Raw genomic sequence first — 67,017 nt, forward strand, 5'->3', positions numbered from 1 at the left:
TCGTCCATTTTTCTCTCTCATCTTTCTTCTATCATGGATGGCGGAAGCCCATCGTTGTCCATGTTTCTCTCTCTTCTCTCTTCTGTCAAGGACGGTGGAAGCCTATCATCATCCATGTTTCTTCTCTTCTCCCTTCTCTCTCTCTTCTATCTTCTTCTCCTCACTCTTACTTTCTCTCATCTCCACTCTCATTTCTACTCTCTATTATCTTCTCTCTCTTTTTTCTTCTTTCTTACTTAACTTCTTTTCTTCCTTTCTTTCCTCTCTCTTCTCTTCTATTCCCTTCTTCTCTACTCATTCCCTCTCTTGCGGCTTATCTCTTATTCTTTTATCTTCTTCTCTCCCTTCTCTTTCCTTCTTCCTTTTTCTCTTCTTTCTCTTTCTTTTTTCTCTTTTATCTTTCCTTACTCTCTTTTCTCTTCTTTTCTCCCTCTCTCTTTTTCTATTTTCTCTTTTCCTTCTTTTTCTTCTCTCTTCTTTCTTTTTTCTCTCTCGTTTGACTAAAGAAGGTTATGATAAGCATTGTCATGGTAGTCCCATCATCGAGCAGTATGGCCGACATGCCGGTCTGAGTTACCATGCCGATCTTGCTTCCATGACAGGCTAGCCATTGTGTCAGGACTGCTCAGTAATCATTCTGTCGTCGAGTAGTATTGCCGTTGTGCCTATCTGAATTACCGTGCCTGTCTTGCTACCATACCGAGTCAATCACTCACTAGTCTAGCCACTATGTCAGTCTAGCCACTTGGTCAAATTCTTCTCTTCCCCTTCTTCTATTATATCCCTTTCTTCTCTTTCATCACCTCAATCTCTATCCTCTTATTCTTTCTATCTTCCTTTTGAATGCGTATACTATGTGCATTCGTCCAAAGACAAGGTGGGGTCCCTCGCCCCACTTGTCTTGTAAAATTAATCGTGTGTGTGTGATTGCAGAACATGAGAGTACAGATCAAGGGAGGCGATTTTGAACCAGTTGAAGGACTAGGGGGCTTTCCGTCGTGATCTAAGAGGGCGCCCACGCGAGTCAGCCCAAGTGAATCACAAACCCAGGTGCGGTGTGTCCCACCTCACATTAAATTCCTCTCTCATCGGTTGATATTCTTGCCCTTGTCTTCTAACAAGGTTCTTGCGAGAGCGATCTCAAGTCCCGGGTTCCCCTGAAACCCGAGACACATACCACCAGGTCATCTTGATTAGGAAGGTGAGATGGAGGCACCTAACCAATGACTTTTGGTTTTTATTTCTTTGTATTTCTTCAGATCATGTGCCTCGCCGAATGACTACGCATCATCCAGCTAGGGCTGCTGGCAGCCTTTAGATGAGAAATCCTGCAGGCAATAATACCTCAGAGGATGCCATTATCATTGCTGATGATGAACCACCCATGGCAGTGGTTGAGGAGGATCCGGGGCATGCGTTCAACGTTAATTCAGATGAACCTTCATCTTTGTCACCACTGCCACGGTCAGGGGGAGAAGTGAGGATTCTCCCTCACTCTGGCTGGGTTCTCTTTATGCCTGCTTGGTTTACTCATGGGGGTATTGTGCCTGAGCAGCTAAGAATCCCCTTTTCCACATAGGTAGAGGGGTTAGATTACCTGAGCGCTGATATTGATGTGATGGAGTACAGGAAAGAGCTTCTGAAGGCCGTTCACCATCTTATAGGACGTTCTTCTCTTGAGGAATAGATACAGCTTCTTGACCTTTTAGAGAGGACTGCAGTGAATCTAACCTCCTTTGGCGTGCCAGAGGCTTCTAAGCTTAAGAAGATCATGGGGGAACTGACTCAAAAGACGAGGGAGATACTGAAACTGGAAAGGTTGGTATCCCCGACACTAAATCCATTCATTGGTCCTTTGCTTGATTTTTACTCAGACCAACCCTCTATCTTTGGCTATGCTAAAGGCCTCCAGGAGAAGTTGAAGAGCGATTTGACAGACTGGGAGGATGCCGCAGATTCACCAAAGGAAGGGGAGGATGCCGCACTTGGTGGGATTTCTCTTTGTGACAATGAGGCTGATATGATTGTCCTTAAACATCATATTGCTAAGACGGAGGCCCTACTGTCTCAAGTTCACAAGGAAATGAGTGACCTCCCACTGGCTAATTTGGAATTAGGCACTTTCCCCTTATTAGCGAGGCCTGCAGGTTCTCTCAAGGTGGTTGAACTAAAAGATAGACTGGGGATCAGGCAACGTGTGGTAACCAAGATTGGTGCTCATAAGGTAACGTGTGGTAACCAAGATTGGTGCTCATAAGGAGTGATTGGCGGATCACCCTTGCTTTCCCTCGTTTTCGTTGCCAGTGCTTATTGAGACCCCAATGTTTTCTTTCGATGTAAGGCTTTAAGCCATAGTTTGAAGATGCATGTTTTGTCTCTTGAAAAGGTGCTTTGGGATCGTGGGACCTCAACTTGTAACCTTATCTTGCAATGGAATGAAAGCCTTTTCTTGCTTGCTTTAGACTTCAACTCTTTTCTTTTTCCTTCATGACTTCACATGTCTTTTTCACATCTCCATGGTATGCACATCTCTGTTTCTAGTTGCAACTTCTTTGAGAGTAGCGAGCTATCGAGAGCCTCTTTTGTGGACACGCTTTCCCTACACGAGTCTTTGACTTAAACGCCCTTTCGGGTTTTCGTTTAAGTCCTCAGGGTATGCGCCATTTCTGGTTTTTGCAAAACCCCATGAGATTCTTTTTGTGGTGCTTTTGCCTATGGTTTTTACACCATGTTTGCCATTTTTCATTTTTACTCAAGATGCCCTTTCGGGTTTTCATCGTGGCCATTCTTTTATTTTTTATGTTTTTTTACTCACGAGAGCTGCTGGTGCTACTGTGCCCTGTCATTTTTTTCTTCTTTCTTTTCTTTTGACTTTCTTACCCATTACGCCATTTCGGGTTTTCGTCATGTCCATCTTTTGAGGAGGCAACTTTTAGGGTCATGCCACCGGGATCGCAATGGTAGTGTGTCTTAAGGTCGTACACCAAGACTTGATGGCACGTTTAAGGCCATGCCTCCAAGACCGTATGCTAAGGGTAGGACTTCTTCAGGTATTGACCATTGATAGGAGGCATAGCTTCCTTTCCATCAGGTTGAGCCAACACATAAGCTCCATTGGGGAAGGCCCTTTTAAGCACAAATGGTCCCTCCCATTTTGGTTCGAACTTGCGTTTGTGTCACCCATGCATGATGATGGGTCTTTGCACGGCTAAGACCGATTTGCCGCAAGTGAACGAGCGTACCCTGACTGCTTTGTTAAACGCTCGTCTCACCGGCCCCGATAGATTTCTAAGCTTTGTTGGGCTTCGAACCTCTTCTCGTCAAGCGCGTCTAGCTCTTGATAGCGAAGCTTGACCCGCTCATCTTGGGTTATGTCATGAAGTATGGCAATGCGAAGTGAAGGGAGTTGAATTTAAAGGGATAGGATTGTTTGAGGTCATTTTCTACCACTTGTATCCCCGGTGCGAATAAGGAGAGAGCAGTTCGCAACCTAGGTCCATATGTACCAAAATGCTAGTCGACTACAGAAGCCGTAGGACAATAAGATCTGAAGTGAAAACTCCAACAGTTTCATAATAGCCCGAGAATATGCAAGAATGTGGCTAAGGGTCTCTTAAGAACACTACCAAGTTTCATCGCCATCAGAAGAGTTTTAGCCAGATTACCCAAAATGGGTAGGCTATACACTATTACGGTGCGCCATCGGCTAACCTGTTTCCATTAATGGAGACTGTGCAACATCAATTCGGGGCCAAGCTTCACAAGGTCATGTCTTCTTCATCTCGGGTAAACTCGAGCCCAAATTTTGGGATCACGTTCATGTCACGACCTTGCCCCCTGACCTCGCCCCCTGACCTCTTCCGTCCCATACCAGAGGCGACAGAGTGTGGGATCGCGACCAGAGGTCGCGTACGTCACTAAGGTGGGAGTGGCATCGACACCTGTTATAAATGCGGAATCAAAGCCAACCACGAGAAATAAATAAAACTCAGCCAACAAGCACAAAAGACGGAATAATTTAAAACTATTAAATATTTCATTCAACTCCAAGGCCTTTATAATAAAGATTAAGGCTTATAAGCCTAACATTCATCTCTTCACATCAAAACATCGTGGCCTTGCCACGAAACACCTACTATGGACGAAGGAAAACCCGGAAAGATCTGAACTCCAAACACCTGCCATCACTGATCTGCTACTTGCCACCCGCAACTAGGCACTATCACTCTTCACAGAAGAAAATAGATGGAATGAGTTATAAGCCCAGTAAGTAAATCACTACTCTTGTACTCCTGTCTTTATGTATGTGCACAATAACCTGGCCTATGGTTCATCACGAGTCACACTAGCCTCACAGAGTAAGGTCATGCATCAGAGTACATATAATTACTTTATAGAGAGTGTAAGATTAAGTTAACAGTGCATTACTTGTTCCAAAGAAGGCATTTGCATTTATCATATCACAAATATGGCCAAATGTTCATACAAAATACTTAATTTAGACAGAGAAAATAGATTATTTACTCCCGAAGTAGAATCCACATCAATCAGCTAGGTCAATCCTGTAACTCGGACTTCTACCCTTATTCAGGAGGAAGGATAATTACAAGTGGAGGTCCCACTTCGTAATATCCTCACTCATGCACACATTCCCAGCACACTTTGGGGTTTTTTATAGGCTGTGGCCTTGCAAAATACGACCCTCTCCTTACGCCCTTAGGCGAGAGGGAGTTACACTACCATTGGAGGACCCAATACGTAGTGCCATGACAACTTGGGGGTCGTGACCTTCCTTATTACTTGCAGTCACCTCTCGACTCTGCTCTTATCATAGGAGTCAATGTATAGTGTACCCAACTATTAATGGAGGACCAATTGCATAGTGATCATATCACACATATCCGTGTTCATAAAACAGAATCAGAATATTCACTACCAATGGTGGACGCATTGCATATTATTCATTATCCATATCACAGTATTCATATAACATAATCAAATAATACACTACCAATGGAGGACGCATTGCATAGTATTCATTGCACATATGGCAGTATTCATATTAACAGAATCAAACAATACACTACCAATGGAGGACCCATTGCGTAGTGTTCATTGCACGTATCACAGTATTCATTATTCATATAACAGAATTCCAGCGTCATATTGACAATGTGACAGTATCAATATCACATGATAACATTATTAGCATCACAGAATGTCAGTATCGGTATCTCGAAATAACAGTATCAGTATCACAGAATGAAAGTGCCAATGTCACATTTCCTATAATTTCAGGCAGTGATGTCCGATCATAATTAGGGTCATAACTTTCAATTCATTTGAAATTTAAAGATAGTTCCAAAACAAATTTTACACTAGACACACCTATCTTTCAAATGACAGTGGTTTGAAAGCAATTGGACCTTGTTTAGCCCCTCAAAAGTTCAAGAAAATGGAGGCACTCCATCAAAAATATGTTATACAATAAAAGCAGTGACATGTCTTTAAAATTAATGCTATATCTCTCAATCAAGAAAGAATTTTGAAATGTGCTAAACATGTGATCTCAATCTTACACATAAATCTTTCAAATGGCGGTATTTTGGAAGAAAACGAACCACATTTGGTCAGTCAAAACTCTTGACATCAGAGACATCAGTTCTGTGTTTTACTAAAACTGTCCACAGTGACCTACTGGCATGTTTTGAAGCATAACTCTATATCCATAAAGAATTTGAGTAAGATTTGAACATAAACATTATAATAGACTCAGATATGTTTCCAATGGCAGTGGTTTGAGGTCAATTGGACCTCGTTTGATAGGTCAAAAGTAGCTTGCAAGAACATGAAACCTTCTTAAAAATTTACAGCACAGTCACATTACTACTTAATATGATACCCAAATGGCTTCTAATTATGCTAATTATTAACATAAATCTTCCACTTTCAAATAGATACTTAAGAGCACCAAATTACAGACTTTTCATGAAGAACAATGCAGATTTGATGCTCATTGTAATCATGCAAATGCCAGTTATATTGCTGGAAAATAACGATGGGCATAAACTTCCATCACTTATGTTATTATTCATACCATTGACATACTAATTCTTGATCAATTCGCACTTAAGGAACTATGAGGTAGTAATCCACTTACCTTAAGTGTACAGTGCCTCCAAAACCTTCTTTCATAGCCTTCTTCAGCTCCTACCATGGTAGTTATAACAGTAAGCTAAAGGGAGCTTCTTCAAAATTCTCCAAATTGTCTTAGAGAGAAAGATAAAGAGGAAGTAAAGTGGCGTGAAAGTGAGAGGAGAGGGTTAAGTACTTTGTGGCTGGGTGGCAATCCAAGTGGCGCCAGGTAGCATGCAATTGAACAAGTGGCACGTTTACTATTCATACACGACAGTGACACACACGGCGTTTCATAGCCGGTGCTACACAGGATGTTACTCCATTTTTTAGCTTCATCATATTGTCGTCTGCGAAATTTCTTCTTCTCATACTCTCATGGAATTGCTCCTTCTCTCTCTTCACAGGCGGCGATGCCTCTCACTGCACAGATGGTGATGTTACACGGCGCTAACTTTTCACGTGCGTCGTTGCCCTTCTCACCGTCGTGCATACTCTCTCACCACCGTACGCACCCTCTCACCGTCGTGCGTACTCTCTCACCACCATGCACACTCTCTCACTGGCGTGCGTACTCTCTCATTGGCGTGCGCACTCTCTCACTGTTGTGTGCACTTTTTCTTCCTCTTCTCTCGTCACCGTCGTACACACTCTCTCGCTGCTATGCACACTCTCTCACCGCTGTGGAAGTCGGGATAGTTACAGTTCGTATCGTCGACCCAGTCGATTTGATATGTGGCACGCACGATAACATGGCCCGAACTGGGAGAAATCGAAGAGAGAAGTTCGCTAGAAAAACCCAAAAGTTGCAGGGAAGTTCCAGCCACGCGTCCCTTTGATCAAACTCCCATTTCACAGCTCTCGAGAGTTGGATCGACCTCAAACTAGACCCATTACGAGCACAAGGTGACATGCTTCATTTGAGCGGAACCTCGCACAAGATGGACGATCGGATTGAATGACGATGAGTCCGAAGTTGCTGCAATTCTGGCCACCGGAATCCAAACTACAGCCAAAGTTTCCCGATTTGGAAAATGGTCCTCCGGGCATTAAATCGAGCCGTTCTTTTTGCAGAACATTCGTGGAAACTTGCTCGTTACGTTACAATCAAGAAATCAGCAAAAAACACTGATAAACGGGTTGAATCTTAAAATTAAAATTGCATATTTTTTTATGTTTTTGCCATGTCATGATCATGGTTCGAAAGTCAGATCCATGGCCCGAAATTGATACCAAAATGATCGTCTTCTCGAGTTCATCAAGAAAAGGGTAGTCTTTCGAGTGGATGGTGACCGAAAAAACCTCAAATCAACCATAGAAAGTTCACACGATTGAACGGTCATTATAGGGACTGATTTAAAATTTTTCAAATTGTTGGTACAGGGGCAAAATCATCATTTTGCCTCTTTTTGCCCCATTTTCTTTAATTCTTTGAATGCTTAATTTTCAACGATTAGGTTAAAAATTGATTGTACACTCAATGTTTGAGTCCCACTTCTATATAAGCAATGTGCCATCTACATATATAAATGACTTCCACTTTGGTTTAATAAAATTCTTATCTTTTTATTCCTTAGTGGTCAACTTTGGCCGGAGAAAAAAGAGCAAATTTTTTAAGTTGATACCCCTGAGCTCAAAGTAACTCGCCTTTCTTTCTCTCTCCTTTTTATGTCCGAGCATGACATGCCTTTTTCTTAAAACCTTTACTTTTTTATGCTCCCTCATGTCCATTCTTTATCTCTCTTTTCGTACACCCTCATCATGCTCACCCTTTCCTTTCTTTTCCCTGTACTCCCGCACGTCCATCTTCCTGAGGTACACCCTCATCCCTGCCGTGCACACCGTACCTCTCTTGTAGTCCCTCAGGTCCAACCCTTTCTTCTGTCTTCTGCGCTTTCGCGTGACCACCCCTTCCCTGCCGTGCACAATCATCTTCCCATCACGGAGACCCTTCACTGCCGTGCACAGCCCTATTCCCATCGCCGTGCACCTCTCCATACTGCCGAGCAAGCGCACACAGCGGCTACCTCCTTCCTGTCGAGCCATCTTCCCATTGCCGTGCGCACAACCCCTTCATCCCGCCGTGCACCGCCGCCGTGCAGCCTTTCACCCTTCACTGGTGCACGACGTAACCCCTCACTGTCGTGCCCCCCTTTCTTCATCACCAACCGTAGCCCCATCTTTCTCCAACTACTCTTGCAGCCCCACCTCTCACAAAAGCAGCCACCACACCGCTCTCTCACTGCCTCCTCTGTCTGTTACTCAGCAACCAGCCCTCTCCTACGCCTCTCTCTCCACCTGTTCCCGCGATCCCTGCCACTTCCGCCCTTTAACCCTGTTGCCCTCTCACTACCTTCCACTATTTCCGCCCCTCTCTACGCTGCGACCCTACGCTGCGACCATCCTCTTCTCTGCCGAGCCACCTCTGCCGAGTCCTCAATCTCGCTGAGCCACCTCTCATCCTGCTGCAACCTCTCTCTCTCCATCTGCTATCAACCCCGGCTACTCTCTCTCTAAAACCAGCTGCGGCCCTGTCCCATTTCTGTCATTTGCTGAGTCCCTCTCCTCTCCGCCGTGCACCACCACCTGAACTGCCACCCCATCCTGCCGTGTGCCCCTCACCCAGCAGCCACCTGCAACCTCCGCCTTCCCAATTCTCTTCCTTCACAGCAACTTTCACCTTTCATCCGCCACCATCGTCCCATGCTCCCAGCTTTCCGTAGCCGCCATCCCATCTCGCGTCATCCTGTTATTTCCGCCCCGCCCTCATTCACTCTGCCGCACCATCCCTGCCGTTGGCCACTTGTGACCCTTTCACGGTACCCTGTAACTCCCCATTCTTCTGCTGCTCTTTCTCTCTCTAAAAACCCCCAAGAAAAACACCCCACTTGTCTTTCGTTTCGTCCCGTTTATTTTCGTTTTTCTTTTCGTTTATTTCGTCCAACTCCCCTCATTCAAATAAACCAACTCTCCTCACCCAACAAAAGCCTCTCGTGACTTTACCCTCTCACACCCAATAACCCAATAAAGCACCCACCCCCCTCTCTCTCTCTCTCTCTCTAAAACTTAAAATAATCCAATTTATTATTATTATTTATTATTATAACACTTTACTTTCTTCCCTTCACCCTCTTTTATTTCATTACCCATTCTTTATTTTTATTTGTTTTACTTCGTCTCATTCTATTTTATTTTAGTTACCTATTTTACTTTATTCCTATTTAGCCCTTTTATTTTATTTACCTCATCTAATTTATTTTATTTTTTTTATCCCTCTTATTTTATTTTACTTCACTTCATTTTATTTTATATTATTCCTTTACCTATTTTATTTTATTTTAATTCTATTTTTTATTTTATTTTATTTTTATTTTAATTCATCTCCTTTATTTTCATTTTTATTTCATATCATTTTCCATCACTCTTATTTCATCATCACTTTTATTTCACTTTCGTCTCTTTTGGAAGATCTAGTGAGAGCCAAGCTAGTCTTCACATCTCTTTCTCTCCTTTGCTTGTTTGATGAGAGGGCATGCTGAGCCTTATGTCGCTGTACCAATCTCGTCCTCGAGCAGTTTTACCGTCGTGCCGGTCTGAATTACCGTGCCCGTCTAGCTGCCGCATTAAACTAGTCGTTGCGTCAAACTAGCCGTCGTGCCAGTCTTGTTGTCATGCCTAGCAATTTAGCCGTCATGCCAATGTGAGTCACCGTGCCTGTCTAGCTGCCGCGTCAGACCAGCCGTCTGGCCAGAATCACCACTGTGTCAGCCTAACCGCCTAGTCAAACTTCTTCTCTCTCTTTCACCACTCTTCTCTTTCCCTTCATTGTAAAATATGTATTAAGAGTTACTTGTCAAGGAGACACCGTAAGGCTGCCTAATTGACACAAACTTTTGTAGACAACTTATTTTTAAACAGGAAAATTATGTGGTTTCTTGAACCTTTAGAATCATACTTAACTTAGTAAACCCAAATCCATAGTTTACACAACCTATCTTGTGACCGGAACCAGTCTGCCTGCCTAGAACCCTACAAAAGCCCTGTTTTACAAAAACAATTATTAAAAATAGTAAAAAAAATTGTTTTGACCCAAATTTTCTCTAAGAGCTTCACAAGAGGCTGAGGAACACACCCAAAGTTTAAATTTTTTATTTTGACCAAGTTTGACATGGGTGACACTAGCCGTGTCGCCTAGCCTAGACTGGGTGACCCGCCTAGTGTCGGCCAGATTTGAGCAACACGCCTAGTATCGCCCGGGCGACAATTCCCATGTCACCCAGACCATTTTGTCCTAAAATTCAAATTTTTGATTTTAATGACATTTTTTACCTTTTTTTGGGCGACACTAGGCGTGTCGCCTAAATCTGTGACCCTCAAAATATGGATCTTTGACTGAGGGATATGTTTGTTAGGCGTGCATATCCTTCCTAGCGGATTTTGACCCCTATAAGGCCACTTTTCGTGGCCATTTGAGGGGGAGGGAGAGAAAACCTGAGATAGAGATTAGAAACCCTAGAGAGCTGTAGAAGATAGAAATCTTAGAGAAAAACTCAGAGAGAAAACCCTAACCTAACCTAAGCTTGAGAACCCTAGTTTTAGCCCATTTCCAGGGCACAACCACCCTATTCAATCAAGACTTGCTAGCTGACATCTGGATGAGAGAGGCAAAGAGGACCGGTCCTGATACGAGTGAGCTCTTAAGGGCTCGGGAGTCCCGGGGTATCCGGCCCAGTTTGATATCATTGATCTCTCTTTCTTTTACTTCCTATTACTACTGTCATTTCATTTTGGCCTTATTTGGATCAATTTTCTATAAAAATCATATTTTGTATTGTCTTGGATCATGTTGGCGCTGCCACAGATCTAAGAATAGATTTGCTCGTTTCTCAGCAGATCTGGCCTCATATCTGAATTCGATTTGTCCCACTTTCTTTACCACTTTATTTTCTTGTATTTTCACAAGTTTAAGGTGACATATTAGAGAGACCTTCACCAGATAGATCTGTTTTGCATCATAAATAGTTTGGCGCTCACCGTGGGGCATTTCGAACCTGATCCAAGCACCAAAATACAATTTTTATTTTCTATTTTTTACTGTTTTCTGTCACAAAAAGTCCCAAGAATCTACAGTAACTAAGATCCAGGGTTTCGGTGCTCCGAAACCTAGCTTTTTCTGGGTGACACCACCCGTGTCGCTGAGATCCAGGGCGACACTCCCTGCGTTGCCCAACACTCAAAAGTTTCAAATTCTTTTGAAACTTTGCATATCTATTATAGGGCATTTTTTGTGACTGTGCACAAAATTTCATAGCAAAATAAATTTTTTAAAAATACTAAAAGAATATTTTACTGTTATGTCTACACTTTTCTACTTTACTCCATTTTAATTTATTTCATCGTAAATATATTGTATTTATTCTTCTTCCAAGTTTAAAGTAGTTTTATTTTATCAATATAAACAAGATTAAAATAACCAAAAAAAAAAAAGTTTTTTGGGTGACACTAGCAGTGTCGCCCACCCTACAAGGGCGACACTATTAGTGCCGCCCAAGTGACACCACTCGTTTCGCCTAACTACATGTAACAATCCTAAAATTTCAAAAAAAAAAAAAAAAAAAAAAAAAAAAAAGGAGAAAATATGCTTATAAATAGGTGATGTTCTGTTTGAGTATGATGGTCCTTGGGGACCATCACTGTTTTCAAAAACTTTTGCTTTGGATTAACTTTTGCTTTGCCTTTACTTTTTTTCCTTTGCCCGCTTTTGCCTCCTGCTGCTTGTAGCTGGCAGCGTCCTTTAGCGGACGTGGTTTTCGTACGATAAAAGTCTGCTTTTAACGCGACACCTCAGGTATGAGGTAGAGCGTAATAAAACAATATAATAATACGTTATAAGAATTTAAATAGGGGATGTGAGCACTCCCACCCTAAAACAAAATTTTGAGATCTCTCTCTCTAGTCGAAACACAGTGAACTTCTCTCTCGAACCGAAATTTTTTATCGGAAGCTCCCTCTCAAATAATTGTGGGTAAGTGACATCGTCTTTCTGAAAAATAGTCTATTTTTAATAAATAGCGATATTTCCGTCTATGATCTTTATTTTATCAGTTTTATGTATAAGTGACCTCATTGTCTCGAAAAATAATCCATTCTTTTTAAAAATGAAATGAAATAATTCTTTCTGCTTATTATCATGAATTTTAGGCGCGATAAATTTTATGCGCACGTGACCTCATTATCATGAAAAATAATCTTTTTAATAAAAATTGTGATATTTTATCTATGTTAGAAATTTTGAATGCTGTAAATTAGAAAAATAAATTTATTTATTTTTCTTGTTTATTGTTAGAAATAAATGTGATATTTCTGCTTTTAGTAAAATTGTGATATTTCTTTCTACTGTTTTGAATATTTAGACATTGTAAAATTCGTGTGCAAATAACTGCCGTATTATTTAAAAATTGACATTTTTGCAATTGATTATAGTATTGTTGTGAAATGTTTATTTGCAAATTAACATCCCATAAATTGTGATAATTTTGTATTCTTGAATTTTTATAAGAGTTTTTCTATACATATTAAATTGACAATTATGCTAGAATGCCTTTACAAACTGCTACCTTTCTAAATTTGAGCCCAAGATATTTGATTGGTTATTTTTGAAATGTTATATAGAGTGATTGTTATTAATGGTTTAAGTGAAATTCATATTAATGATTTTAGTGATATGTTGAGTACATGATATTGCTGCTTTCGAATGTTTAAAGAGATTTAGAAATAATTTAAGTATGCAAGTGGACTCATCCGGTTCGCCGGTGAGGTATAAGTGGACCTATCTGGGACGCCGGTAGGGATTAAGTGGACTCATCTGGTATGCCGGTGAGGTATAAGTGGACCTGCAGGGATTAAGTGGACCTATCTAGGACGCCGATAGGGATTAAGTGGACCCATCAGGACGCTGATAGAGTATATAGGTGACCTACTTGGGACGCCAGTAGGGTATTTTGTGAAATCCTTTGAATTATGTACTGTCGTTAAAAGTGTTATAAGCATTTCAATTACTCGGATTATACTTAATTATGCAATTATTGAAAGTGAAATTGTTGATGCATTTCTATTAATAGATCTCATTTTGGAAAATATTGATATCTTTCAATCATGATTATTTTTAAGATTATGATGATCACTTACTGAGTAGCCAAACTCATCAAACTATGGTAAACATTTTTTCAGGATAACTACGGATTCATTTTGAGTGCTAGTCAAGATCAACCTTGGAAGATACTGTTGTTGTGCTAGCTTTCTTTACTTACTATGTAAGACCTCGCCACTGTAAATTTGTCCTATCAATAGATGTATATATGTTTTGTCCGTCACTTCTCAGGAATAATAGTATTGTAAATTCTTGGGGTGTGACAATTATGGTATCAGAGCAATAGGTTTAAGATCCTTAGGAAATTTAAAAAGAATATACTTAAAAATCACATTTATTGTGTGTACAGACCGGGATAAAGTCAAGATCCAGAATAGCTGAAGCCAATATGGAAGGAATTCACAAAGCCTTGGAAAATATGGTTGCTTTAATGCAACATCAAATAGAAAACAACAATCCACCCAAGCAGTCAGTTACAGGAAATGGTGGGAGCAATATCGAACAATTTAAGAAATTAAACCCACCTTCTTTTAAGGGTGCTCTAAACCCACTGGAAGCCGAGGGATGGATTATGCAATTGGAAAAAATATTCGAGGTTATGGAATGTCCTGATGATAGGAAGGTGGCCTTGGCAGTTTTAATGTTAGAAGGTGAGGCACAACACTGGTGGCGAATGGCAAAAGGAGTATTGGTCAAAGAAAATAAAACCTTGACTTGGGAAGTATTTCTAGAGGCATTTAATGAAAAGTATTTCTCAAATTTTATTCGAGACCAAAAAGAAATGGAATTTCTAGAATTAATCCAAAGAAATAGGACAGTAGCACAGTACGAGGCCAAGTTTACTGAATTGGCCAGGTTTGCACCACATATGATTAACAATGAGGCAAGAAAGGGGAAGAAATTTGAAAGGGGTCTCAGGCCAGCTATTAGAAGCAGAATATCAGTCTTGAAATTAAGAACTTATGCTGAAATAGTGGATCGTGCCCAAATTGTCGAAAAAGATTTTGAAGATTACCAAAAGACGAAAAATCAGAACAGTCATGTTAGACCTACATCATCTAATCGACAACAGTTTGAAAGGCCAAACAAGAAGCCAAGGCCCTCGCCATTTCAAAGCTCAATAGAAACATGTAGAAAATGTGGGAAAAATCATGGATCAAGCCCTTGTTATTGGAATACCGGAGCCTGTTTTAAATGTGGAAAATTGGGACACCAGATTAAACAATGTCCTAGCTTACAGACACAACAGCTTCCAAAGTAGGGAGAGATAGCTCCGAAGCCTCAGATGAAGGGAAGAGTATTTACGATTACCGAGCAAGACGCTCAGGCCTCAAAATCAGCGATCCAAGGTACTCTTACTATCTTCCAGAAAGTAGCTCATGTTTTGATTAATCCTGGATCTACTCATTCATTTGTGTCACAACACTTCGCATGCCACTTAAAGGTAGAACCAGAACAATTAGAATACATTCTAGAGGTAGCCACACCGATGGGAGATTCAATTAACACCAATATAATGTACAAATCATGTGTAATAAAGATAGAAGAAAAGGAACTGTTGGTTGATTTAATACTCCTGGAAATTCAAGATTTTGATGTAATCTTAGGCATGGATTGGCTCTCTGCATACCATGCAAGTATTGATTGTTATAAGAAAATTGTTACCTTTAGTATTCCGAATCAACCAATATTTTACTTCAATGGTGTCAAAGAAGACTCCCCATCATATTTAATCTCTTGTATTCGAGCTAATCGCCTCCTTCGAAAAGGGTGTCAAGGCTTTCTTGCCTATATCAAAGAAGATAGGAAGGAAGAAATAAATTTGGATACCACTCCGGTTATCCGAGAATTTCCTGACGTTTTTCCTGAAGAATTGCCAGGATTACCGCCTGACAGGAAAATTGAATTCTCCATTGAATTATTGCCAGGGGTAGCACCAATTTCTAAGGCACCTTACAGAATGGCTCCTGCAGAACTTAAAGAACTGAAACAACAATTGGAAGAATTATTAGATAAAGGTTTTATCAGGCCCAGTGTGTCACCTTGGGGTGCTCCAGTACTGTTTGTCAAAAAGAGAGATGGGACTATGAGATTATGTATTGATTATAGACAGTTGAACCAAGTGACAGTGAAAAATAAGTATCCATTACCTAGGATTGATGATTTATTTGATCAATTACAAGGATCACAAGTGTTTTCAAAAATTGATCTTAGATCTGGATACCATCAGCTTAAGATTAAAAGTGAAGATGTACTCAAGACAGCTTTCAGAACAAGGTATGGCCATTATAAATTTTTTGTCATGCCTTTTGGATTAACCAATGCACCAGCTGCATTTATGGATTTGATGAATCGTATCTTTAAGCCCTTTTTGGATAAATTTATTGTGGTATTCATCGATGATATTTTAATTTATTCCAAGAATCAGAAGGAACATGAGCAGCATGTAAGAATGGTATTACAAATATTAAGAGAAAAGAAATTGTATGCCAAACTTAGTAAATGTGAATTTTGGCTCGAACAAGTGACATTTTTAGGACATGTCATATCAAAAGAAGGTCTATCAGTTGATCCTTCAAAGGTTGAAGCCGCTGTTAATTGGAAACAACCAAGTAATGTGACTGAAGTTCGAAGCTTTTTGGGATTGGCAAGATATTACAGAAAATTTGTAGAAGGATTTTCTCGAATCGCAATCCCATTGACTCGATTGACACAGAAAAATGTCAAATTTGAGTGGACAAGTGAATGTGAGGAGAGTTTTCAAGAACTAAAAGTTCGATTAACTTCAGCACCTATTTTAACTATTCCTGAGGGGAGTGGGGGATTTGTGATTTATAGTGATGCTTCACATAAAGGTTTGGGCTGTGTATTAATGCAATATGGGAAAGTAGTGGCATATGCATCCAGACAGTTGAAAGAATATGAGAAAAAATATCCAATTCATGATTTGGAGCTAGCTGCAATAATATTCGCTTTGAAAATATGGAGGTATTATCTATATGGTGAACAATTCGTAATATACACGGATCATAAGAGTTTGAAATACCTTTTCTCTCAAAAGGATTTAAATATGCGGCAGATAAGATGGATGGATTTCTTAAAAGATTATGATTGTACAATCCATTATCATTCAGGAAAAGCTAACGTTGTGGCCGACGCTCTAAGTAGAAAATCTACGGGAGTCTTAGCTCATCTAATGATCCAAGAAATGCGATTGTTAGAGGAAATAGTGGATTGGCATCCAACTCCGTCCATTAATGGTGTGGTAAGTATGATTGCCAACATTAAGGCGGAACCCCAATTAATCCAACAGATTCGATTGGCACAAAAGAAAGACCCTCAGCTTATAACAATTATAGAAGAGGTGAAGCAAGGAAAGAGAGATGAATTCTCTATATGTAGTGAGGATTTGCTAAGATTCAAAGGTCGGGTTTGTGTCCCGAATGATGAGAGTGTAAAGAAAGCTATCTTAGAAGAAGCACATCATTCTCGTTATACGATACATCCCGGAAGTATTAAAATGTATCAGGACTTGAAGAAAACCTTTTGGTGGAATAATATGAAAAAAGAGGTAGCACTATTTGTGTCTAAATGCCTAACATGCCAGCTGAACATCAAAGGCCCGCTGGGTTGTTGCAGCCTTTACCGGTACCAGAATGGAAATGGGAGCACATCTCTATGGATTTTGTCTCTGGCTTGCCTAGAACAAATTCAGGACATGATAGCATTTGGGTCATTGTGGACCGGTTAACCAAAGCTGCCCACTTTCTACCGATTCGCACGACGTACACTTTGGATCGACTGGCTCAGTTGTACATTAAGGAAATAGTGCGGTTGCATGGAGTTCCTGTCAGTATTGTATCGGACAGGGATACTCGGTTTACTTCTAAATTTTGGGCTAGACTACAGTCAGCCATGGGGACGAGACTCACCTTTAGTATTGTCTTTCACCCCCAAACTGATGGACAATCGGAGAGGACCATCCAAACCTTGGAAGATATGCTGAGGGCCTGTGTTATTGACCTTACAGGAAGCTGGGATGACCATTTACCCCTGATTGAGTTTGCTTATAATAATAGCTTCCAAGCCAATATTCAAATGGCACCATATGAAGCCCTGTATGGAAGAAAATGCAGGTCACCCATATGTTGGGACGAGGTTGGTGAAAGAAAGCTTTTGGGGCCAGAAATTGTCCAGATAACCACAGATAAAATAGCATTAATTCGTGAAAGGCTCAGGACAGCTCAGTGTCGGCAAAAGAGTTATGCCGATAACCGAAGGAGAGATCTTGAATTTGAGGAAGGTGATCGAGTTTTCCTAAAAATCTCACCAATAAAGGGCATTATGAGATTCGGCAAGAAAGGAAAGTTGAGCCCACGTTACATCGGACCATTTGAAATCTTGGAAAGAATCGGAGGTGTCGATTATGGACTTGCCTTACCACCCAAATTGGCAAATGTCCATAATGTCTTTCATGTATCTTCACTACGAAAATATCAGCCCGACCCGTCCCATATCTTAAAATATGAACCTTTACCGATCAGGAAGGACCTATCCTTCATTGAGCAGCCAATTTTGATACTGGATAGAAGGGTGCAAGTGTTGCGTAACAAGGAGATTCCTTTAGTCCGTGTATTATGGCAGTACCATTCAAGAGAAGAGTCGACTTGGGAACGAGAAAACGAAATCAGAGAAAAAAACCCCTATCTTTTTCAGTAATCAGGTACACAAATTTAGAGGACTAAATTTCTTTAAGGAGGGAAGAATGTAACAATCCTAAAATTTCAAAAAAAAAAAAAAAAAAAAAAAAAGGAGAAAATATGCTTATAAATAGGTGATGTTCTGTTTGAGTATGATGGTCCTTGGGGACCATCGCTGTTTTCAAAAACTTTTGCTTTGGATTAACTTTTGCTTTGCCTTTACTTTTTTTCCTTTGCCCGCTTTTGCCTCCTGCTGCTTGCAGCTGGCAGCGTCCTTTAGCGGACGTGGTTTTCGTACGATAAAAGTCTGCTTTTAACGCGACACCTCAGGTATGAGGTAGAGCGTAATAAAACAATATAATAATACGTTATAAGAATTTAAATAGGGGATGTGAGCACTCCCACCCTAAAACAAAATTTTGAGATCTCTCTCTCTAGTCGAAACACAGTGAACTTCTCTCTCGAACCGAAATTTTTTATCGGAAGCTCCCTCTCAAATAATTGTGGGTAAGTGACATCGTCTTTCTGAAAAATAGTCTATTTTTAATAAATAGCGATATTTCCGTCTAGGATCTTTATTTTATCAGTTTTATGTGTAAGTGACCTCATTGTCTCGAAAAATAATCCATTCTTTTTAAAAATGAAATGAAATAATTCTTTCTGCTTATTATCATGAATTTTAGGCGCGATAAATTTTATGCGCACGTGACCTCATTATCATGAAAAATAATCTTTTTAATAAAAATTGTGATATTTTATCTATGTTAGAAATTTTGAATGCTGTAAATTAGAAAAATAAATTTATTTATTTTTCTTGTTTATTGTTAGAAATAAATGTGATATTTCTGCTTTTAGTAAAATTGTGATATTTCTTTCTACTGTTTTGAATATTTAGACATTGTAAAATTCGTGTGCAAATAACTGCCGTATTATTTAAAAATTGACATTTTTGTAATTGATTATAGTATTGTTGTGAAATGTTTATTTGCAAATTAACATCCCATAAATTGTGATAATTCTGTATTCTTGAATTTTTATAAGAGTTTTTCTATACATATTAAATTGGCAATTATGCTAGAATGCCCTTACAAACTGCTACCTTTCTAAATTTGAGCCCAAGATATTTGATTGGTTATTTTTGAAATGTTATATAGAGTGATTGTTATTAATGGTTTAACTGAAATTCATATTAATGATTTTAGTGATATGTTGAGTACATGATATTGCTGCTTTCGAATGTTTACAGAAATTTAGAAATAATTTAAGTATGCAAGTGGACTCATCCGGTTCGCCGGTGAGGTATAAGTGGACCTATCTGGGACGCCGGTAGGGATTAAGTGGACTCATCCGGTACGCCGGTGAGGTATAAGTGGACCTGCAGGGATTAAGTGGACCTATCTGGGACGCCGATAGGGATTAAGTGGACCCATCAGGACGCTGATGGGGTATATAGGTGACCTACTTGGGACGCCAATAGGGTATTTTGTGAAATCCTTTGAATTATGTACTGTCGTTAAAAGTGTTATAAGCATTTCAATTACTCGGATTATGCTTAATTATGCAATTGTTGAAAGTGAAATTGTTGATGCATTTCTATTAATAGATCTCATTTTGGAAAATATTGATATCTTTCAATCATGATTATTTTTAGGATTATGATGATCACTTACTGAGTAGCCAAACTCATCAAACTATGGTAAACATTTTTTCAGGATAACTACGGATTCATTTTGAATGCTAGTCAAGATCAACCTTGGAAGATACTGTTGTTGTGCTAGCTTTCTTTACTTACTATGTAAGACCTCGCCACTGTAAATTTTTCCTATCAATAGATGTATATATGTTTTATCCGTCACTTCTCAAGAATAATAGTATTGTAAATTCTTGGGGTGTGACACTACAACTGTCCCAGAAAAATTCTAGGACCCCACAAGTCTGTTCCAAAGCCTTTTGGATCCCTGTTTACCATGTTTTGATTTAAAATATATTTTTTTTAAATATAAAAAAACTATTTTGCTTAAGATAGGTCTGCGTTATTTCTAACTTTATTTTATTTTATTTTATTTTAGATTGTTAAATTTGCCCGAAACCATATTTTCCCTGCTTTCACCATGCTTAGTTTAATTATATTTCATCAAGGTCGAAAAATATAAAAATTAAAAAATTAAAAAAATTATATATATATATATATATATATATATATATATATATATATCGAGGGCTGTTTGCGCCCTCCATGAACCGTGTCCCGTTCGAGTCACTCTCGACTCGGGCCCTGCTAGACTTAGCATGGATTGTGCTTAGTCTCATTGTGCTGACTTTACCTTCTTAGGAGTTGCTTACCCGTCCATTTATATTGTGCTTCGAGCTAGTTTCGCCTTGAAGCGCGCATCGCTAGGCACGATCAGTGCTGAACGCTCACTTATTTTTTTTGTTGTTTTGTGTGCATTGTGTGCTTGACTTTATTTTAATTGCGTGTTTCTTTACACACTCCTACACATACCGGACCGGGAGTGTCCGGGAAACCGACAAACAAATATTTTGAAAACCCTCAAACTCCGCATTAATGGCGTGAGGGGAACCTAGCTTTGAGAGTCTAGGCAGTTGGGATTCGCGTAACTTTAACTGTGAGTGCCCCTCCGTAATCTATTGCCTCAAAGCAACTCCGCGTATAGTAGGGCTTGGTAAACATCCTATAACATGTGGCCAAGACCTATGCAGGGACCTATATCAGCCTAGCCGCATTTCAATAGCTAGGAAGCCACTCTTAAGCCAAGCCTACCTATAATCAATCTAGGTCAAACATTTTTGTGTGCTTTCATACTTACTTCTGATCAGTTAATCTTAGATCTCAGTCCGGACCCACTTTTGGTCCGAGCTGAACTCTCTGGGTCCAAGTCCAGGCTTGTATCTAGCCTAGCCTAAGTCTGAACCAGGCTCACACCCAAGTCCGAACCTAGGCCCCCTTTTGATCCAACCCAAAGGATCGTTCCTAGCTCATCTTTGATCCAGTCCGGGTCCACACCTGGTCTGATCATCAAAACTCTCTGAGTCCAAGTTCAAGCTTATACCTAGGCTAGCCTAGGTCCGAACCAGGTTCACACCCAGATCCGAACCAGGGCCCCCTGTTGGTTCGAGCCGAAGGCTCATTCTTAGTTCATCCTTGATCCATTCCGGGTCCACACCCGGTCTGATTATCACAACCCTCTTGGTCCAAGCCCAAGCTAGCACCTAGCTCGGTCCAGGTCCGAACCAGACTTACACCCCAGCCCAAACCTAGACCCACTCTTGGTCCGAGCCGAGACTCGTATCAATCTAGTCTAGATCTTAGTCTAGGCTAGCATAGGTGTAAGCTTTGAGTTGCCTCTAGAGCTAGACTAGGCTTACTATAGTTCAGTGTCTGAACCAAAGCCCATTGAGTCTAGCAAGTCTAGGTTCCAGTTTAGTGTTAGTCTAAGTCTTAGTTAATGTTTTACCCTAGAGTCAGGCTAGGTCTTCCCTAAGTCGTCGAGTCTAGCTCTTACCTAAGTCTAGATTCTAGAATCTAGCCAAAGAGAATCACCATGTCGGTTACTCAAGGCGACCATGATGATTGCTCCACAACTGACTCTAAACTAAACCTTCCCAAACCTAGGGACCAGTATGTTGCAATCCCTTGGAATTATCAACAAACCATAGACTAATCCATCATCCAACGCCCAGGTCTTCCGTTAGAGGCAGAGTCCGAAGGGTCCACTGCTAATCCTGAAATCGGTGTGATCCGAAAAGCGAATTCAGCCTGAAAGACTCTGAATAGTCAGGGGGTCCGACCAGGTGTTGTCCTACAGGGGATTTTAGGTAACCAAAGTAGAAGCCGAGTGAGAGAAGACATTCATGCAGCATCTAATGTCAATTCTCACAACTCGAACCAAGACAACCCTGAGGTACAGCGATCTCAAAACCAAGACCCATCTAGGTCTAGGGCATCCAACCCAACCTCCAGCCACCGTAGTATGTCTCATGTCATTCTTGACACTATACGGAGCAAATGTGTCAATACATACCAACCCTTAAGAGAGATGGGCGTCCAAGCTGCCCTTAAAAATATGGTTGACCTAGGTTACACTGTTCATGCCCCAGCTCATGGGTCAATGCCAAACCAAATTGGTAGTATAGGTCAACCCCTAGCACAATCGAGTCAACCGATTCTTCAATCGGCCCCCGTAGTTCACCCGGTCCAACAAACAGTGCCATTTTCGCCACCGGTGGCAACACCTATAAGATTTTACGCCCCTCAGGCACAAATATATCAATCTGCCCTGGTGACTGCGACTCACCAATCTCAAGCCCATGCAGGCCAACATATACCCCAAATCTCAACTTACCAATCTACACTTGGGAACCCACCGACCAGTGGGCCTACCGTCATGCCAATTACTCAACAAGAAGGCATTTTAAAAGCGATGCAGGATATGCTCATAAGAATGGGCTTGCATGAAATTCTACCCCCAAAAGCTTACGTTCAAAAGACCCTTGGAAGCATGGAGGACCTTCCCCTTAGATTTGTTGTCCTAAAATTTAGGGATAAGTTTAATGGGAAAAGCGATCCAGATGCTCACATCAATGCGTATCTCCTCTTTGTGAGAACTTTGCAAGACAGACCTAACCAACTAAATGCCATATTTTTGCAAACATTAACCGGCAAGGCCTTGAACTGGCATCGGAGAACAATGTCTGCTTGGCCACACATCATGTCAGACGAAATGTTCAACCTATTCGTCTCTCACTACCGCTGGTCGACATCAAGATCTCTCTCCTTGGGCGAGCTTAGTGCAACGAAGAAAAATCCAAGAGAATCCTTCAAGGATTTCATCTGTCGATTTCGCGAGGCAGTAATTCGGTTCATAGAATGCCCACTGACAGACCTAGCCAAAATCTCTATGGCCTTGGATAATGTCGCTCCTGAATACAGGACCTTTTTCAACCAAGGTCTTATCCCCTACTCTTTCGACTTCATGATTGAGCGAGTGTCGTGACATGAAAGGGCAAGAGGGACATCCCTCAACACCAGGCCCGACAATAAACCAATAACGACTCCCCAAAATAAGAGCAAAAATAATAACAAGGGGAAGCTTCCAGTTAGGTTAATGAGATTGTCGTTAACGGATCGACTCAAGGTTCATCCACTCAGCACAACAATTAGATCCAAAATCGAAGGGGTCTGCCTAGAGCTAACACTCGAAATAAAGAAACTCAAGGATCTACAACCACCTACGATCTACCGGCTCATCTCGGGAAGATCCAAGCTCAAATCTTCATCTTGGAGCTACTCGCTAACTCATCAGCACACAGAGCCCAGATCGAAAGGGTTCTCGCCAAGACAAACATCCCAAGCAACACACAGCTGAATGAATTGTGTGAAATGATCAACTAACTGATGACACCAACACCAATTGTGTTCACGAACGATGACATCCTGGTTAGCTTCAATCGTTTCATGTCCAACCTTTGCACATCACCGTTTTCATGCAAAGATATGAAATACAGAGAGTGCTTGTTGATAATGGGGCATCCCTAAACATATACCCTATGAAAACAGTGAAGCAGATAGGAAAAAGCTCGGATAACTTCTAGCCGTGCCAACTAACTATCGTCGCATACGATGGGACAAACGACAAGATGAAGGCATACTGGCTCTCATGCTCAAGATCGACCCTACATTCCAAACAATAAAGTTTTATGTCTTGGACATAGAGCCTTCATTCAACATGCTGCTAGAAAGTCCATGTCTGCATGAAAACCTCGTAGTCGCCTCAACACTCCATCAATGCCTCAAATTTCCAATTAAAAATGGTGTCGTGAAGGTATGTGTTGAACCCCCTTCCTATTCCAATTCTAGTATAGGTAGCGGGAAGTTAGCCGTAGGGGTCAAGCTTGGAGATATCCTGCTCGCTTCCTTTGAGCAAGCCGATTATGCCACCTTACGCCTAGAGGCTGGTGATCCTGTTCTTCAAATTTTACAAACTTCTACATCGATGGATGACATTATCCAATGTTAATATCGTTACAGTTTTGGGTCCCTCAAAGCTTGGCACATGCTCTTCTCCCAAGGCTTCCGACCAAGCCAAGGCTTAAGGAGTCAAGGGCAAGGTGTAACAGAGGCGATTTCTGCATCACCCCAAGCCAAAAGTGAAAATGGGGTTCGAAGAGGACTTGGGTGTACTCTCACCCTATTTCAAAGCTGGATGAAGCTTTCAAGCTATCCGGGCTTTGTATATGGAGGCATTCAAAGCCTCGATCCTCTCGACGCTCGTCCTTCTAAACGGTCAAATGTGATCCTTTATCCCTCAACGGTCGGGAATTCTTCTTCCACAACTCAGCACACACAAGAACTGGGGATGAAGACCTTTTTACTGACCTCGATTTGAAGGTATGCACAATTGGCTCTAACATAGGCAAGTATGCTCATCCGCATATACAAACCCAGGAACATAATTGGTCGATTATTCCTCTATCTCGAGAATCGCTGGAAGCATACCAGCGGCACCTTCAAGTCCTCGTGCCAAAAAACAGATAAGCACAGGGTGGCCATCTAATTGCCCTGCGCGTCCAGTCCTCAACATATCTCTCGCGAGTCCCATAAGGGACACTTCTTGTGTTATTTCAACATCCGTTAAAAGTTCAAAATATGATAAAACTAATAATAATGAAAAATAATTTTCAAAAACGGTGAACACTCAATATAGCCCAATAACGGTGCACAATACCCAAGATGTAAATTGGATGACCAAGACAAAGATTAAGAGACAAAAGTCTGAAGAAATCTCTCAACCAGAGGAACTTACTTCTCATGTTGAACAATTGAAAAAGAGATTCGATGGTGACCCAACGGCTATCGTCGAAGAGACGATCGATGTAAACTTAGGAACTGAGAAGGTTCGAAGGTTAACCAAGATTGGAACCTCCCTATCTCTTGAGGAGCGAGAAAATATGATTTCTTTTATCACTGAATATCGTGATGTCTTCACCTGGTCATACAATGATATGTCTGGGCTAGATCCCACGTTGGTGCAACATCACCTAATATTCAACGAAGGGACAAAGCCTGTAAGGCAGAAACTCCGATATCAAAAGACTTACGACAAACTACTCAAAGCAAAGTTTATTACCTCAAAATGGTTGGCCAACATAGTGGTCGTAGCCAAGAAAGACAGGAGGATTCGAGTGTGCGTCTACTATTGAGACCTCAACAAGGCATGTCTAAAGGACAATTTTTCATTACCAAATTTAGATTCCTTGGTCGACAACACTACGGGACACGAGATGTTGTCATTCATTAACGGCTTTTAGGGCTACAACCAGATCATCATGGCAGAAGAAGACCAGACCAAAATGTCATTCATAACATAATGGGGAACTTACTACTACAAAGTCATGCCCTTTGGCCTCGAAAATGTAGGGGCAACTTATCAGCGAGCAATGACTAGTATCTTTCACGACTTGATGCACACCATCATGGAAGACTATGTCAACGACATTCTGGTTAAATCGAAGACCAGGTCTGATCATCTCACCAACCTTAGAACTATTTTCGAAAGACTCCAGAAACATCAACTCAAACTCAATCCTCAAAAATGTGCCTTTGGAGTTAAATCCAAAAAATTACTAAGATTTATAGTAAGCCAAAGGGGCATTGAGGTGGACCCATCCAAAATACCAGTCATCACTGAAATGGTCCCTCCCCGAAACATTAGAGAAATCTGTGGGCTTCAAGGTCGCATGTAAGTCATAATGCGTTTCATTTCACAACTGACAAACAAGTGCGCACCATTCAATAGACTCCTTAAGAAAGATACCCCATTCATATGGGATAATGAATGCCAAGAAGCGTTCAACCAAATCAAGGAATACCTCACCAAACCTCTCATCTTTAGTCCTCATAATCTGGATAAACCTCTATTCCTATACATATCTGTGAAAGACAAGATCATGGGGGCAGTGTTAAGACAATACGACGATCATGAAAAATAACAAACGATATACTACATCAGCAAAACCATGGTCGACTATGAGACAAGATACACGGATGTGGAGAAGCATTTCTTAACACTTGTGTGGTCTATGCAAATTTTAAGACACTATGTCTTATCTCATACAGTCAAGCTCATCTCAAGAATAGACTTGAGAGGTCAATCCTTAACAGACATTTGGCAAAGTGGAAAATGCTATTGAGAGAGATCGAGATCGAGTATGTTACTCAAAAATCGATCAAAGGACAAGTCATTGCTGATCACTTGGCTGAACACGCACTGTCAGATAACACTCCCATTAACACGAATCTCCCTGATGAGAACCTCTTCACAATTGAGGACTCAATTTGGGAGGTATACTTTGATGGTGCAAAAATGAGTACGGGTCAGGTATAGGAGTCATACTACGCTCACCCGAGAAGATTTTATTGTCAACAACCATCAGATTAAATTTCCCATGTACCAATAACATTGTTGAATATAAAGCCTTGATAGCTGGGCTCGAGAAAGCCATGGGAATGAACATCCAGCAAATACAAATGATTGGTGACTCCTTACTCATCATAAACCAAGTTCAAGGGATTTGGAAGGTGAACAAAGAAAAGCTTAAACCTTATCAAGAAGAGGTGGAAAAGATGATCTCATATTTTAAGAAAATCACCTTCTAGCATGTAACTAGGGAGAATAATCGGTTCACCGATACCCTTGCAAGACTTGCCTCAATAGTCGATATTCCCCCAGAAATCACCACGCTCCCATTCTACATCAGGAACAAACATGGCCTTTCCCCACCAAGGATCGAACAAGAAATAGAGAAAGAAAATGAGAAAGATGGGGAAGTGTCTCTTGTGGCTTTAGATGCGCTAGTTAAGGCAAAACTATGGTTCCACGATGTTCTATCCCCACTAAAAGATGAGTTATACCCCAAAGGAGCCACCAAAAAGGATAAAGAAGCCCTTGGAAGGATTTCGATGGGATTCTTGGTAAGAGGTGACCTCCTGTTCAAGAAATCCTTCAACGACATCATTCTATGGTGTCTCGAACAGCCAGAAATCAACCAAGTACTGACTGAGTTACACAATGAAGGAGGTCATTCTGGGGCAGCCGCCTTAGCTCAAAAAATCAGGCCTTAAGGCTATTACTAGACCACCATGGCTGAAGATTATTGGAAGTTCTTTAAGAGGTGTCTCAAATGTCAACTTTATGGAGACCTCATCCATGCACCGTCCATACCGCTCAACTCAACACCTCCCGTATGACCCTTTGTCATGTGGGGTCTTGATATCATCTGAGTGATATCACCAAATACCTCAAACGGCCACCTTTTTATATTAACGGCTACAGAGTACTTCTCAAAATGGGTAAAGGCTGCATCATTTGTCAAAATAGAAGGATAACATGTTGCATATTTCATAAAGAACAACATTTTATTCAGATTTGGCGTTCCTGAGTCAATCATTACTGATAATGGATAAAATTTCAAAAATGAAAGGGTCACTAAGGTGTGTAAAAAGTTTTTTAGATAACGTAGAAATTCTCCACACCTTACTACCCTCAAGGAAACGGACAAGCGGAGACCACAAACAAAAGACTTCTCAGAATAATAGACAGAATAATAGAAGGTGGCAAAGATTGGCACAAAAATCTAAAAGACGTCGTATGGGCCTATCGGACAACTGAGAAGACTCCTACTGGCATGATCCCATACTCATTGGTGTATGGTATGGAAATAGTGCTACCTATTGAAATTGAGATATCATCTTTCTGAATGCTCATTCATAGAAATTCAGATGATGAACTAAAGATCGAAGCACGAATCGTTGCTCTTATTAATTTGGATGAAAGACGACTACGAGATACACAAAACATCGTTGCTTATTAGCTGAAGGTCGAGAGGGCATACCAAAGAAATGTTGTTCCTCTACAGTTCAAAGAAGGAGACATGGTACTCAAGAAAATCTTCCACACTCCTGCAAATCCACACCCTTTTGGCAAGTTCAAACCTAATTGGGAGGGGCCATTCGTGATTACCAGAGTGCAAACAGGTAATTCTTATAAGATAAAAAATCAGGAGGGGTAAGAACTCAATGACTCCATTAATGCGATGTATCTTACAAAATATTACCCTTAACGAGCTCAAAAGCGTGGTGAAAACCTAAAAAGGCATCACAAAAGAAAAATGAAAGAATATATAAAAAAAATGGACATGGTGCAAACCTGGAAAGCCATCACAGGAAAAAAGAATAAAAAAAAAATCTCCAAGAAGGAGCTTTTGACCCAAAATACTCAAGTACAAACAAGTACTTGTAAGTTCCCACAATACTGCAGAAGCAGAACCTGAGGATGAAGACTCCTCCTAAACCCTGTAGGTTCCCAAAAAAACCAACTCAGAAAGATGTAGAGGGATGACATGAATGGAAAACCTAAGTGATTTCGACGAACCCTGGGATAATATCGAGACCTCTCCAAGATGGAAGTCTGGTAAAAATCCAAAGAACTCTTTATAGATCCGCGAAGCACAGGATGAAAGTTCCAAAGGTAAAAGGACAACTTCCAGACTTCTGAGTTTTAACGATCCCACAAGAAAATCCTTTCATCATCTTGGGATAAAAACTTGATAAGGAAAATGACCACCAAATGGGCCATGGGTAAGTATCTTCCTTTTTTTAAATGCTTTCTCAATTTGGTTGATAAAATCATCCATTTCAAAAATCCTTTTTTAATGGAATTTCTCCATCACTACAAGAGGGTAAATTGTTAATTAACCTGGCCTCATTCTCAAAACCAACTTCCTATGTATGTTATGAAGGTTTGAAACTAGTCAGGCACTCCATAGTTGTGTGAGTATAAATACCAACTACCACATATAGGAGATGGGTGAACCTTGTCAATGATGAAATTGGCTAGTCTGGGAGCGTTTTCTTGTCGACTGGATCCCTTGAGGGAAAATGAGGCAAGCTTATCCATATCGATGATTATTCTCGCTATTGATATATACACCTAATCTCGTATAAATCGCAAGCAATAGATTACTTTCGTTGTTTTATGCTAGAGGATGAAAATCAGTTAAACAGAAGAATTAAGGTTCTTCGTATTGATCGAGGGCAAGAATACTTATCTGATCAATTTAAGAAGCTTTGTGAGAATAAGAGAATCCGAAGACAAGAGACGATGTCCTACACTCCGCAACAAAATGGTGTTGCAAAACGAAGGAATCTTACTCTGTTGGACATGATGAGGTTCATGACAGCTCACGCCAACCGCCCAATATCATTTTATGGGAGATGCACTCCTCACTGCGATATATGTCTTAAACAAAGTGCCATCAAATCTATTTACAATACCCCTTATGAGTTATGGACATATAGAAAGCTAGATCTTTCTCATTTACGTCCTTGGGGGTCAGCTGCACATATTCACATCCTTTCTCAATTGATAGGAAAACTAGATAGGCGGTCTCTTGAATGCATTTTTATCAAATATTTTGACCACTCGAAGGGATATGTGTTCTATCAAGAATATGATAGTGAAGGGATGAAAGAAATAGAATCTCGCAATGTAGATTTTATAGAGACAAAATTCCCTAACAGGAAGCGGTTTCATATATCTGAAGAGCTCTATGAAGAGCCTGCATCTCATACAGATGTTCAGATAGCTCCTTCACTTGAGGGTAATAGTGGGAGTCTTCCCATGATTGTTAATGATAGTGGGAGTGAGCCACTGGATGAGAATGAGCATATAATACATATTGTGTCACCGACCATGCTAGGGACACCTATTGAGAGTGGATCGCGGGTTGAACTTCGAAAAAGTCAACGTGGGAAAGTTCCTCGTAGACACTTGAAAGTAGAGGGTATCACATGCATTTCGCTTGATGCTGATGAGCCTAGCTCATTTCAAGAGGCCTTGAATTCTCTTGATGTTGACAAGTTGATGTCTACTATGAAAGATGAGCTTAGTTCTATGGAGTAGAATCAAGTCTGGGAATTTGTAGATCTGTCGCCTAATAGAAGATCAATTGGAAACAAGTGAGTCTTGAAAATCAAGATGAATGCAGATGGAACTATAGATAAGTATAAAGCCCATTTAGTGGCGAAAGGGTTCACCCAAGTTGAGGGAGTGGACTACCATAAAACATTCTCCACGATGGTGAGAATGACCTCGATTCATCTAATCCTAGCAATCATCACACATATGGACCGGGAACTCTTCCAAATGGATGTAAAGACTATTTTTCTAAATGGTGACTTGATGGAAGAGATCTGTATGAAGCAACCTAAAGGTTTTGTAGCCTCTGGCCTTGAGTGCAAAGTGTGTAAGCTCAAGAAGTCCATAGATGGTCTCAAACAGTCATCAAGACAATGGTATATAAAATTTCATAGGGCTATAATGACTTATGGTTTTGAAATGCTTCAAGAAGACCATTGTGTATACATTAAGAAGTATAAGAAAAGCATCTAGATATTATCTTTTTATGTTGACGATATTCTATTAGTTGAGAATGACCTGGAGCAACTTGTTGCCATGAACGAGTGGTTGTCCTCTAAATTTGAGATGAAGGACATGGGTGTGGCGAGTTACATACTCGATGTTAAGATACATCGAAATCGCTCTCAAAGGTTTCTTACTATGTCATAAGAAACATATATCCAAAGGATTCTTGAGCAATTCCATATGCAAGACTCAAAACCCATAGATACTCTAGTTGAGAAACGGCATATTATGAGTCTTGACATGTGCCCGCAGACAAAAGCTGAGAAGAAAAAAAATTCACATGTTCCATATGCAAGTGCAGTTGATAGTTTGATGTACTCGATGCTCTGCACGCGTCCAGATATTGCCTATGCAATGGGTCTCATTAGTCAATACCAAAGTAATCCAGGACAAGGTCGTTAGCAAGTAGTGAAGAGGATTTTTTTATACCTTCAAGGAACCGCAAGTCAGATGTTATGTTTTCAAGGAACTGATTTGTGGTTATAAGGACACAGTGATACTGATTGGGCAGCAGACCTAGATGAGCGTAAATCGACTTCAGGTTATGTCTTCTTGCTAAGAGGCAGTGCAGTCTCATAGTATAGCTAGAAGCAGTCATGTGTCACTCTCTTCACTATAGAGTTTGAATACATTACTTGTAATGGAGCAGTACAAGAAGCCGTATGTTTGAGAAGATTCTTAAGGAACTTAGGTATCATCGCAACTAGTAATGAGTATGTCACTGTATTTTGTGTTAATACAGCAGCACTTGCTTTTGCAAAAGATCCAAAGTACTATGGAAGTCAAAACATATTGATGTTAGATATCACTATATTCGAGACTTTGCACATAAACAGGTGATGTTAATTCATATTTCTACAACTGAAATGGTGATGGATCTCTTGACTAAGGCAATTGTCAGGGCCGCACATCAAACTCATGTAAGAACTATGGGCCTCAGGATCCTATGAGTTTAGAGGATCTTGATACATTATTATAAGAAATATGGATGTTATTTTGTGTTTTGATGGAGTGTTTATGCACTTTAATTCACACATAGCAAATATTATCATTTAATTTATCGACAGGTCAAAGCTTACTACTCGCATGAGTTACCCTCAATTTCTAGGATATTGGAGGATGAGATATACACGTGTTGTATTTATCACCTCAACCAAGGGTTTTGAGATGAGATTCCATAACGGAATTGACATGATCAGTTCAAATTGACATCCCGAAGATCATGTAGACTGTAAGTAGCCAGGGATGAAGATCAAGGATGTTCAAGTTGACACATGAATGTGACTGTGGGGAGCTAGGTGGCGACCAGTTGCATGGCTGTGAAAAGACTTTAACCTACATGGTGTTAATTCTGACACATATTTGATGTGATCTACCATGATGTGCGATTCATACCACACGTGTTATATAAGTAACCAAAATACCTACTCGTGTGGAAAAAGAAGATCATGTTCCTTTTTTTTTTTTGCCACTATGCGAGGCTAATAAGTAGGTGACCCGTGATGCCCTTATGGACCTTAAGCTACATTATGAAACTTTATTTCGATCATTCACTTTGTCATGTACTCCTTAGAGTCAAGTATGATGCTGAGACAATGGTTGGGGTCAGAGTAGAATAATATATGTTGTAAGGGAAGATCATTTGATATCACACTCTATTTTGGTACCATAAGAAAATAGTACACATTATGCATGCATTGACAGTGATCGTGTACGAATGGGCTAGGTAATCTATTGATCTAGGCTCATGAGGGATTAGTTGAGAACTTAGTCTGGTGTGCACAAATCGAGTCTAGGGTAAGTTGAGCAGTTTTTTGTTTTGCAAGTATTGGAGAGATGAGGTGTTCCATGCCAGTTGGTTGGAAACTTGGTATGGTTCTCTCTAACATAATGTTTGCTCCAGTAGGATGCACACCGCATTTTTCCTTTTGTATGAAATAATACTCTTTATGCGAAAATGAGCGACAACTCTTATTTGAGTATGTAACCCTCCCACATACGGGGTGAGTGGGAGATGTAGACATGAAGGTGCATCCCTAGTGTGAGGAAATACCCAAGTGGATGACACTCCCTTCATATTGTATGTTTGACTTACAACATGAAGGGAGGTGGGGAAAGGTTACACCTCTTCATGAGGGGGTTACATATCTTCATCAGGGGGTTACACATCTTCATGAGGTTACACCTCTTCAAGAGAAGGCACTTTCTCTCATTATAAAAGGGGGACGGGTGGAGGTCTCCATATACACTACAACACATACAAAAAAGGTGTGAGAGGTGTGAGAGCTCTTCTTGAGAGATAGAGAAAGAGTAAGAGAGTGAATCTAATCCCTCTCCTATTTGAGATCTAAGTAAAGATTCGGCCCTGAGTGATAAAGAGTTGTGCGTGAGAGTCGAGTTTGGGCTGCTCCTATCATATATGTTGGAGTGTTCGTGAGTTTCCACTTCGCTCAGGATTTGCAGTGTGGAATTAATTTCAGCAACTCTAGTAGTTGTCAAACGTGCCTACATGAGTTGATCATTCCTCTCCACATTTGTTCACCAAAATTGTTGTGCGAGCACTCAGGTATGATACCCGATTTTTGATTGTTTTATTTTGCTTCCGCTTCGGCTGTTGGACCATATTTTTTCCAACAAAACCCAAACAAAATTCTACTCTCAAATGAGTTTACAATAGGCTTGAGAATTTTTCAGATCATGTCGGAATCTATATTTGATAGACCTGTATAATATTTAGGGAAAGGTTTCTATGCTTCTCCTACAGCATAGAAGTTCTATCCTCCCCCTACCATTCAGCCGTCCAATTTTGATCAAGAGAGCCACTCACAGTTTGATCTTAGATCCGACGTCTCAAAATATTTTATTTTTAGTTTTTTTATACAAATTGTATGAATATGAAATTTGGTACATGCCATCTTCTCATTGGGGCGCACCTATAAAAAATATTAAAAATAATTTTCGATAAAATATAATGACCAAAATACCTCTTGAAAATTTTAGGGGTATTTTGGTCATTTTATTTTATTGAAAAAAAAAATTCGCTAGTGCAAGTTTAATAGAGGAATGGACATTCACAATTTGGTGTCAAAATAGTTTATAGAAAAAAATTAAAAAAAAAATCGTATAGATGTGACATTGTGATTGGGGCAATCTTAGCCCTCCATTCAGAATGGACGGTTGGATAAGGGGAGGATAGAACTTCTATGCTGTAGGGGAAGCATAGAAAGCTTGCCCTAATATTTAATCCCAAATTTTTCTCCAAATTAGATTTTTTGAAGGCTGAATGCAATGCAACGGTCGCGTCCCATACACACGAACCCCCCGACGCACGAACCTTGTCTTCTTTTAAGGGAAAATTACAACAACAGAAAAAACCACAATACCACACTTTCTATGAAACTTACCCCTAACCTAAGTTTTTCTCTTACTTTTTTCCATAAAACACACTTGCTATGCAAATACCCCCCAAGGGAAAATTTTCATTTTTTTAAAATGGAAATGCCCTTCCCGTACACAGAAATCAATTTGGCCAGATTTGACGATGACTTTCGGAGCTCATTGCCGAAGCGAACCACCGCAGTGCCAGAGCCCATGATCCACTGCCGGAGCGTACATACACAATGTCTGAGCACTGTGACTCCAGAGAATTGCACTGCCGGAGTGCACTTACACAATGCCAGAGCGCATCATCTACTGTCAGAGCGCACATACACAATGTCGGAGCGCTGTGACTCCAGATTCCACTGTCGGAGCGCACTCACGTAGTTTCAGAGAGCATGACCCACTGCCGGAGCGCACATAGACGGTGCCGAAGCAGTGTGACTCTAGAGTGTTGCACTGTCAGAGCACACTTATGTAGTGTCGGAGTGCACATAGACAGTACCGGAGCGCTATGACTCTAGAGTGTTGCCCTACCGAAGCGCACTTATGTAGTGCCGGAGCGCACATCTACTGACGGAGCACACATACACAGTGCCGGAGCGTTGTGACTCTAGATTACACTGCCAGAGAGCACTTACACAATGTTGTAGCACATGATCCACTGTTGGAGCGTATATAGACAGTGCCAGAGCATTGTGACTCTAGAGTGTTGCACTGTCGGAGCGCACTTACGCAAAGGAGAGAGAGAGGTGTGGGTATAGTAAAAGTAAGGGAGGGTAGTTTAGGTATTTTTTATTTAGTTGGGGGGTATTTGAATAGAAAGTGTATTTTTCGAAAAAAAGTGAGAGAAGAAGTTAGGTTGGGGGTAAGCTGCAGAGAAAGTGCAGTCTTGGGATTTTTTGTAATTTTCCCTTCTTTTAATGTACTACATCACAATTTATAAAATAAAAAATTTATATAAGAGTGAGGACCTAAATAATCAAATTAAGCACCTCAAAAATTCACTAGAAGAGGTTTTTTTTTATGCCTAAAAAATTCTCAAATCGATCATCTCGACCTCAAGATGTATGGACATTAGAAAAAATAGATTTTAAACCTTGAAAATAGTGCATCTTATAATACATTTTTTAGACCTTTAATTTTCAATATTTTCAAGTGTTCATAGATCTCAATCTACACTATTTTTTAAGCTTTAAATTTTATAATCAGATATGAAAACAAATTTTTAGAACATCACAAAATTTCTAGTATTGAAACATCTTTCAACTGAAGGTACACCTCATTTTGATTGTTTAGGGCCTCAGCCTTATATAAACAACACCCTTTATAAAAGGAAAAAGTTTATATAAGGTTGTAAGCTTATAATGTAGAGCTACGGATGCACCTCAAAAATCCATCGGAAAAGGTAGTTTTAATGTTGAAAAACCCTTTGATTGATCATCTCAACATCGAGATGTATGACCATGAAAAATAAAGAGATTTTAAGTCTCAGATATAGTGCATTTTACAATATATAATCTACACCGTCCATTTTCAAGATTTTCATATGTTTATAGATCTACTTGATTTTAGCCTTTTTTGAAATTTAAAATTTAATAATTAGATATAAGAATATATTTTGAGATAATCCTAGAAATATTTTACATCAAAATTATATACCATGATAAAATTTGAGGGCGCACCTTACCTCTACAGTTGCGAAATTATATACCATGATAAAATTTGAGGGCGCACCTTACCTCTACAGCTGCGGATGCATCCGTGTGCCAACTGCATCCATTATAAAAAAGGTATACAATTTGGGCAATATCATCTGTTCTCTGTTCATTATGTCTCTATCCTACTTTACTAAAAGTGGTGGTATCTGTAAGGAGGGTTACAACCACATATCTGCATCTCTTATTTCACAGTTGTAATGTAAATGCCCAGCATTTTGTCTATTCCTTCTTTTATGAAAGCAGCGTGGCTGTTAGGGCTCAAAATAAATAAAGCCTCACTTCAAAGGCTGTTAGGGCTCAAAATAAATAAAGCCTCACTTAAAAAATTCTCTGGCAATTCGCGTCGCAAAACCTTGAAGTCGATCATCTCGATGGTGACCATTATAGTTGTGAAAAAAAAAAAAAGATCTCAAGTCTTAAAAATGGTATATATTGTAACATATTATCTAGATCATTCATTTTCAAGTGTTTGTGATCTGCAAGATTTGTATCATTTTTTAAACTACAAATTTTGTAATCAATGGCATGAATGATTTTAAAGCCATCATAGATATTTTTCATGCCCAAAGTATTTTTTAGACGAGCTTTCAAGGTAATGCTTCACTGTTAGTGTTTCAAAGTTGAGAATTTTCCAATTGACGGGCTCAACATCGAGATGCACGGATCTAAAGTTAAAAAAAAAATTTCAAAGTACCTTTTTTTTAAAATATTTTCAAAGGTTTATAGATTTACTCCGTTTATAATATTTTTAAATTTTTAATTTTCATAATTAGAATTGAACATGAATTATTAAACGATTATAATGCTTGGACACCAAAACTACATCTCCGAGTAAAATATAGAGGTAAGCCTTACTTCCATTGCATGTGTAAATTAGGATACAAAGATGCGCATTTTCTATTGCATGTGTACCTGGTTTTTTAGAGAGAGAGAGAAGTTTTCCATGGGTTTTCTTATTCAGAGAGAGGGAGTAAATCGAGCTGTGATTCCAAGACGTGGGTTTTCTCATTGAGAGAGCAGAGAGACAGGAATAGTAATCAGAAAGGTTGGTTTTCTTTCTCAGAAAAATGGCAATCGGGGTAGAAGTGAGTAACAAGAAGATCATATTGAAGGACTATGTGACTGGTTTTCCCAAAGAAAGAGGCATGGAAATGGTGTCGAGCTCCATTAAAATGAAGGTACCAGAAGGATCTAGGCTGTTCTGGTGAAGAACCTCTACCTCTCTTGCGATCCTTTCATGAGGCCTAGGATGTCGAAACAAGAAACCGAGAGCTATGTTGCCGGATACACGCCTGGCTCTGTAAGTGCTCTTCTCCACAAGCATTTTCATGGTGGATAGGAGCATTTTTGTCTTTTATTGGGGGAACGGGTGAAGAAATCAGTCCATTTCCTGCTTGGGACCGCAACTACAAGCGCCCATTCTCCCCATTGTTGATGTACTTTCATGGTTTTTGGTGTAAGTTTGGTTTTTTTTTTCTTTTTTAAGTTTGTGCGGTCTTGGAAAGCATGCTCCTTTTTCTTCTTTTTTTTCTTTTGTTTTTCGTGAGTTTGAAATTTTGATATCAGAAATGTATCTATAAATACCTAAAATATATCTCCAGTATTTTCATGGGTGATAAGGGTATATTGGTATTTTAGATGAGTTACAGGGTTCCAAGAAGATATAAATCTGTCTTTGAACAATATTGTCAAATTCATTTGGCTTCGGCTGAAAATACTAAATAATATACTCAAATTCACTATGCATCCGCTGAAAAGGCTGAAGTTTTTCGATTTTTTGATCTAGACCAAAGCAAAGCTCAACAGCCGCCTTGTATAGTATTTTATCTTTATTCTTTTGATATATTTTTATGAATAATGATCATATGAGACCCTCTCACATCCATGTGAGTAGGACTCTAAATGATCATCATTAAATTTGGAATATATCTCTAAAAAAGTTATCACATGGGTGTAGGATTTGATTTTTTTAAAGATCTGTGCCAAATTTAATAATGATGATTTAGGATCCTACACACATTAAAGTTATTACATGAGTGTGGGACTTGATTTTTTTAAAGATCTGTGCCAAATTTAATGGTGATCCTTTGGGGTCCTACACACATGGATATGGGAAGGACTTTTCTAAAGATTTGTGTCAAATTTAACGGTGATCCTTTAAAATCTTTCCTATTTTTATATATAAAATATATTTTATTTATATTAAAAATTAAACACCGAATTGCTTGCAAAGCAAAGAGGGTTCCTAAGCAAATCTGAAAACCGTGACTCAAAACGAGTACTCAGCCCATGCCCGATCCAATTATGAAGCAAAATACAAATGGTTAAACAAATTATAAAAAAAAAAAGGAAATATATGTTTAAAATAAGATTAAGCAAAACCACACTGCAATGAGGTTAAAAAAGTAGTAAAAAAATAGATATTAAAAAAATCAACTTGTAATTAGAAGTATTTTCGAAATAATTCAAAAAGGATAGGAAAATATAAAGGGTGCAATTTCTATAAGGTTACAACTTTAAACAATCCAATTAAGGCGCACCTCCAAATTTTATCGTAACGTGGTGTAAAAAATTCTTAGGATTATCTAAAGGAAAATTGTTTCATGCGGGCTGGACCACATTGCTACATATGCGATCCAGAAAGTGTAAAGCATCCATCTTAAAGATGGATGCAAGTAGGTGTTCCATCTAAAAATAATGAAAACTGACGGTCCAAACGTTTTCTTACTTGAATAATTATTTTTAATTTTTAAAATTTATTTATTTATTCGTATTCATGAGTAGTCATGATCTCCATGTTGGAGATTATATGCCCTTAAAAATAAGTCTTAAAATCAATCTCAAAAATAGATTTATTAAGAAGGCCACATTTCTACATATGGGGGTTTAGCCGCATAGAAACCGGTTCCTTACCTAAAAATCTATTTTTATATCTAATTATAATATTTTAAACTCTAAAAATGGTTAAAATCAAATAGATCTATAAATATATGAAAATCTTGAAAATGAACGGTCTAGATAATGTATTGCAAGATGCACTAATTTTTTAGACTAAAAGTCTTTCTTTTTTTCCATATTTGCACAACTCAATATCAAGATGATCAATTAGAGGGTTTTCAACATTAAAACAACATTTTCCAATGAATTTTTAAGGTGCACATGTAATTCTACAGTTGCAATCTTATATAAACTTTTTTCAAATATAAAATAAAATATTTATAGCCAAAACACTTTCCAATCTTTGTCAAAATGATAACGAACATAAAATATGTGTCAATTAAATTTCTTTTTTTTTCGAACTTTCCACTTATTTTGTAACTTTTTTAGTATCCCCAAATTAGACACCAACTAGGACTCGTCATGGGCCCAAGCCCGAGTAACTCGGCCTAGGCGACTTTGAGAACACCAACTAAACTGTTCCATGCAGCCAAAATGGGGTAACGTAGGGTGTAAAAGTGTCCAATGTTTTCAACAATAAATAAATTAAATGAAACTTAAAAATAAGGTTTATGGAGATATTTTCCCTACTTTTTTTATTCGGACTTTACATCCAAGAAACAAGTATGAACCACATTCAGGATAGATTACGAACCACGTACAGGAATAAAGCGAAGTTATTAAAACGGAGGAATAACATCCACGACCATGGCAAGAAACATAACAAGCACTAATGAGAGGCTAAAAAGCAGCAAAGAACACCACAGGAGTAGAAACATCCTAGATAAGGATGGTAAGACATAGATGAGATATGGTAATATAAAAATCTCAAGAGGGAGAGATGCATACAGAAATAAGAAATGAGCATATAAGAGAATGATATTAAAAAAGAGATACGCATCTGAAAATAACATAATAATCAAGTGACTGGGGGAAGATGGTGTATGAAAATAACCTACGCTAATGGACAGAGAGAGAGATGCATACAAAACTAACACAATAATTAATAATAGAGAGAAAGAAAGACCATCTCAATGCCGAGCATGGAATGCTTATGAAAATAACAGTCAAGGAATGTACAGGAAGCGCAACAAAACTTTCATTCTTGTCATACCTCGTACCAAAAATGACATAGATTCCAGGTCCCAGTAACAGGAAAAATGAAAACTGGGAAAATCAAACAGAGTCCATCAGAAACTGGAAAATGGAACAAAGAAACTTGGGTACCAAAATGTAGAGAGCATCAGAAACAGTTTGCTGTTCTAGTAAGTCCACAGAGAGAGAGAGAGAGAGAAGTGAAGAATGCCCTGAGAAGAGCACCAACGGCACTCAGTCCTGGACCTCCTCTGGTTTCTTGCTACTTGATTTGAGGTACCACCCGAATGCAGCAACTGCAGTTATAAAACCAGAGAGAACGGCATAATTGCGATACTTGTCGGTTGAGACCCTTGATGTTGAAGTTGACGATGCATCGTCGCTTAATTTGCTCTCAGTGGCAGATGGTTTAGCACCACTTGCTGCTTGCTCCTCTGGTTTGGGACCCTAGACAAATTTCATCCAAATTGCATCCATTTATTCCAAATCCCCAACTCTCTCTCTCTCTCTCTCTCTCTCTCTCTCTCTCTCCCTCTCTCTCTCACACACACACGCACTCACAAAACCATTATCAGTGTCATGCCTCTCAGATCGATGCATGACTCTTTTTTCCAGTACAGTTGCTATTCAAAACTCAAAAGGAACTTTCAAGCATCAACTAAAATTTAAGCAAGTTTGCAAATATCACATAACGCAATTACATGAACATCTCTAAAAACTGTAAATTCTAAGGTCATTTAACAAAATAAATGAGGGTCATGAGACATGCAGAGTTTGGTCAAAACATGGACTGCAACTCCCAACTGAGCATCACTCACATGAATACTCTTGCAAGCACATAAAGTACAAAGACCCCTATTTGAAAGTCTCATTGTACTTCATTTCCCCATAGGAGCAAAAGATAATGTGGCACACAATTGACAGGATATAGAAACCATGGCAATTCAAATATTGCATACTTAGAAATAGAAATGAGTAATGGTCATAAAATGAAGTTCAAATACCCACAACTCTGTACCACCTACATGCAAAACAGGTAAGCAAAGTGAAACTGTTCGTACGTAACTAACATCTGTTAAGTATCAAACAAATCAGTTTCTTGTTGACGAAACATGCAAAGGGATATGGGTGTGGTAATCCTCTTGTTCAACTAATTTGAAACAACATACAACAAAAGAATGAAATTATGATGGTTCAAACATGGTTCCTCCCGTACTACCCCTTTCAATGTTTGGATTGAGAAAGGTATAAAAGAACAAATTGACCAACGTAAACACACATCACTTTTGCTCAACAATTCCTCAATAACAGTGAGGTCTCTGAATTGCCTTATGCTAGATCAAACATATGAAACCAAACAACCATCAAGGAACAAGTTATTATTTTTCATCACACCAGGTTAAAAGGCCCGAGTGACAAAGGCCAAGGTGGTGAAGTTTGTTAAAACGGTAATAATGCATATTCAAGTTCATACCTAAATGACAGAACGACATTTCTTCAATAAGGCATGATAATTACTATCCATGTGTGACCAAAACTAACTGGAACGTTAGAAGTTTATGGCCAATATTCACCCATTCATCCCACTTAAAACAAATATATATTTCCCAACAAGAACATATTCACATCCATGACGAAAGATCTGCAACATACGGTTGAGTGCAACTCATACAAAAAATGTCTTGGTTGTGTATAAACACAACTGGGTATAAACGCTTGCATAAAACATCTATATGATGAATCCCATTTCTTCTTAAGTTTTCATGTACTAGCCTACATGTTAAGATGTAGAAAAACTACATATCACTTTGACATGGTTAAACAAGAAGACTTCATCTATTAATCTCCAAGGGAGAACTTCTGTAAGCAATAGGCCCTCTTAGAAAGACAATTTATTTGAAAATGATGATGGAAAAGTATTACCACGCACAAATGGTGGATAGCATACAGTAAGCAACCAAGGGATCCACTGTCCTCAATGACAGATGGTGGAGATCAGATGTCCGTGTGGCTGTTATACATCTACCATCCATCATCAAGAAAGGATGATTGACGCCCCCGCTGTATCACAGCACACATCATACACAACTGATGCCCTACAGAATCCTTCCCCAATGGTAAATATACTACTACGAAAGAGGACAACAAATACAAACTAACCCAAACTAACCTAAGACTTCAATCAAGTTAAAAATTAAGTAGGAAAATAACCCCAAAACAACAGATAGATCGTATACACCTTGTTTACCTATAAGAATAAATTAAAGCAACACAACATTTCAAGATGACAACAAAGTTCAGGAATTTCAACGAAAACAGAATTCAATCTATAAAAAGCTCCTTCATAAGCCACCACATTGTATTGATTTAATCATCCTCAATGAACAAATGCTTGTTAAGACACTCAATATAGTTGCATGCGCCAACCAATCTGGCCCGTCCATCAGAATAATACCTAGAGGACCAACATTACTTTCTTCACCCTTGGAAGAGATGAAATTTATGCTAAATAGCATCACCTGATCAATTTAGACCTCATTACTCATATTTAGAATAACTTAATACATTAAGTATTAACAGCATACCTTGATCAGTTCAGACCTCGAGTTGCTTAATGATGAAATATGCTTTCCAAAATCAATAAAGCACGTATAATACATTTTGTAGGATTATTAATGCTTTTAAAGTACATTTTAGAAAAGAATTTCAACATCCTAAAAGAGGGAAGAGCCATTGACATTAGGAGATCTGTTTACTTTAACAAGCCTACTCTTATAAATAACCCTTGTGACAAAAGGCTTACAAAGACTGTGATTATTGCAATGTACAAGATTGGCTGTACTTCTTATGCTGCTTACTTCTTTAGACAACCACAAACATTTATCCTCTAAAATAGATTGCAATGGTAATGAACAAATTATTATATAGTACATAACAGTTAGATATCCCTCACAAAAGGAAAGGCTGCCACTAGAAAAACAGCACAATACAGACCACTGAACTACTAATGACAAACCAAAAAATAAAAATTACCAAAAAATAAAAATTAGATATGCAGACACTGGGATAACAAACAAACAAAAAAAAAATCCAATTAGCATTACCATATAAAACAAAGCATCAACTTCTTAATAGCAGCAAAACAGCACTACAAGCTCATTCCCTCATTTTCTGGGGTTTTTAATGAGCTTTCTCCCAAAATGAAGGAAGCAATTCAATCAATCTCTTTATTTCTTTCATATTAACTTCATGAGAAAAAATTTGACATGAAATCAGGATTTTAACAAATCCAAGTAAAAGAGGAAGACATATGTAAGACAACCTTTATGGTTCCTTTAGGGCATTATGAATGGAATGTTGCCCTTCAGTTTAAAAATGAACCTTCTGAATTTCAAAAAATGATGGATGAAATATTTGCTAAATATAAAAATTTTATTATTGTATATATGGATGATGTCTTGGTATTTTCCAAATCCATAGATCAACAATGGAAGCATTTAAAGCTTTTCTTTGAAGCTTTGTGGTCTAGTTGAATCAGCCGGAAAAATCAAACTTTTTCAAGTTGACATTACGTTTTTAGGTAACAACATTAGCCAAGGAAAGACAACACCTATAGACAGAGTTATAAGCGTTGCTGATAAATTTCCTGATATTATTACTAATAAAATTTAACTTCAAAGATTCTTAGGATGTGCAAATTATGTAACATATTATTATCCCAATTTAGCTCAAGAAAGAAAGACCTTAATCGTTAGATTACGAAAGAACCCTCTGGCATGGAACGATAAAATGACTTTAACTATAAAAGGAATTAAACAGCAAATAAAATCACTGCCCTGCCTTGTTATCCAAGATCCATTTGTCCTAAAAAAATTAAAACGGATGGCTCTAAGGGGCATATGGTGGTATATTAAAACAAAAATTCAATAATAAAGAAAAACTAATCAAATTTAGTTCAGGAGTTTGGAATGCAGCTCAGCAGAACTACTCCACAATTAAAAAAGAAATTTTAGCAATTGTAAAAACCTTATTTCAAAGTGATATTCTAATCCAAAAGTTTTTACTCATAGTAGTCCTCGAAAAAGACTTAAAACATCTAGCTTCAAAACAGATTTTTGCTAGATGGCAAGCAATTTTATCAATTTTTTAATTTGATATAAAATTCATAAAAGGAAAATCCAATTCTCTACATGACTTTTTGACTTGAGAATATTTGCAGGAAAAAAATGGCCTCTAGATCATATCAGAGGATCAACAACAATATCTCCTCAAGTCTTGCAAAAAGGAGTCTTGCAAAAAGGAGTCCTGCAAATTCTGGCGAATCCAATAGGGTTCGCTATCGCTACGAAAAAATTTATACCCCTATTATTATGACTTTAGAAGAATCAGACATAAATTCTAGTTTAACAGCCCAACAAATTGCAATTCACTATCTTGGTACAACCTTTAAATTTTCCATAAAAACAATTTGAAAAGATTGGCATTTTTATAAAAGGATTTTGATCGATTCTAAAAGTTGTTTTATTAAAAATAATTATGATGACAACAGAGAATATGCATACTCTCAAATGGTTATATACAAGTTATTACTTTTGAAGAATTTGGATTAAAGCCTTTTTGTAATAAAAAATTCCTTGAACCAGCACCAACAAATTACAAAGGATTCAATAATTACTCTTACTATGACTATTTAGATGCATGGGAAAATATTCTTTACATAAAAAATCAAAGATCTAGCAACACATGGTGGACTATCTTCTCTGATAATTTTAATCAATTTGTCCCAAACCGGTTTATTGGTTGGTGGGAAAAATCCGGAATAAACTTAGATGTAATGCCACCCCAGCTGAATAAACATATATCTTCAAGCAGCAGCTATACTCGTACCCGATATATATTACATTATATTATCCAGAAAAGAAGGATCTAAGAAGGGTGATGACCTTAAACTTTTCCTTAACCCACCTCATGCCCGGGTAAAGGGGTTGTGCTATGTAGGGAGCTAATGTAACATTTTGCCAAAACTCATCATGAATCCTGATAGACCTAGTGTATCTGCTTATGCTAGGGTGTTCCCCAGAAGCGATGCATTGTACCGAAACCCGGGTACAATGAGAAATGAGCAAGGGGTAGCTAGGGCGTTCCCCAGAAGCGATGAGTTGTACCAAATCTCGGGTACAATTAAAAATGAGCAAGGGTTAGCTAGGACATTCCCCAAAATGACGCGCCGCAGCGCCGCCCGATTGCGTTGAGAAAAAGGCAAGGGTTCCCACGACATCTTGGACGTGCACGAGTAAAGAAGCTAGTCCAAGAGAGTAGTATTCATTTAGCCACATGGAACGTAAGAACACTTACAAGTAAAAGTATGGAGTTAGTGGATACAATGAGACGAAGAAGAGTAAACATTGCTTGTCTACAGAAAACTAAATAGAAAGGAGAAAAAACTAAAGAAATAGATGGGTATAGACTATTGTATACAGGAAAGGATAATAATAAAAATGACATAGGCAAAATAGTAGATAAAGATTTAAAAAATAAAGTAGTTAATGTCAAAAGAATAGGTGATAGGCTCTTATTAATTAAACTCGTATTAGGAGAAGAGATAATTAACGTAATTAGCACTTATGCACCACAAGTAGGATTAGATGACAGAATTAAGCGACAATTTTAGGAGAACATAGATAGAATAGTCCAAAACATACCAAATGGAGATAGAATCTTTTCAGGAGGGGACCTAAATGGTCATGTAGGGACGGATAGTAGAGGATATGAAGGGGTACATAAGGATATGGGTTTGGGGAAAGAAATGAGATGGGTGAAACTATTTTAGATTTTGTTATGGCCTACGACCTAGCAATAGCAAAAACTTACTTTAAAAAAAGACATGAACATTTAATAACCTATAAAAGTGGAACACAAAAAGCCAGATAGACATCTTCCTAGTTAAGAAGGTAGATCGACCATCATGGAAAGACTGCAAGGTCATCCCAAGAGAGAGTTTGACTACCCAACATAGGCTCGTGATCATGAACATTTGCATAGAAACATGAAGAAGAAGGGGTGAAAGTAATGAGCATTCAAGAACTAGGTAGTGGAATTTAAAAAATGAGAAAATAGACTTATTTAGGGACAAATTAGTTGAAGAAAAAAAATGGAACTCCGAACATGATGTCAATGTAATATGGAATGAGATGGCTGAATGTATCAAGAAGGTGGCAAAAGAAGTTTTAGGAGAATCTAGAGGGAAAAGAAACTTCGATAAGGAAACTTGGTGGTAGAATGATGAGGTTCGGAAGGCCATTAGCAAAAAACGATCTTGTTATAAAACTTGGCACTGTAATAGAAATGATAAAAACTTAGAAGAATATAAAAATACTAAGAAAAATATAAGTAAAGCTAAACTTAAGGCATATGATAATCTATACAATAAACTGGAAACAAGAGAAGGTAAAAACATACCTTCAAATTAGCAAATATAAGAAAAAAAAAATGTAGGAATCTAAACAATATTAAATGCATTAAAAGTGAGGATCAAAGGTTCTTGATGCAGGATGACGAGGTCAAAGACAGGTGGAGAATTTATTTTCAAAAATTATTAAATGACAAACACAATGGGAACATAGTGGTAGAAGGGACTTTTGGTCATAGATACATTTGTAGGATTAGGATGTCAAAAGTGAAAGAAGCTTTGAAAAAAACGAAAAAAGGAAAGGCTTTAGGACCAGATGATATCCCGATAGAGGTTTGCAAGTGCATGGGGGAAATTGGCATTGAATGGCTGATGAAGTTGTTCAACAAAATGCTGAAAACAAAGAAAATGGCAGACGAATAGAGAAAAAGTATTGTGGTGCCTATTTATAAAAACAAAAGAGATACATAATTGTGCAAACTATCGAGGGATCAAGCTTATGAGCCATACTATGAAGCTCTGGGAGAGAGTCATTAAGAAATGACAAAGGCATGAAACAAGTGTATCTGAAAACCAATTTGGTTTTATACCAGGAAGGTCAACAACTAAGGATATTTTCCTACTTGGGCAACTAATTAGAAGTTCAGGGCGAAGGGAAAAGACCCCCCACATGGTCTTTATTGATCTAGAGAAAGTTTATGATAGAGTACCTTGAGATTTGATTTGACGGGTGTTGGAAAAGAAAAGCGCCTCTAGACACTACATCGACTTGGTGAGAGATATGTACGATAGAGTGCTAACTAGTGTACAAACAACTAGTGAAGAAAAGAGTGAGTTTTCAATGACAATAGGTCTACAATAAGGATCAGCATTGAGCCCGCACCTCTTTGTCATAGTTATGAACGACTAAACTAAGCACCTACAGAATGAGGTACCGTGGTGCATGTTGTTCGCAGATGACACAGTCTTGATTGATGAGACCCGAAATGGCGTCAACACAAAGTTAGAACTTTGGAGGGATGCTCTAGAATCCCAATGTTCTAAAATTAGTCAGACTAAGACAGAGTATAAGGAGTGTAAGTTTAATAATAATACGAGTAGAGATGAGGAAGTAGTCAAGATTGACGGCCAGAAAGTACAAAAAAATACTGCAGTTTCGATATCTTATGTGGAGATGTAAAACTGGAATTTTATGTGATTGCTACATAATAATGAGGCTGAAAGGCAAGTTCTATATGACAGCGGTGATACCAGCTTTGCTGTATGGGGCAGAATGTTGGGGCGGACAAAAAACAATATACACATAGAATGAGTGTAGCAGAGATGAGGATGTTGAGATGGACGAGTGGCGAGAAAAAAAGGGATAGAATTCAAAATGAATCAATTCGAAAGAATGTAGGCATGGCACCAATAAGCGATAAAATGAGAGAGAGTAAACTTAGGTGGACTGGCCATGTGTGGCACCAATCAAGTACAACACCTTTTAGGAGGTACAACTTAGTTCAAGTGGAAGGACCGAAAAGGGCAAGGGGTAGGGCCAAAAGGATGTGGTTGGAAGTAGTCCGAAAAGAGATAGGGACTTATGGCCTCACTGAGGATATAGCCTTTAATAGAGCAGAATGGAGAACCAATATTCATGTAGCCAACCCTAATTAATTGGGAAAAGGCTAAAATGATGATATGATGATCCAGAAAGAATTTTGTGGATCCTCCGATGGAAATGTCATTACCAATACCAAAGAGCTCCCTTCTCTAGGAAAAATTATAGAAGGAAGAGCTGATAAAAAACAGATTTTAACAAAAGAAGATATTTTAAAAGAAGTGGATTCCTGGTTAAACAATGAAGCATGGACCCCACTTCTCCAACAAAGACTGTCGAATCATAATGTTATCAAAGAAGAGACGGATGGGACAACTGAAGTCCCCTTTACATCAAAATATTTAATTACTATATAAAGTAAAATGATTGCATATACTACGTGTACCTAGACTGTGTAAAGCAGCCATCCCTTCATAAAAGGATTCCTTACTTGACATCTCAGAAATAAGACATAAAGTCGACTCAAGACATGACATTGCTTTTAAATATTCCCTCTTATGCTCCAACTATCCAAAATAAGAGGGACCTTACCTTAAAATCTCTCTCTCTCTCTCTCTCTCTCTCTCTCTCTCTCTCTCTCTCTCTCTCTCTCTCTCTCTCTCTCTCTCACACACACACACACTCTGAAGATCCCCTTGTAAAACTTGTACGTAAAGTGTGAGACTAAGGTTTGTTTGCATTAGCATATGAAGTAGGTGTGGCTTGTAAGCATAATTGTGAAGTTAACTGTAAAGCCCCGGCATGTTTTACAGTTAGCTTCACAATTATGCTTACAAGCCACACCTACTTCATATGCTAATGCAAACCAACCTTACTCTCACACTTTGTACAGAGTACTTACAAGTTTTACAAGGGGAGCTTCTGGGAGCATAGAGAGAAAGGGGAAAGTGAAAACTCGAATGTCGATAGCAAAGACCAATGCCTCCTTTTACAGATGAAGTTTTGGGACAACTGGAGGATAAGCGGGCTTTAAAAGTAAGGTCCCTTCTTATTTGGTACAGTTGGAGGGTAAAAGGGAATCTTTAATGGCAAGGTCATGTCTTGAGTCGGCTTTGTGTCTTCTTTTTGAGATGTAAGGTAAGAAATCCTTTTCTGAAGGGATGGCAGCTTTATATTGTAGTAGGTATATTATAGTATGTACAATCATTTTACTTTATATAATGGTTACGGTATGTTGATGTAAAGCAGACTATAGTCGTCTCATCCATCTCTTCCTTGAGATCATTATGAGTCAACTGTTGGACAAGTGGGATCCATGTCTTCATTATTTAACCAGGAATCCAGTTTTTCTTCTACAATATCTCCTTTAATTATTCGGTTAAAATTTATTTTTTCATAAACCCTTCCTTCTTTAATTCTTTCTAGAGAAGGGAGCTCATTCATATTGGTAATGATATATTTCCATCGGAGGATCTAGGGAATTCTTTTCTGGATAACATAATATAATATATCTAGGGTACGAGTACAGCTTCTTAAAGAGATATGTTCATTTAGCTGTGGGGGCATTACATCTAAGTTCATTCCAAATTTTCCCACCAACCAATAAACCAGTTTGGGACAAGTTGATTAAAATTATTAGAGAAGATAATCCACCATGTGTGGCTAGACCTTTGATTTTGTACGTTAAGAATATTTTCCCATGCAACTAAATAGTCATAATAAGAGTACTTATTAAATCCTTTGTAATTTGTTGGTGGTAGTTCGGAGAATTTTTTATTATAAAAAGGGCTTAATCCAACTTCTTCAAAAGTAATAACTTTGCATAGAACCATTTGAGTGTATGCATATTCTTTGTTGTCATCATAATTAGTTTTAATAAAACACCTTTTAGAATCGATTAGAATCCTTTTATAAAAATGCCAATCTTTTCCGACTGTTATTATGGCAAATTTAACGATCGTGCTAAGATATATAATTGCAATTTGTTGGGTTGTTAAACTAGAATTTATGTCTGATTCTTCTAAAGTCATAATAGTAGGGGCATAAATTTTTTCATAGGGATAGCAAACCCTATTGGATTCGCTAGAATTTGCACAACTCCTTTCTGCAAGACTTGGGGAGATATTGTTGTTGATCCTCTGATATGATCTAGAAGCCATTCTTTTCCGTCAAATATTCTCAAAAAGTGAGGTAAAGAATTGGATTCTCCTTTTACGAATTCTATATCAAATTCAAAAGTTAATAAAATTGCTTGCCATCTAGCAAAAATCTGTTTTTGAGGCTAGATTTTTTACGTATTTTTCTAGGACTTCTTTGACATATTTACAATCTACTATGAGTACAAATTTTTGGTTTAAAATATCTCTTTGAAATAAGATTTTTACAACGGCTAAAATTTATTTTTTAATTGTGGAGTAGTTCTGCTGAGCTGCATTCCAAACTCCAAAATTAAATCCAACTAGTTCTTCTTTATTGTTGATTTTTGGTTTTAACATACCGCTATAGCCCCCCTCAGAGGCATTTGTTTCAATTATTTTGGGGCAGATGGATCTGGAATAACAAGGCAGGGTAGTAATTTTATTTGTAGTTTAATTACTTTAGGATTTAATTTAAAGGTTATAATTAATTACTAGCCTAGGAACTCCTCTTTCTAATTCAGCAGCATTTTCAACATAAAAGGCTGCACAACTCCACTTTGATCTACTTTTTCTAATTAATCATTTATCTAAAGGGTGCGGTTTGTATAGAGCCTAGGCTCTAAACAATCAAATTAGAGCCTACCTTCAAACAGTGTCGAGAATATGGTTTTAATATTGGAAATCTTAGTGATAGCCTTAAAATATATTTTCATATTTATTTTTAAAGTTTAAAGCTTTAAAAATAGTATAGATCGACAAATCTATGAAAACTTGAAAATCTTGAAAATTGACGGTCCAAAAATATGTTACAAAATACACTATTTCCAAAACTTAAAATCCATTTTGTTCTCATGCCCACGCATATCGATGTCGCGATGATCGATTTGAAGATATTTGAGCATCAAAACAACCTCTTTTAGTGAAATTTTTCATGTAAGCTCAAATTTGATTGTTTAGAGCCTCGGCTCTATATAAACTTTTCCCTTATCTAAAAGGTATTTTATTTCTTTTTGACAGATTTCTAATACCTTGGACTCATGCCAATAGTGTTGGCTTTAGTATAAATTTTAGTTTCATCAAATTCTTGTATGTAAGGAAGTGAGATTTGATATTTCCCAAAAAGCATTTGGTAATTCCAAACATACTTTTTTTTCTAATAGTTTTTTGAAAGTCATAATTTTCTCTTTTTAACTTTTCATCATTTCTTATCTTTCTTTTATTTTGAGATTGTTACCGAAATTTGTAATTTATTGATTAATTTAACTTTTGTTATTATATTATTTTATAATTCTTTTATATGGGAAAAAATAAGTTTGTTACAAAACCTACAGGTTACTTTGAAATTTCCAATCATACAATGAATTCCCTTATTGTCTACGATAAATGGTTGGATCATGGTTAAAAAAGGTGTTCCTAAAACTATCTTTTGTCTTAAGTCTTTTACTAATAAAAATTGTAGCTAGACATAAGCCATTTTTTCAAACATGAGTGTTAAAGACTGTATATTTAATTTTTAGTTTATTGAGATTTGCAGTATAAAGTTTTTTATCGCTTTTTCTGAAATATTGCGGAGGAATTAATTCTTATTTTATGCAATTTATGTCAGCAATTAAGTGAAATCTTTAATTCTTAAGATTGTTTCTACAAACCATTTCTATATGTTAAATTGAAGGTTATTAAGAAAAATTGGATCTTCAGACTTCTTCTTCTCTAGAGGGATTATAATTTTCTTCTAAAGATTTTAGTCTTTCTTTGAGATTTTTAATTTCTTCTTTTAGTTTCATTAATCTCTTTTAAGGTCACTTATTGTAATTTCCTCATTTAATGATTTTAATGCTCTTGTTTCAATCATTATTTTATGGGTGCAGTTGGCATACGGATGTTATATAATTTTGATGTAAAATGTTCTTAAGATTATCTCAAAATTTATTTTTATATCTAATTATAAATTTTAAATTTCAAAAATGGTTAAAATCAAGTAGATCTATAAACATATGAAAATTCTGAAAATGGACGGTGTAGATAATATGTTGTAAAATGCACTATTTCTGAGACTAAAAATCTTTTTATTTTTCATGGTCATACATCTGAATGTCGAGATGATCAATCAAAGGGTTTTACAACATTAAAACTACCTTTTCCGATGGATATTTAGGTGCATCCGTAGTTCTACATTATAAGGTTGCGTCCTTATATAAACTCTTTCCTTATTTTATTGAAGTTATAAGCTTGTGGTGTCATATTAAATTTTTCTATTTCTTTTGTTCGTTTATTTGACTCTCAAAATGTTCTTTTAAGACTTTATTTTTAAATTCTAAATTTGAGGTTTTAAACAATAATTCTAAGAAGGTCTCTTGTTCTGTAGTTAACAAATTTATTGGACAATAACATTTCTTTTTAAAAATTCTGAATCAAAAGAAGAAGAATAGTATGCTTCTTCTTTCTCTTCTCCAGATAATTCTTCTTAATTATTGTTCTTTTTATAATAGCATTTATTAGTATAATGTCATTTCTTTCCACATTTAAACCAAGTCAGGACTTCCTTTTGCTTAGTTTTTCTTCTTTCTCATTTTATTTTTTGAGTAATTTTTCTTAGGCTTCTAGAATAATATTTTGAGCTTTTATAATATTTTGTTGGTTTTCTAGTAGGATGATAGAGATCTATTCCAAATTGATAACAGAAATTTTCTAACTCTTTTTTGCTAATTAGTTTTTCTCTTTTAAGTTGAGCTTTTAGTCTTAAATCATTACACAGCATTAAGCATGTTTTATTAATTCTTTGTATAATTTCAGCACAAGTAAGAAGAGAAAGATCTTCAATTCTATATGATCTTACATCGTCTACAAAACATTTTGGAAATCCTGAAAGTAACTTTTCTTTCCAATGACTGCTATCGGCATCATAAAGGGTTAAAAGTTTAGTAAGGAAGAGAAGGACACCTAAGATTGTGTAAAATTTTCATTTGTCTTCTGTTTTTCCTACAATGTGATGAGTTAATGTAACAATAAGAGTAGAGACTGCACCTTCTTCTTCTCGTCCTGCTTCATTTTTAATAGTTTGATTATTATGATCTGTTTTATAATGAGTAACGATCATTTGTCTTTGACTTAAGTTCAAATAATTATTCTACCAAACCCTGTAGTTGGCCTGAAAAGCCCGCAACTATTAGATTGCCTATTATATGATCTGAGTTCTTTCTTAATAAACAAGCAGTAGCATAAATAGTCATATTTTGGATAGTGTCTAAGATTTGGTATTTAGTCATTACATCTATATTGCATTCATTGATAAAATCACCAAAAAATATCTGGGAGACAATATCTAGGACTTCTTCAAATCAAATTGAATGTCCACTGGGGAAGGATGCTCAATAATTTTTTGTTTTAACATTTCGGGTTATGTTCATATTGTTAAGCATTTTTTTGACTTAGCAATATTTTTAAAATGTTCCGGTTTTATTTCTTCGAAGTCAGTATCTGTTCTTCAGTTGCATAGTCATGAGAAAATTCATCTGAACTTTCTGGTTCAAATAGTACATTTAATTCTTTTCTAGAATATAGTTTTGAAAATTGATTGGTTAGGGAGTCAAGCTCATCAATCGATATTTTTAGAGGTTCTTTAACTAAATTTGTTATTTCCGAAATATTAGGCATCAAAATGACTAAAGGTTTTATTCCAAGGGTAAAGGTTTTCTTAAAATATTTTTCAGTGAAGTTTGTTGGAAGAAATTTTTTCCTTCTTTGGTACAAATAATTTGTTTTATAAGCTGAACTTCATCTTTGATATCTTTTAGAATAGATTATGTTCTCAGTTTGAGATCCTATGGTCTGTACATAAAGGTTTCTGTAATTTTGTAGTTCTACTCAATCTTTTGAGGTTAGTATTCCAGAAGCGTTTCTTAAGGGTATTGCTAATGTATTATAAGAGATAATTATACTCCTATTAGGAGGGTGTATAGAAGATATTTCTTTATTTTTCTTAATAGCCCATTGCTTTGAGTTGGATTGAATGGAATTGATACTTTCATTAGTATTTTTTATGACCCAGTCAGAATAGCAATGCGGAAATCAGTAATCATACCATTCTAGGAATGGTATATGAGTTTGTAATTCTCCTAAAAGTTCATAAAACAATTCTTATATTTTTTCCCTTTCTTTATTTTATTTTTTTTTTATAACCCCTCTTTCTTTATTATTTTTATGACTGTTGAAAAATACTTGTCTTTTTTGTTTATTTTCTTTTGAGAAGAATTCCTTTTTTACTGCTTCTTTATCTATTCCAAAGGAGGGAAGAACATTACAACTATTTTCATTTTCAATGTTCTAGAAGAGGTGTATATAACATAACATATTCCAATAGGCTGAGGCTTTTATCTATATTGGATTCTTTATTAGTACTAGTATTTATCTTAGAAATTATAGTTCTTCTGAGTTCTTTTATAATAGATTCTTTTTTAAATGAAATTTCTATGTCTCCTTCTAATGATTCTACTACCAATTCTAATTCCAAGCCTTTTAAGTTTTTCATTGGTCTTCTGATGACCAGAGTTTGGATGTTCCAAGTTTCAGGTAATCTTATTTCTTCCCACTTTAATTTCTTGAGGATAATTTTTTTATTTTTTAGATATGTTTCAAATAGAGTTGTATAACCAGCTGATTCAATGGTTCTATTTTGGGGGTTAAAGGTATTTAATACCCTAAAATAGGTTCTATAAATAACTGCAATATTTCTAGATCATTCTATCATGTCAAATCCATGAGCGCTGCCAGTTAAGGTAAAGGCTTTTAATAGATATTTGTCTTTTAAAGAGAGGGTAAAGTTTGGATGGCCGTTAAACCAAGCAGGTCCATTATAAAGAGTTGAAGAGTTTACTCTTGTTCTAGTTAAAACAACTAATGCTACCTGAAAAAGTCCTATACGAATATAATTATATTTTTCTTTAAGGTATTTTAGTATATTTTCTTCTAACATCGAAATTGTTAATTGATTATTTAATAGATTAAGATCTTTCAATTGTTCTAACAGTCTTTTTGGCAAAAACAATTAAAAGTTCCTATTTTTTATATAGCTTCAGGTTTTTTCAGAGGTAATTTCCAGTTTTAACTAATTTTGTTCTCGTCTATAGTTATGTCTTCAAGATTTGATATATTTTCCACATCTGAAATATAGATGCTATCTCTAGGGAGTTATGTACGATTGTCCGTTTGTTAATAGTTCTAGAAGAGGCCAACTCGTACTCGTTGAGGCCAACCTATACATCACTCTTATAGGTTGGCCTCTTACAAAGACAAATTTATTTGAAAATTTACCACACACAAATGGTGGATAGCATGCAGTGAGCAACCACGGGATCCACTGTCTCAATGACAGATGGTGGAGATCAGATGTCCATGTGGCTGTTAGACATCCACCATCTGTCACCAAGAAAGGATGATTGACGCCCCAGCTGTATCATGCACATAACATACACAACTGATGTCTATGGAATCCTTCCACACTGGTACATATAAACTAATAAAGAGGACAACAAATACAAACTAACCCAAACTAGCCTAAGACCTCAATCAAGTTAAAAATTAAGTAGGAAAATAACCCCGAAATGACATAGATTGACCATATACACCTTGTTTACTTATAAGAATAAATTAAAGAAACACAATCTTTCAAGATGAGAACAAAGTTAAGGAATTTGAACAAAACCAGAATTCAATCTATAAAAGGCTCCTTTAGAAGCTACCACACAATGAACAAATGCTTGTGAAGACACTCTAACATAGTTGCATGCACCAACCAATCTGGCCCGTCCACCATAATAATACCTAGAGGACCAACATTACGGAAGAAGATGAAAATTTATGCTAAATAGCATCATCTGATCAATTTAGACCTCATTATTCATCTTTAGAATAACATAATACATTACGTATTAACAGCATACCCAGATCAGTTCAGACCTCGAGTTGCTTAATGATGAAATATGCTGTTGAAAATCAACAAAGCACGTATGGTACATTTTGTTCGAAAATCAACAAAGCACGTATAGTACATTTTGTAGGATTATTAGTTATTTAGTGTACATTTTACAAAAGAATTTCAACATCCTAAAAGAGGGAAGAGCCACTGACATTAGGAGATCCATTTACTTACAAAGCACGTATGGTACATTTTGTTCAGAAACCAACAAAGCACGTATAGTACATTTTGTAGAATTATTAATGATTTTAGAGTACATTTTAGAAAAGAATTTCAACATCCTAAAAGAGGGAAGAGCCACTAACATTAGGAGATCCATTTACTTTAGCAAGCTTACTCTTATAAATAACCCTCGGTGACAAAAGGCTTGGTTGTACTTCTTATGCTACATACTTTTTTAGACAACCACAAATATTTATCCTCTAAAATAAATTGCAATGATAAGGAGCAAAATTATTATACAGTACATAACAGTAAGACATCCCTCACAAAAGAAAGGCGGCCACTAGAAAACAGCACAATACAAACCACTGAACTGCTAATGACAAACCAAAAAGAAACTTAGACTGGTATAACAAAAAAAAAAACTCCAATTAGCTTTAACAGAAAATCCGAAGCATCAACTTCTTAATAGCAGAAAAATAGCACCACAGGTTAATTCCCTCATTTTCGGGGTTTTTAATGAGTTTCTCTCGAATTGAAGGAAGTGATTCAATCAATCTCTTTTGTTTCTTTCATATGAACTTTATGTCTTCCCATAAAGTTTTATAGATCATGATATAAACTTTGTGAGATCAAACAAAGAAAATAAAATAGATTGCTACTGATTTCGCTTACTCATCAATATCACATTCGGTTCAAGAAATTGCAAGGAGGTGGCATACCTTGCGTGCAAGTTTCTCCAACTTCTCCTGCTCAATTTTCTGCACACAAATTTACAAAAAATAAGTTAACCAAATACATCAGCAAACAATCCATTAAAACCCTTATAAAAAATAAAAGATACTACAAATGATTAATAATTGTGCCCCGCGAAAACCTCGTATCCTAGTAAAACCTCAATATTTCTCAAATTGGTTCAAGGGACACATAATCAATCAAATCTTTAAAATAAAAAAGGCATATAATTAATCACGTATGTTTCCACTGATAAAGCCCTATCGTTAGAAATAGTTTCCCTGTGAAAAAAAGGAGTAACTGATGAATACACTAGCAAGACAACCCCTATACACTAGTATTGATCAAAGCAAAACCAGAAACCTCTCCATTAAAACCAAAGCTTAAAGGCACTCAGGGATCCTCAAATAAATGCATCAAGAGAAACTCAATTACAGCATAAACCCTAAACCTGAAACCCTAATCTATCGAGAATGGCATTTTACAAAGATCATTTGAATCAATTTCAAAATCTATATTATCAACTTTTAGTTTCACACATAAATGCATTAGAGAAAAACTCAACTACAGCATAGATTATAACAGTTAAAAGCCATAGTCAATCCAAAGTGGAAAGAAATCATGATAAATCAAACCTATAGTTTCAGAACCTCCATTATCCACTGTACCAATAATTTCTATCATTAAAGCAAAGAGATGAACTCAATTAAGGATATATCATAGACCCAAAGACCTAATACATAGAAATTGGCAGCGAAACAAGATCAACTGGACCTGCAGTAAACACATTGAGAAACTTGCTTACAAGTCAATTTAAAAGGGCCATAAACCAGTATCTACTAAACCAATAATTGCAAAACCTCCATTATCAATTGAAATGATAGTTTCTGACATAGGCACATAGAAAGAAACTCAATTACACCATACATCACAAGCTCTGAAACCCTAATCCATCAAGAATGCAATAAACTAAGATCGATTGAACCAGTAGCTTCAGCGTCCCCTATCCATGGAACACATAATTTCTCACAGAAATGCATAGAGAGAAACTTGATTACAGCATAAATCTTAAGATCTAAAGCCCTACTACATCCAAAATGGCCATGAACCCAAAATCAATTAAAGCAATCACTAATGGTTTCCAACACCGACACAAAGAGAGAAACTCGACTACAACATAAATCATAAACCCTCAAACAGCAATCCAAATGGTCATAAACCAGGATCAATAGTGCCAATAGTTTTAAAACAACTATTATCAATTGAAGCAATAGTTTCTCACACACATGTCTAGATAGAATCTCGACAGTGCATAAACCATAAACCCTAAAACCGTAATCCATCCAAAGTGGCAACAAACCACGAGCAATTGGACTGATACTCTCCGAACCCCCATTATCAATCATAGCTCACCGAATAAACAAAACAATATCACCGAATACACTTTACACAAGGAAATTTGGATTGAAATACATGAATGGGCTAGAATCCCAAGAAATGGCAGTCAAATGCACCTTAATGTACACATTTTCAGCTGCTTTCTCCTCTTCGCTGAGGATTTTTCCCCCCGAAGACAGCCTCCGAGAGATGTATCGTGCCCCACTTCTCAACGCCATGGTCGACTCTCTCCAATTTTCTTAGGAGAAGTTTCCCAAACTTCTTATAAAGCTAGAAATTGCTCGAATGGCAAGCAAGGAATACTCTGCAAATGTCAATTGGATTAGAAATCACCCTTCTCTTTGACGTTTGAACGCGTGTAAACAAAATGTTTTGTAGGGCTGCATCCTTATTAATATAGGAAAGGCAAAGTATCTCCATACCTTCCAATTTTAAATTTTACATCTTGATAGCTCTAAAGTTTCAAAACGTATCTTAAGATCATCAAAATTTCAAGTGTTATATCTTTTAACACGTTAAGCTAACTTCATCCCCTTTAAAACGTATTTTTTTGCCTTAAATAAATATAAAAGAGACATATTTTTTATAAACACCAAAGTTTCTCTCTCTTCACACGATTTTCTTCTAAATCTCTCTCTACTTATTTTTCCTCTCTCCCCGGTGTCTCTCATTCTCTTTTTCCCTCGTTAGAGGGACAAAGAAAATGAATGTTAGAGAGAAAGAGATATAGAGAAATTTAGGAGTAATATTTTACGTAAAGAGAATAAGGGTTTAGCAGAAGCATGTCTTTTTTATATTTGTTAGGGCTAAAAAAATAATTAGAAGTGGATAAAGTTAGATAGGGGATTAAGAGATATTTTAAATCTTTTGGTCTATTGAGATATAAAAACCAAAAATAAAAGTCATGAGGATATTTCCCTTATAGGAAAAGCCTCACCTCAAAACTCAAAAAAAATTAGGGGTAGCAATGGGTCGTGTCCAGGTTTTGAACCCAGACTCGACCTGCGGGTCCAAATGTTGGACCCATACCCAGACCCATGTCGGGTATACCCGCCGGCTCCGGGTCCATTGCCACTCCTAATGAAAATGGTAGTTTTAGCATTGAAAACCTTCATATTGATTGTGAAAAAAACAAAAATTAGGATTTCAAACCCTAAAAATAGTGTGTATTGTAACACATTATCTATACCGTCTATTTTACCTTAAAAATAAGTGTTCAGGGCTCCATAAGATTTGTATTTTATTTTTTTTTTAAACATTAACATACGACTTTTATTAACTATAAACCAATGAAGTTACAAGGGGAACGAAATACATAAAGGTACATCACACGAAAATTGGTAATCACCAATGAGGATTGAAAGGCAGCTCCCTTGGCTAAAAAATCCGCTTCAACATTCGCTTCACAATAACAATGGAGTATTTTAACAAGTGACGGAAGAATGTCACCAATTTAATGAAAAATGGAAGAGGCTCTACGGAACTCGAGCGTCTCTTTTACACCATATTATATATATTCGTTGAATCCCCTTTAATAACCTTCCCTCCATCAAATTTTAAAAGCAATTTAATTCTCTCCAGTAGACCTCTAGCTTCTGCTTCATTGACTGTTGTATTACCACACAGACAAAAGTAAGACAATAGGATCTTCCCAAGATGATCTCTGATAAGCCCCCCAAAACCCGTCGTTCCTAGATTTTCAAATAAACTACCATCAAAGTTGAGTTTATAGGTGTTTGAAGGATGCGAGATCCATACTGCACGCCGGATTGCTTTATAGCTATGAAAATTAGCTACTTCAAAGCTTATGGGAATACTTGTACTATCCTTATTTGTAGAAAACCAATGCTAAGCTACTTGATTTAAGGATAAATTCTTCTAACACAACTCCCTGATAGACTCTTCTATTTTACTCTGTCCAAATTCCCCAATGCACGCTCACCCAAACTGACCGCCATAGAGCAGTACCAATCTTAAAGATTCATGGTGTTATCAACTGTTCAAGAAAAGATCTAGTATTTCTTGGTATGTGTACTTGAAGGTTGAACAACTGACGGGCCTAGCTCCACAGGTTCAAAGCAAAGGGCACTCCAAAAAAATATGAGGAACACTTTCATTATCAGCTTTGCATAAAATACAGGCATTGACAATATTGAAGCCCTTTCTTCTTAGATTATCAACTAGACAAAGGATCCATAAGAACATCTTAATTTTTGTGGGGACATTGATCTTTCTAGTCATTCAAAGCCAGGGATCTGATGCACTGTGATGAGTTTGAAACAACAAACAATAGGCTAATTTCGCTGCGAAATCCCCAAACTTCGTGCATTCCCAAACAATGGAGTCTACTTTGTTGGGTGAAATATATACATCCTTTGGCCTATTCAGCAAGCTTTGATAGGCCTCAATGAAATAATCAGAGACCCTCCTGTACCTGCAAGGTAAAGTCCAAACAATGTTAGTAAAGATACCCCCACTTGCCACTTTTACAGTAGCCAAGGGGTTCAAATCTTTAGTAAAAACCTCCAAATATTGGAGTCTCAAAGGCTCATTCCTCAACCATTTATCAAACCAGAAGAGGGTTTGATTTCGATCACCAACTGCCTTCCTGATATGGTTCAAATAAGTTTCTCTACTATGATCATTTCATCTCCATAAGAAGAAAAAAATAAATTTATTTCTTGGACTCTTAATAAGTCACGTGAGGGTATATTCTCCATATTTATCTCTTAAACCTCCACCCAAAAGGTATTTTGCTGAGAATGTATCATCTACTACCACTTTGTCAATAAATTGAAGTTCATGAAATTCAATCTTTTGATACCCAACCCTCCGTCCCTAACTGGATTGCAAATTGTTTCTCATTTCACTAGATGAAGTTTCTTATATTTGTCACATCCCCCAATAGAAAGTTTCTAATTAATATTTCAAGGCGTTTAACAAATTGCATAGGCATACATAATAGGGGTATAAAGTATATTGGAAGATTGGATAAGGTGGACTTGATTAAAGTGTATCTTCCTCTCAAAGAAAGGGTCTTGCCCTTCCATAGGTCCAACTTTTTCTAACATCTTTCAATAATTGGGTCCCAATTAGCTTTTGAAGGTTTAGTATCCACCAATAATTGGGTCCCAAATTGCTTTTGGTTTTAATGATTTTGATGTTTAAATAATTTTTAGATTGATTAGTTGAATTTTTATAAGTTCTTGGATATTTTATTTTTATAAAATGAATTTATAAATTAAAAGGTAATTGACTTTCAGTATTTAAATATTTAGAGGGAAATAATGTTTATTTCCCAAATTCTAAACATCAATTTTATTTTAAATTTCATATGAGATATGGGAGCCCATCAGGACCCCAATGGGATGTGCATGTGGGGCCCACTAGGAGCCTCTAGATGGCCATGCCCCACTTATTTTGTATATGTTTTAGTGAGATCATGTCTTGTTGACCTAAGAGATCTTGTTGACCAATCAATTATGTACAATATATGCTTTATGGAATCCTAAGGAGATTGAACTCCTAAAAAGAATATGAATAAATAAAGAGATTTATACAAAGATAGATGTTATCTCATATTTTCCATAATTTTGGTATTTGATGGGATAAGGTTTGGAAAACTGAAGGATAAGATTCTGCATCACCCTTTGAATCATGATGGTTGATCTATAGATTGAATTTCTCTCACCCCACATGCCTTGTAAAACCAATGGTATGGATTAATCTACAAAGATGATTATCGCTACAAAATTTCAACCCCCTAGAAACACAATAAATAGGGGGTTGTCCCATCTCAATTCTATACACACCTCTCTCTTCTCTCTCATAAGAAAAATTGTAGACACCCTCCTTGAAATTTTGGCTAAAGGAATTCGTAAAAACTCCGATTTAGAGTCAAAAGAAACACACAAATCCTATTGACCATAGGTCACCTAAACCTAGTAGAATTATCTCAAATTTTATCCCAATGCCTTCACATAGTGACCTTAGGTACCTATTGTTAGATTTCGTGGGAGCATAGACTGGATAATGGAGAGATAAGAAGAGAGAACACAACATTTACGTGGTTAGAATTCGTGGGAGCATAGAATAGAGAATGGAGAGAGAAGAAGAGAGAACACAACATTTACGTGGTTAGAATTCGTGGGAGCATAGAATAGAGAATGGAGAGAGAAGAAGAGAGAACACAACATTTACGTGGTTAGAATTCGTGGGAGCATAGAATAGAGAATGGAGAGAGAAGAAGAGAGAACACAACATTTACGTGGTTCAGGCCGAAGCCTTACGTCTACGGATCCAAAGCCCCAATCGGCTACTTCTTCACTATTTTGGATGAATGATTACATCAAGAAGTACTTCTATATATAGAGGACAATCACACAATTAGAAGAGATAATTATGGTATGATAACTTGATGACCAAGTAACTTGGTCTCTATCTTCTAGATACTTAACCTTATCAAGAGATATATACATATACATCCATAATAATGTATATCAATATGAACCCAAGATATCAATATCTCAACACTCCCCCTCAAACTCAAGATGCTTTAACACAAAGCAACTCGAGTTTGAACAATACTAAGTTGCCAAAAAAAAATATTTCACATGTTACTTAGGCTCTCTACTTTCTTATAGAGATTTTCTCTCTCCAGGGTCTTCTAAGAAACAACCTTTCTTGGGCTTTCTACTTTCTTCTCCGAAGATCTTCTCTCTTCAGAGGCTTCTTTAAAAATCTCTCTCTTCAAAGGATTCTATTTTTTCTAAAGGCTTTCTCTCTCTAAAAGAAATGAATTTTCTTTCTCTCTCTTCGGAACATCCGAGATCGAGTAACGAAAAACTCGACGATCATCACACAGGATGGAGCAACGAAAAACTCCATCATCAAACAAGATCAAGGAACGAAAAACTTGATCATCAACCAGGATCGAGAAACGATCATCTTCATCTCTGCATCTGGCAATCGAACTCTTGATCATCAACCAGGATCGAGAAATTCGATCATCTTCATCTTCTCATCAGGAGACTGGAACTCTTAAATCAAAATGACCATAACTTTCCTTTGCATAGTAGTTGGATTGAGCCAGAATCTGGATTTTCTTTAGCGGTTACGTGAGAGATGTTGACTTCATCTCTACTAATCTCATCTCCATATCTCTTATACTCTCCCCCACAAGTTGGGTGTGGATGCGAAGAAACACCTAACTCGCAAAATGCAATTTTTTTCTTTTTCTCTTTTGAGTACAGTCATATAAAAAAAAATGCCAGTGAAATTGGGCTTCTAGACAATAGCCCTTCTAGACAATATAAAAAAAAATGCCAGTGTGGATACGACTCCTTTTTTTTTTTTTTTTTTTTAACAACCCCAAAGAGACTTTTTGCATGATCATCACAATTCAATATTTGATAAGTCTTCCCAACTTTTGCAATTGAACCTCTTCTTCCTCATCTTTTCCTCTTTTTTCTCTCATCAAATAATTACTCCTCTCTCTCTTTTCCTCTTTTTTCTCTCATCAAATAATTCCTCCTTTCTCTCTATCACCTTGCTTCTCCAAAGATCGGACTTTCTCTCTCAATACTTCTCCCAAGTAACACATGCTTGTAATAAATATTTTGGCGCAATCAACTCAGTTCCTCTGCCACGATTAAAAAAAAAAAACATCATAAAAGCCACCGAATTTCCCAATACCACTTCTGTTGATACCATTGGCTTTCACAAAACCAGAGACCAAAATATCATCCAGATCAAGCATAGAACCAATTAATTCCTCTATCTTTTGCCTGCAATCTTTGTTACCCTCAAAACCAGAAACCACTCTTAAAACCCCAAATAAATCCCAGCAAGAAAAATCGTTTTTCCTCCAAATATAATCGATCGGGTCTTCTTGAGTGCCGAGACCTTGAAAGGCGAGGAATTGATGGTTTTCAAATGACCAACTATTTCTTCTCGGCTACTTGTGGCTTTCGAAAGCAAATTCTTGGGGCCGAGATAATATCAAGTCCGATGAAATGTTTCCATGGCTCAAATATAGAGATGAAAACTCTCCATGGTGGACCATAGGGCTCTAGTAGATGACCAAATTAGATTTTTCTTCTCTGCTATGAAATTTCTCGACCTCAGATCTGAGATTGGCGAGCTCAGATCTAAGCCGAAGAGCATACACGTTAAAATTCCAACTCTGATACCATGTTAGAATTCATGGGAGCATAGAATGGAGAATGGAGAGAGAAGAAGAGAGAACATAACATTTACGTGGTTAGAATTCGTGGGAGCATAGAATGGAGAATGGAGAGAGAAAAAGAGAGAACACAACATTTATATGGTTCTAGTTGAAGCCTTACGTCTACGGATCCAAAGCCCCAACTGACTACATCTTCACTATTTTGGATGAATGTTTACATCAAGAAATACATCTATATATAGAGGACAATCACACAAATAGAAGAGATAATTATGGTATGATAATTTGATGACCAAGTAACTTTGTCTCTATCTTCTAGATACCTAACCTTATCAAGTGATATATACATATATATCCATAATGATGTATATCAATATGAACCCAAGATATCCATATCCCAACACCCATGAGCATTGTGAACCCAGAAAACTAACCCAAACATTGATCAGATACTCAAAAACCTAAAACCGAGGCCCTAAAATCATATCCTTGTAGACCTCTAAATTTTTTTCAAATTTAACCAAATTTGGTGTCAAATTGTAGAGGAGGTCATAAGTTTTCCAACGGTTCAAAAATACCTGAAGTGGACTTACGCTTAGGAAGTTAAAGCCTGAAGGGAAATTGTTTCAAATAATGACAATTTGGTCCTTATGTGAGTACAAGTGTCAGGCCACGGAACGGGCCGTGTCGAGTGGCCTGATGATGCAGAAAACATGTTTTTATTAAGATAAATCCAAAAGAGTGGGGTTGCGATTGTGATGGTAGTATCACATGTGCCAAAGCTAAGGTACAGGCTTCATTCTCACCTAACACATTAAAAAACTGTTAACGATTTCAAAAAGGGATAGGGGCTTGTCATCCCCACTCCACTGAATTATCAAAAAAATAAAAATCACATAAATCCAAGACAAATCCTAAAAAATTGGCAAAAATTCGAAAAAATAAAGAACAAATACATAAATCTAAACCTAATCCTCATTTAACTAGGAGATTCTCTACCTCAAATCTATAAATACCTCCTTCCAAAATCCAAAAAATACATGATAAAAAGATAAAAAATTCCTTAGAAATCCTTAAAAAAATTAGACATAATTTTTAAAATTAGAAAAAAATACCCGAAATTAAGAAAACTCCTTATAAAATTCCTAAAAGAATTAGAAAAGATTCCAAAAATTCATTAAAAAATCACATAAAATCCTAGAATTCATATTCTACCTTAGGAGGTCCCAAAACCCTTAGAAAACTCAGAAAATTCTCATCCAATCCCATAAACTATTAGAAAATTAAGGAAATTCTTCTCCAATCCCAAAAAAAACCTACCTCAAATTCCCGAGTTTTCCCACTGCCTTAGGAACCCTATATCTAAACTTTAGATCTACCAATTCTAGCAAGCAAAATCATCCAAAAAAAAGATATTGTGGCACAAATCAGAAGAGCGACCTAGTCTAAGTCCAAAACTCCGGGTTTTGGATCCACAAAAGGTAAGTACTACTTTGTTTATTTAATTAAGTTTAGTTTTATATTATCCTAATTTTTAATTGTTATTTAGTTAATAAAATTTAGAAGTGTTTTTAAGTTAAAAGGCGGATTTGGAGTTGGAGTTGGCGTTGCCATGTGGACACAAGAAAGAATCGGACCTCAATAGATATGTGTCGTTTGAACCATCATTCAAGCGACCACACTTTTCTATTTTTCATAAATTTAACTTAGGTTTCCCAATATTTAAGTTGATATTAGCAAGAGATCGGCGCAGATTGGAGTATAAACAGTTTGGTGTCCACCGGAGGCCCTTGAGCTTCAGATCTATATTTTAGACTTCAAAAAAAAAAAACAATTTATTTTTTTCTCATATTTATTTTCCAACAGAAAAAAATAAAAATAGGCCTTTTTATTTTGAAAAAAAAGTAGCAAATTTTCTTTCCTAGATAAAATCCATATTTTTTTATTAATTTTTTTTTAAAAAAAAAGTCTTAAACTGAGGTCTTCGACCCTTAAAAAATTTAAAAATTAAGCAAATATCTAGCTCCATCACGGGAAACTGGCACATGGCCTCATAAAACTTTTGGGCACAGTGGAGGTTGTCTTATTTCCCTTCTCTTATTTTCGTTAAGCAAAGTAAGTTTTAAAAGAACCAAGAAAAAAATCGACTTGATAATAAGCCATGTTGTATCATATGCATCATATATTACATGGGAAAGGTTTCTATGCTTCTCCTATAGCATAGAAGATCTATGCTTCCCTTACCATCCAGCCGTCCAATTTGGATCAAGAGAGCCATTTACTGTTTGATCTTGGACTCGACGTCTCAAAGAATTTTATTTTAGTTTTTTTTTTTTATACAAATTGTATGAATATGAAATTTGATATGTGACATCTTCTCATTGGGATGCACCTATAAAAAATATTAAAAATAATTTTCCATATAATATAATGACCAAAGTACCCCTTGAATCATTCAGGGGTACTTAGGTCATTTATTTTATTGAAAATATTTATTTTTCGCTGGTGAGAGTTTAATAGAGGATTGGACGTCCAAATTTTGGTGTCAAAATAGTTTATAGAAAAAAAATTAAAAATAAAATAGTGTAAAGACGTGACATTGTGATTGGGGCAATCTTAGCCCTCCAATCAAAATGGACGGTTGGATAGGAGAAAGTATATAAGTTTTATGCTGTAGGAGAAGTATAGAAAGCTTACCCATATTAGACATGCATGTGTTTGATGATAGAAATTAATGCTTTGCATCCGCAACATGCAATAGCACACCAACACTTTCACATATATACAAGTGTGTGTCAATAATATCACATTGCCCTGTCCATCAATTCCAAACAAGTAGGGGTGGCAATGGAGCC

General features: G+C 37.2%; 1 protein-coding gene and 2 long non-coding RNA genes across 3 annotated transcripts; 2 read left to right on the forward strand and 1 right to left on the reverse strand.

The window, feature by feature from the left end:
* Positions 1 to 9,480: 9,480 nt before the first annotated feature.
* LOC148781680 (uncharacterized) lies at positions 9,481 to 13,551 on the forward strand. The gene is made up of 2 exons (XR_016057808.1): positions 9,481 to 9,835; positions 13,366 to 13,551. It is a non-coding gene; the product is annotated as an uncharacterized LOC148781680 (long non-coding RNA).
* A 22,029-nt stretch (positions 13,552 to 35,580) lies between these two features.
* LOC148781681 (uncharacterized) lies at positions 35,581 to 37,333 on the forward strand. The gene is made up of 2 exons (XR_016058206.1): positions 35,581 to 36,012; positions 36,651 to 37,333. It is a non-coding gene; the product is annotated as an uncharacterized LOC148781681 (long non-coding RNA).
* Positions 37,334 to 39,599: 2,266 nt separating this feature from the next.
* LOC18440089 (copper ion binding protein) lies at positions 39,600 to 58,313 on the reverse strand. The gene is made up of 3 exons (XM_006850241.4): positions 58,092 to 58,313; positions 56,565 to 56,603; positions 39,600 to 40,066 (listed from the first exon to the last, which is right to left on the reverse strand). The coding sequence occupies exons 1-3, from the start codon at positions 58,191 to 58,193 to the stop codon at positions 39,854 to 39,856; spliced, it is 354 nt and encodes a 117-aa protein (XP_006850304.1). The 5' UTR covers positions 58,194 to 58,313; the 3' UTR covers positions 39,600 to 39,853.
* Positions 58,314 to 67,017: the final 8,704 nt, after the last annotated feature.

The sequence above is a fragment of the Amborella trichopoda genome, chromosome 6 (genome assembly GCF_054954075.1).
Source record: "Amborella trichopoda isolate Santa Cruz 75 chromosome 6, AtrichopodaSantaCruz75HAP2 v2.0, whole genome shotgun sequence".
Taxonomy (NCBI): Eukaryota; Viridiplantae; Streptophyta; class Magnoliopsida; order Amborellales; family Amborellaceae; genus Amborella; species Amborella trichopoda.

Bases quoted from the DNA above. Each gene is read 5' to 3' on its own strand.
- LOC18440089 (XM_006850241.4), bottom strand. From the start codon at position 58,193: ATGGCGTTGAGAAGTGGGGCACGATACATCTCTCGGAGGCTGTCTTCG. The intron at 56,604-58,091 runs GTGCATTTGACT...ATTTGTGTGCAG, and splicing joins CTGAAAATGTGTACATTAAG to AAAATTGAGCAGGAGAAGTT. The intron at 40,067-56,564 runs GTATGCCACCTC...AAATTTGTCTAG, and splicing joins TGGAGAAACTTGCACGCAAG to GGTCCCAAACCAGAGGAGCA.